This window comes from Anguilla rostrata, chromosome 5 (genome assembly GCF_018555375.3).
Source record: "Anguilla rostrata isolate EN2019 chromosome 5, ASM1855537v3, whole genome shotgun sequence".
In the NCBI taxonomy this organism is placed as follows: domain Eukaryota; kingdom Metazoa; phylum Chordata; class Actinopteri; order Anguilliformes; family Anguillidae; genus Anguilla; species Anguilla rostrata.
In genome coordinates this window covers 44270140-44342228 of record NC_057937.1, presented here as the reverse complement: position 1 = coordinate 44342228, position 72089 = coordinate 44270140, and the positions used below count along the sequence as shown (strand labels likewise).

Below are 72089 nucleotides of genomic sequence, written 5' to 3'. Positions count from 1 at the left end.
AGTTAATCTCCCCTGGTCTCTGCGGCCCCCGGCTCGTGCTGTTTCTTCACAATGAGCCATAATGGCCGGCGTCCGCCTGTGCGCTAAACCGCTGCATCTTAATCTCCGTTCATTAAGGCCCCCGTCCTGCACCCCTCCGAACAATGATCGCAGCGTACACCCGCCACAGACGAGGTAGGAACCGCCTCAGCGGAAGTCGGGCTAATCCCTTTTCACTTCTCGATTAGGAAAAAGAAAAGAAATATTGTTTGCGTTTGCCATCTTCACTCAGGGGATCAAAGGGAGGGGTGACATTATGCATCAGAACTCAGAGAAGGAGAGCATCTGCTTCTGGGTGGGGGGTACAGGGGGAACGGAGGGAGAGAGGGGAGGAGCGCAGGAATCAGGCCAGTTGGACAACTAATGCTACCAGCCCTGCACTCGTAAAACCAAACAGATTGACTGACTATTTTATGGCAATGGCAGGAACCTGTGTAGTAAACATATAGTAATTATCATGTAGTTGTTTGCTTGCTCAGAAAATGTCTAGATATGTAGATATGAACACATGTTCTCATATCCTCCAGGAGTACAGCCCATTATTTTCTACAGCAACTCCATTTAAGTATTGGATCTTGTTTAAGTGTACATTGGCAGCACTTCACCAGCCCAGTGATCATCGAGCTTCACAAAGCCACCTGCTAGTGTTTCAAAAGTGGCACTCAGGCTCTGCTTGGGTGCAGCTTGGAAGTTCCTGGGAGTTTAAGCCTGTCCGACAGAGCGGAAAAGCAGACACTGGCACCTCCCTGTCAGTCCAATTAGCAGCCAGGAGCTGGCGTGAGGTGAGAGAAACGTCCCAGGAGTGGGACGTGAGCCCAAGGACTGATCCGGGCGAGCAGTGCGAACAAAGGGCCAGGCACGCTGTTGATGAAGTGGCCCCCCAAACACACTGTGGTGCTCCTGTCAAAGAATGACCAGCAGTAGTAGTCCAACAGTAAAACAAAGAAAATCCCACATTTACACTGTATGTTAGGGTTGTTAATCCAGTTTAAAAAGCAATATTCCCCCTATTCAATGAATTGATCTATATTTGATCTATATACAAATGAGCATTTTGTACGATGTTGTTCATTATCAGCATTACTCAATCTGGTGCGTGCCCCTTGTAGACTAAATGTTTCAATTCAAAATGCAACCACATCGAGCACTGGAATCAGAGATTTTGTCTCACACAACACATTAATGATATTCAAAATTGTGACACAATAAGTTGTCCTTTTATTAGTTACCCTGCTATGGCAAATTAATTCTTAGCTCACTCAAACTTGTTACACTGCATTTAGAGTAAAACCAAAGCCATCATGTAAACTCCCAATTAGAATTCTTCATGACTCGTCCTTACTAAATCATAACAGTGAATTTTCTTGATTTTAAATAGTCTATTTTGGTGATTTTTGCTGCCTATATTAGACCTATAGTGAACACTCCATACATTATACATAAAAAAATAATTAGCGCACACACACACACACACACACACACACTACTACTACTACAGAGATACAAACCCTTCGAGAATTGGCGTTGTTCAGAACTCTTTTTCCCTTTCTGTGCTGTTTTTAAAAAAACTCCTTTTCTCCCTGAAAATGACCTCCTAGTTTTTATATGGCTGTCGATGCATTTATTGGGATTCTAATCAATAAGCGTTCTTTTCTAACGTTCAAAGAGACTGCTTCACAAGGTGAACAGGACTTTTTAGGCTTGATTTGTACACTTGGGCCAGTCAAGTCAGGATTCACTGACATGAAAGGCACTATTCCCGAGGGGACTTAGCCTTATACTGACCCATATTAAAGATGCATGGGTTACCACTGGGGTTAAAAGAAGAGCATGTTGTTTTCTTTTTTTACATCGTTTTGAAATTATTTTGTGAAATTCCCCCAGAGGCCCCAAAATAAATGCACACAACACAAGAATCTGCATGACACTGGTTAAATGTGGAAAGAAGCACAGGGGCTGGAGATATTTATGTTATTAATGTCCTATTGCAATGAATAAGTTGCTGGTTTTAATCATGGGCAGGACATTGCTGTTGTTCACTGGAGCCAGGTGCTTGCCTGAGGGCAATATCAATAAGTTTAAGCGTAAGTGAATGCAATGTATAAGTGTAAGCCACACCATATATGGGCACCTGCAAAGCTAATAATAATAACACAATGAAACATTTCTCAGCACTCAATGAAGCCCACCATGAAGACAGGCAGATCTATGGAGAAACAGCAATATCCGTGTCCTTAGTTTTAATTGTAATGTGAGACATGATATTCCAGACTTATATTAAACTGTAGAGCAAATGAAAATGAACCTTGGGCCAAGGCAGGCAGCATTTAGTGTAATGCAGTAATACTATAGGGTGCGTTCCTTCAGTATGTGTTCTTCCTGAATTCATAATGGGAGAAAGAATGCCTCTTTGCACTGTGATCCAGAGGAACTGTATCCCTTAAACAGTCTGAAGAGGAGAGAGGTGGCGCCTGTGCAATTTAATTTAGTTTAAAAATACACTCCAAATCTCATTTCTGTTGCATTAAGCGGTCCTTCGTTGTAATAGCTCAAAGGAGGGCATTGAATCATCCCACTCAGTGCTTCCGTCTCCTTCACAACTTCATCCTCCTTATTGAAGAATGTTGTACCCAAGTATGATTGAGAAATTACACACAAAGGCTGACTTTATGCTCCCATCTAACGTGTTAAATTAATGGGTTCCCTAACTGGTAACAACAGCAGTATAAACAATAGACTGAATCAATGTGGGCACACATGATAAGGAGATTGCAATAAATTGTTATTTAGAATTTTTTTTATTGAGCTCTATTTGTTTCTCTCATTCATTGACATGAGCCAACTCAGGCTGGGAAGTATACAAAGTATTCTGTAAGGAATTTTTGTCATTCTGGGACATAGTAAAACATCTGTTCTGACAAGACTACCCATTTTTATCGTGGGCTCAGCCTAGTTAAACAATATGTTTTTAAAAGACTGAAATGTTATTGTACCACTGAACTACAGTCATGATTGCATTAGATTTTTGGAGAGAAGCACAATAGAAAACGTGAAAGTTGACAGAGGCTTGATCAAATCTGTGTTTTCCATGATTTCGAGAGGTCAAGTGTCAGATGGCCAATGAAGGGAGAGAACTAAACTGGATGACATTCTGGCGGGCACGAACTCAGCCAAGCACACTTGCTGTTGTCAGAACATCAGTCACACAGAGGACCAGTCCTTTGCAGCAACCCTTGGCTGGGGATATGCCAGCCAGTCCTTAATCTCGGTTGCGGATGGGAATCCACGTGCTGGTAACCCTCAACTGTCACTCATTTAGATCAGAGAAGGCTCCGATCAGATCAGTCCGTTTCAGAGCAATAGCTTGTCAAAGGGAGAGGCCATCATCCATAGATCAGTGTAGTATACAGTAAGTGCCCATTACCTTTTTAATTAAGTTATGGGTTAAAATATGCCTTGATCACCCTTGCACAGGATACATAGATTGCTTAATGACTCAAATAATTGAACAAATAAATGTTACTGCGTTGTGACAGATTAATTATGTCAGAAACATGGACACAGCACATGGTATTGTTCCCTTCCTACCATGCCATGTATATCACGTAACCCCTGAAATATCTATCTTAAGGCACATACTACAGCGGGCTTCATGAAATGCCAGTCCATATTAACCTTGATTAACCTTTTAATCAACTACACAAATTTTCAATAAACCATTTCATTTGTAAGAAGAAACTGCTTTGGATACATAAGGCAATTTTTAGGAGACAGTCTCAGCTCAGCTTTTTCATCTCGCAGAATATTGCTGGCCACTTCAGCAGAACTGAAGGTGAATTACAGTATGCATTCGGAATAAAAGAGCTACCCTCTGAATACTTCAGCATCACATTGTTTCATCAAAAAACAAGCTTCATCAGCAAACTAGCCCTCAAGAGTATCTTTCAACGGCTCTAGTGTTTTTCTACTCCCCGTATTTCATTTGAAGAGTTCCATTAGTAGATTTTTCTTCCAAACAGTTTGATCTCTCTCATCTCATACTGCCCTTGGGTAACTGGGGTAGCTATTCCATTACAAGCATCTGCTTCTATCTATTTAAAAGCTGGATGTCCCTGCGAGTTTAGGTTAGGGGTCATGGACCACTAGGAGGGTAAAATCTGGTCCAGAAGCTCTCACAATCAAGTTAGGGATGGAGGGGCTTCAGTCCTTGGACATCAAGGATACCCCCTCCTTAGACCCCTACTCAGTCATTCACTCACTCACCACACACATACTCCACTCAACACACATACACACACACTCACACACACACATGTTTATGCACCAACACACATTCTTCAATATTACGATATAAACATTTTAAACCCATCCTTAATTTCCACTCAGCTAAATATATTTAAATATGTATTCTTTTTTCCCCCAAATTATTTCCACATTTCTATTTTATTTGTGGTTTTTTGTGTGGTATCTAGATAAATGTTACCTACAAATACATTTTTTCTGCAGCTACATGTTTCCTGCATCTCACATGAAAGACAGCTGCCTTGCATAAGCATCCTCGTCCTAACAGAAAAGAAACAACAAATGTGGGATACACTTTGAAGGCAGGATGACATCACTGAAAAATAACTAGCTGGTTAGTCCATGGAAAGCTCACAGAGGCTTAAAAACATTACATACATTATTCCAGTGTATTAAATAATTTAAATGTATTTTCTAAACATAACTACAATGAATTATCCAGTTCACTGTATAATCACACTAGTAAACGGGCTTCTCTGTTGCCACCGCAACTACTGCTTTGCTGTTTTCAGCCGCCATTAATTTTAACAAAAGTAAGAAGCCCGAGGTAATCGCAAAGATCTGTGGATCTATCTGATGATGGATATATTGATGCTGCCTTCAAATTGAACCAAAGTAAGGCAATTTAGAAATTAATTTATTTCAAATTGCGACATGCCTACAAAGCGCAAAACATTTAGAAAATAGTGAAAATGCCGCCTTCAAAAGCTGCCGCACACACACGCAGTCACACACACACATTTTGTGTATATATATATATATATATATATATGTATATATATATAAATGTGTATACAGACACACACAGATATCACGAAAATAACAGCAGAGAACGCAATACATTTCTTTCAGTGAAGCAGCTGGAATATGGATGAGGGGTGGTAATAGGTCTGGTTGGTTAAAGGGGCTGGGATGAGATTGGAGGTTTCTTGAACTGTCACATCAAAAAACCAACATAGACGCCTAATCCTGACCTAGAGTAAAAAGGCTAATTCAAGCACCAGGTCCAAACATTGAGGTATAAAAGAACATATACATGAATTATAAACAGGCCATGAACTTTGGCTAAATAAAATTGTGTTATAAGCTAATTTATTTTTAAATATATTTTTTAATCTGTGCAAGATATCTCTCTTTACAATGTTCAAAGACAGGAGATATAAAGGAATACCACAGACAAAGCACATTTGTGCATCTATGAAGTATTGACTATCACTGCAGTACCACTGTTTTCATTGGATGTCCATGACAAAAAGCATATATTTGTCAAAAAACATGTGCAGCAAGCTGTGAAGCATATTGTTACTCATTGTAATTGGGGATGTATGTTCCAATCTTTATCACAAAACACAGCAGGATATGTTTTGAGGGAAAAGCACTAAATACAGTCCAGATCTAGACTACTGTGATTGTTGGGGCAGACAGACTTGTATTCAAGGTACAGTACGTGCCATACAGTTAACAGGCCTGCTTTGCTTAGTGACAATGTAGACAATGTATTGGGTTGTACGACTTAGGCGGTTGGGAAAGTCGGTCAAGGTAGACATCAGAACCATCAGCTCAGACAATGATCAAGATGAGTTTGCTAATTGAGTGATATGGAAATCAGATTGCACAAGGGAAATACATGTTTTTTCTGATGTTAAATGAGTGTCTCAAATGCAAAGGCTGGTCCATGAAAGTACTTTTTTCACATAGGGTTAGTTACCCGCAAAGTTTGGAGGGGCAGAGGAAAATTTTTTGATCCGGGCCTGACAAAATAACATGTTTCTTACTGTACTGTATATCTCTCTGTAAATGAAAGTGAACAGACAGCTTTTTTCAACTGGAGATGTGGTTCCCACAAAGTGAGGGATCTCAAAGATGCATTTTGGGAAGGTTTAATCAACCAGCCAATAAATTACATGATTGATGAATTAATCCTTAAATGTAGCTTTTTCTGATGCCTATTTGGGAACAGCACCTCCAGATGAAAGAGGAAGACATGCTGAGTGAACTCTCTTTTTATGCTATATTTTCTGTTGCACTGTTGATAAATTAGTGCATAAACCACCACATAGACTTCTGGTGTTTTCATTCATTCATTTAATAAAGAGGCAGGCCACTTTTAAATGACAAAAGATTAATTTGAAGCTCACAAGCCTGGTGCTGTCTGGATGGCAGGGTTAAACAAGTCCCTCCAGATCAAGGCCCCTCCCTGCAGTTCTCTGGCATGCATTTTCTCCCCCGCCCCAAACCCCACCCCAGCAGCTTTTTTAAAACAATTATCCCCCAACTCCTCCTGTTGCCTGGCAATGACAACACCGCAGCTCTGCTGAAAGCATAATTACTGCCGGTTCCTCTGACTGAGCAGGTCGGCGAAGGGACCGAGTCGAGGGTGACCCAGCACGCAGGGCGAGCGCGTGAGCGGTCGCCGGTCACTGCCGGATCCATATGTAATTGACACCGCGCTCTTAGTAAGGTGCCTTTGCCTCTTCATTATACAATGCAGTGGTTCATTATTACGGTTAAAACGGCTGCCCCGAGCCTGCCTCTGGCAACAAGCCTTACGCCTCTGCCCCGGATGCTCACGGCCTTATTAATGAGTGAGGGCATGGTGTTTAACACCTGAGGAGATGCTACTAAGTAGACATGAGGATGCTGCCTTTTAGGGACATTGAGATGTATAAACAATGGCCTGAAACAAATGCTGGGTTTTATATTTAAATGTATTTTGTTATTACATTATTCCGACGTGTTGTATCAGTTTACATGTTTAAATGTAAAATTTTAGAACAAACCAAAACCTACTGTTAAATGGGTGTAATAAATTGAAAAACAGAGCAGGCTGAACATTATCATCCAAAGCCTGTGCATATACTATGCGTATGAGCAACAATGTGGTATTTTCATGCGGTGAGAAAACACATAAAAGCCCTTCATATCATTAAAAGCTCATTATATTGTTTTATTACCAACAATGGATGTCACATAAACTGCAGCTCATATAATATAATGCTTTGTAAAACAATTTTACAAAGCATATAGGTCAGCTGTTTATGCAGTGAGCCCATCAGCACAGACATCAGTCTGACAAACTTATCTAGTTTAATACCCAATCCAATAAAATTATGAGTACCCAAATGCACAAGCTTAAGCCTTAGACTATGTGGGCATGTGAAATGCAGCAGGAGGCTGGAGCAAACTTCATGGAACAGCCTTCATTAATTTTTTTAAAATGTTGCTGTGGCAATAAGGAATAGCTGTGCAATAAATGGACAAAAATATGCTAGGTCTGAGACATAATATGATTAATACAGCAATTTTAGCTTGAATGTTCCTGTAAAATTGCACACAACTGACTCTCTAACACATACATGAACAACTTCCACACAGCAATCCCTATACAACATAATAACACCAAACACTCATTCTGGGTTTCACCAGCCTATTTGTATTCTGCAGACATTAAACATAACACCCGTAGAGTATCCTGAGTGGCATCACACGTGATACAGGCTCTGAGCGCACAGCCTGGTCTATCAAATCCGGGTTCATTAATCAGAGGTTTAGGTGGAGAGCAGCGCCTCACACAGCGCTCAGTGATTCCGATGCCATCGTTTGGGTTATCGCGCATCATGTCACGGTGCTTTGTAACCCCTGAGAGCCTCGCATTCATCATCAGCTGTTCTCCATAACTCACCCTTTCTGTTTGTTCTCCCTCCCATTCTGGGTGCAAATGAGCGGCGCCATCAATTCAAGCCATCATAGAACATTCTAGTTCTTCCGGCCTCTTCCTCTGCCTCAGCACCCTCTCTCTCCCACCAATACCTGCCCACTGAATCTTGGGCTAGGGGGTTCTTATAGTGTGACTTCTGTATAACTGATGTTCCCTGTCAATGTTTCTCATCGCTATGTGAGTACTGTATAATTCCGCACAAACATATGAATCCTCATATGCAAACATAAGCCTGACAGGGAAAAAGCATTCAAGCCTCTGACACCAAAGTAGGCAGCACCCTGGCCAACAGCCTCCAGACCGGGGACAAAACAGAAGAGGCTGCTCTGAGGATAAAGAGATGCCATACCCCCCTGAACCCCCAAAACCTCATGAGCATTCGCACAGCATTCGCCTGCCCAGTTGTGACCATTCACTTCTCCTGGCAGCAGGGTACTCATTTTCGGTTACACAGTTTCAAAAAGAACCTTCTACTCTGACCTCTGCAGGGGACAGGACACCCATGTATGGTAACTGTAAATCGGAGCATTCGTGTTTCCATCGCCATCAGCTCCTTTCAGTCGGCTCCTTGCCGGTACAGCTGACATGTGGCTGAATCCACCTACGCGCACATCTCCGTGAGCATCTGGAGCGCACTGCCACAGCTCGCAGGGTTAGGGGACCCCATGACCTCTGTCACTTCAGGCAGCCTGACCAGTTGCTGCCCAGTGACGTCTCACAGGAACAGATGGACGATTCTCTCTCACTGGTAAAGCCCTCTGAACAAGAAGAATCTCCAGCTTTTTACGACAGTGTGAATCCTTTGCAAACTAACACAGTTCTTTGTAAGGCAAAGGTATATTGCTTTGTCTTATTTTTCTGTGCAATTCCTTTAATAATGAAATTAAAACATATCTCCACCATGTTTCACAGATGAGGTGGAACATGAGCAGTTCCTTTCTCCACTTTTTCCTCTTTCCGTCACTTTGGTACAGGTTAATACTCATCTCATCTGTCCATCAGACACAAGAATAGTTTTTTATGTACTTTTTTTTGTTGCTAACTCTAACCTAGTCATTTGGTTCTTGAGGCTTACAACTGATTTGCATCTTGCAGTGAATCTTCTGACGTTGTGCCAGTGTAGTCTTCCTGTTATATTAGTGTTACATCTATGCATACAGTACATGAAGAAGGTTTTTGAGCTATGTGACAGCTGAAAAGAGATTTTTATGCACAATTGAAAGCATTCGTTGGTCATCCACTACAGTGGTCTTCCATGGTCTACTAGGTCCTTGCTATTGCTGAGCTCATCAGCGCATTCATGCTTCTTCACAATTTACCAAACACTTGATTTTGACACACTCAATGTTTTGGCTATGTCTCTGATCGACTTCTGACTTCTGACTTTCTGATTTTTCTGCCTTATGATGGCCTACTTCACCGCACCAGCACTTCTTTTTTCCTCATGTTGAGAGACAACAACAGACTCCAAATGCAAATGCCGAACCTACTGTAACTAAAGGGCTAGTGGGAATTGCTATAGTCAAAGAATGCAGGAAAGAAATGAGCACCTGTAGCTGCTGATGCCACTGCTCTTTTGTACTTTTGTATAAGACATGTATAGAGCCTCACATGCCCAGGGATATTCTGGAATACAAAATATCATCATCTTTAAACCATAAACCCCCAAAACATAGTTTCAGGAATCTTTGTGTGAAAATGAAGACATGTTTGATACATATGTATTGACTTTTATTGATTTGTAGAAGAAAAAAAGGTGATTTGGGGAAAAGGAACCCCTGAACATGATAAAGTCCAGAGTACCAGATTACAGTTTCATGCAGTGGTAAATTAAGGTTAAATTATAGATATAAATTGCTTAATAAGAGACATGCTATATTGCCTTAATACACTCTGCTAAAGCATATAGTTGAACCATCAAGATACTGTATTTTTTAAAGATCACTAATAGCGGATCTATTGCTGTTCATTAAAATATAAATGAACCTTTCAGGAAAGTTAATTGACTCTTTCTTAAAAGGGTATTCACCTAATTACAGCACTTAATCAAGATGTTTTCTTGTATGCACTCATAGCACTTCGAAATTATCCTTAAGTACCATGACACCCAAATGGTCTATTTGGTTATCTATGTGGGAATATGTAGACCGAGATGTTTTCCAATTAGCATGAATAATAAGTGATCATTTTCATCAACAGAGACTAAGATGAATGTTCCTGTGACACAACAGGAATTAAGCTCTATAAGTGAATGGACAACAGCACTATTCGGCTTGCTTCCACTTATTGGTGGTTGTCTTTCAGTTTCAGAAAGCTTCCTTAAAATAAAATAAACAAAAACAAGGTTAACTAGTCAGTCTTATTGTATTTAGATAAAACATCCTGGCTCCTTCCTATGTATTCTTCTACTGTATCCTGTGTGGAACTACATTGCTTAAGATGCAGTGCATAAGATCATTGCATACAAGGTTGCCATTGCTAAAGAAAATATAAATAAAAATCAATTTTTAAAATCGTCATATTTTCTGGCTCTTCCTAATTTATTTAATTAATAAATGTCTTCTAAAATATTTAATTATAATTCTGATTCCATAATTATTGCCTGTACACTTTACATGTGAATATACATGAAAGAGCATGCTGACATTCATTGATAAATGAAATGCATTCAGTATGACTTCAAGAAAACAAATTTAGCTGTTTTATCCCTTTTATTGGCACAAAAAAACCCACAGAAAATTTATTCCATTTTGTTTTCCACGTTAAAAATTATTTTATTGTATGTCAACTGAAATTGTAAATTGAGTTTTCAAAATATTTGTATGATGCAGACTGAATGATTTGAAGGTAGAGTAGGTTAATATGCTATGTACAATACGTAGACTTACTTCAGCAACTATATTATTAGCCCAGCATATAATTCAACATCTGGTTCATTATATTCCAAGTAATTTAGATATGACTTAGATATACATTACCTTTAAATATACATATAACTCTAAGCAATATCTGGTTTATTGTATTTCAAGTACTTTAGATAGTATTTGTAATGCAGGTACATTGAAAGTATATCTAAAGTACTTGAAATGTACCTGCATTACAAATACTGACAAACAAGCTGAAATGCAATAATATTTTTGTGTCAGTAAACAACGAAGTAAGCAATACCTTTTTAATGTGTATATACTGCCAAATCAACTGACGTGCACCCACAACAGAACAAACATCTTTAATCAGTTTTATTAAACACTTTCGCTGGTGTGGTCATCATCCCATCACTGTTATATCCTTGCATGCCTTTCGGTCTTTGTCTTGATGTCTATTTCAGAACCTCGGGAGCATCTAAAATCAATAATCTATGCTGGCGTCGTCTTTTTATTCATATATAATGATATGCAAACATAATGCTACTGTTTTGTTAATTTATCTCAATCAACACAGATTTCCTCAATGTTCCTCCAATGCATGTTTTAATCAGCCATGCACAAACGTATAAAATCACTTTTCCTCTGTTCAATATATTATTTCCACCTCATTGGAATGTGAAAAAAATATTTTTCCTATAAGATTACACAATTGAAGAAAATTTGATAAAACGCTCTTATACCATTCTAAATTAAATATGTCCTTTCTGGGCACATATTAATCATTGATATGTTTTTAAAAATTAAAAATAAAATCAATACTAAAACAGTGACAAATTCAGAATATTATGGCTATTAATATTCTAGTTACTGAGAACATGTACATACACAATTTAAGTTGTTGTGAAATATTTTTGGATCAAAGTCATATCTATAACATTGTATCTTTAACAATGGCAAAAAGCAGAATAAAGACATAGATAAAGATAAACATTAAAACACAAGCTCTTTGATGACGGTTTTAATAAAAAATTGATCTAATATAAATTAGTTAAAGCTTCAGAGGCTTTATTTAACTTTAATTATTATTAAAAACCTTCAAATGTTTTTATCATATTAAAACAATCATTGATATATCCCCCAAAAACACAACGTGTGCATAATGTTATGCACATGCTAACGTATATGATGGTATAACTTTGAGCAAAAAAGTTTGTATGAAATATTTAAGAAGCTGTCACGAAGATGCGAGTCAAATTTAATATTCCAGTTACAAGGCTAATGAGAAGCTAATTCCACAAACAAGTAACAGCACTTGCTTAGGGCCTTTTAAAAAAAATGTCAGCATTTCAGAAAAGAGGTATCAAGCAGCTCTTAAATGAGTGCAATATGGGTTCCTCTTTTTTCAGTAAACTGAAGGTTTTCTTGTATAAATTATCCGGATGGAGAAAAGGGGGTCACCATGAACAAGCACCCAATATTGATTTTTTTTCCTTTCTTTTTTGTGGTGCAGTGCTATTTGGCTGCTGTCAAAGCGACACTATACCAGCTGGAGTCAAATTGCAGTATTTACAGCGAGAGCCCTTGTCAAGTGGACCCATAAGTACTTGAACAATACTCTATTCAAATGGCACCTTGCCATACAAACTCTCCATCTGATGAAAAACTTTGTAACAGCAACAAAACTGCAGAGTTTATGTCCTTCTGTAGCACATTAGGAGTGTGTATCAGCATCAACAGAGCAGTCAAAGCAGACCTTCCTTTAGTACCAAAACAACCCCCTGCCCCTTTTTTTTTTTTTTTTGAGGTGTGCACGCACAATGTGACAAGTGAATTTGTCACGCGGGGTGGAGGGAACACCCTCGGTCATGGGCCCCCTTTCCCTGGCACGTGCAGGACAATGAGACGCACGGGCCACAGGACAGCATGAAATCAGACCATTCTTCCATTGTGCTTCAGACTCGGAGTGGGACAAACGATTCCTCTGTGGAAACACTTTGAAGTTCTAATGAGGGATGAAGGGAGAGTCCAAAAAAAGTCCTCTGCCCACTCTTCGCACTTGACAAGTTATGATGCACTCCTAAATAATATCACGCTCCTAAATCACAGTATATTTTAAAAAATGTAAAACTCTAAATTACATAATTTGAGTGCTGTCGTAAATGCCAGGTCGCTGGAATTGTGCTTAAACAGAAAAATTATTTTTTAAATTTAGAAATACCTGTTAACCTCCTCTTGTATCCATATAATATGCAGATTGCTGGTTCACCAATTTTCTCTTGACATACTATTCACATTCTGAGGTATTTGCCAATATATTGTATTACACATTTCAGAAAATATATAGTAGATTACTAACTAATAATAAACAGTAAATAGATAAATAATCAAATTTTATCAAATTCTATTAGTTATTTTAACAAAACATAAGTACATGTTATCATTACTATTATCATGACTTGTATTATATTTATTTAGCATACACTAAATATTTATAAGGAACAATATGTTGATTTGTGCTATAAATTACTATGTGTTCCTAAAGTTTGAAAACATCTTTGAAATAACAATCTCTCTTTTTCTTTTGACCTTTAAACAGATAGAGTGTACAGAAAGATAAAGTTATGGAAAAACTGTTTTGTAGTTTGTCTGTGTTTGATTACGAAACAAAAATGATCTATTTAATTATATTTTGTATTGTTATTATTATTGTTGTTGTTGTTTTTTGTTTTTTATGACTTATTGCATTCTTTTGAATAGATATCCCTGAAGCAGGAAAAAAGATGGAATGGAATGGAAGAATGGAAAACAATATGCACAAATATATTAAATTGTATTCTCATAGTGAAATCTGCCCTGAGTATCTGCAAATATAAAAATAAGTACAGTGGTTTCAATTTGAAAATAATTATTTGTAATATTTGTGGTTGAAAACTTCCCACTGACCTTTTTTCAACCATAGGGAATAATACTGTTTTGGTTTTCCAAATCATAACAATACTATAATATTGTTTTAAGTTTTATCACAAGAATACCCAAAAAAAAAAAAAATTAACTGGAAATACATTCTATAGATTTTGAAACACTCCTGTCTTTTAGGTAGCAAACAACAGACCCTAAGTTAATGATAACAATTAAATCTGTAATATTTACATATGGAAAATGTTGTCCTCCGATAGATTTGAAGCCATCATGACATGATTATTTTCAGTTCAGCAAAAAGCAAATATTTAAGGAATCTGCTTGGTGTGTTGAAAGTATCTGTATACACTGTGGTCAAAAGCTAAATGGAAGGTTCATGTGTTTGTGTTGATGTGCGAGGATGGCTAAGATGCTGCTTCCTCTGCTTTATATATGTTTGCAACATGCAAAATATTTACTGAAAGATATTCATGTCATGTCCAATGTTGCTTGATGAGGAAAATGCAAATGCATTTTTTCAATGTTCTTCAGATAAATCATGTAACTTTTATAAATATATAATACTTTGGGGCAGTCTGTAAAGGGCTTTCCATTACATACATGCACAGTATACACACACACGTATGCACACATGCACACACACACACACACTCACACAGGCACACACACACTCACTCACGCACACACACACACACACACACACACTCACGCAGGCACACACACGCACACACACACACTACACACTACACACTGCATACGGTACTGTACACAGCCCAGCACCATTTTGGCTGTGAACTTCAATCAATGTTGTTAAGTATCTGGGGAGAACTAGCCTTTGCTGATAAGGTAATAATAGTTGGATCAGGTTCTGTGTCAGCACCCTGGTATATCACCATCTGCCACTTTAAGATGCTCTCCACAGTGATGCTCAAGAAACTGCTTCCAACAAAATAAACCAGGATATACCGGGATTGGTGAGGGCACTCAAAAAAATGATAGATTAAACATTGTTTCCTTGGGACTTGACATGTTCCCACTCCTTTGCTTCTGCGAGTAAAAAGTTCACTTATATTACGCATTCATTCATCTCATATTATGTGGTTTGATGGTTTTTTAATATGATAAAAAATAGATTAAAATAAAGCATACAGCTCCAACCATATTTTTGTATGGTTGTGTTTGTTGTTGCTTGGTTGAGTGGAGTTAAGTTTCTACCACAAAAGGTAATTGTCATACTTGATGAACTGAAAGGCTTAGAAACAGAGTCAATTGCAAGTTGCCTTTGTTTCTTAATACATAACTTAGTTCCTTTTAACCTCTGGCCCAATTTTATTACATGTGATTTGAATGTATTTTGAATAATATTGTTGTGTGTTGTTTTTACCGTTGGTGCATTTTACTTGTATATTTCAGGTGTGCTGTTTTAAAAAAATTTTTTTTAAACATTTATAGTGTCTGTAACTTTTATGTTTATCATAATGCTGCTATTTGTCTTGCAAAAGAGATACTTAATCTCTACGAGACTTACCTGGCTAATAACTAAATTAAAATAAATACTATTTATCTGTCAAAGATTTACAGGTGTGATTTCCTATCTATATAAACAATTATTATCATTCCAAATAATGCTTGTTTAAATTTTCTAATTTAATATTAAATAAAATGTTTAGCATCATTAGGCTTTGCATTTTACAATGAAACAACTCTGCTATATCGATTTCTCATAATCACTACAATTCTCCTTACAAAAATCAGCAGTAATAATCCTTACATAAATCAACAGCAATAATCACATCACAAGAATAGGAACAATGTATGATAGCAAAGCAAAACCATACACAGCCAGTTAAAATATGAGAAAACATAGCATTTAGACAAATGCACACAAGGATAGCCAGGGAAATCGAACATACTATTATTTCTGAATAATGTATATGGACATTTGCGAGAACTATTCCAAAAAATGTACATATTGGTTCAGTTTAATGTAATAATATATTGAAACACAAAACACTGCTTTATAATGTGTTTCATATATATTAATTACCACTATATACTACTTAATACAGTATAGTATCATTCTACAGTTCTTTCTCATTATAATACAGAATACAAAGTTTCATTACCTTTAATAAGAGGACATTTTTATGTTTCTAATAAAATGTAAACAATTTCAAACAAAGCATTTGTCTCTATTTTTTAAATGACCATGAAAGCTGATATATTTAAAAAAGACGTGCTTATTTTAGTTTAACTGTCATTTGAATAAGTCAATGTTTACTAATTAATTAATATATGAACTTAATTGGATTGTGACTTGTGACAATGCAAATTTAGTTATATTAACTGCTATTGAATGTGTTTTGATTTTTATACAATGGTGATATTTTGATATTTGTATTTCAGTGTATGTATATTCACACCAACATTTTTATCAAAATCACTTCATAAGATATTCTGAAGTACTATACCATAATAAAAACATTAACATCAAAACTGAAACTTAAACTACATTTCAGATGCAATACAATTATTTTCACTTTCCAATTTACTCTGGCCTGGTCCATTTGTTTAATATCCTGATTATTATAGAAAGAAAATGAACCATCAACATGGCCCCTTTGATCTGGTAAAATAAAAAGGCGAATTTCCTAAAGAAAAGGATTCAAACCCATTGCCCTCATTCAGAAGCAGATTTTGCAGAAGAAACATTGGCAATAACAATGGCCAGCAGAGAACTGCAGTGATTCAGGCAAGGGCCAGAGGGAGTCTATTGATCCGCACACAGCCACAGTCTTGCACTGCGTGTGTGTGTGTGTGTGTGTGTGTGTGTGTGTGTGGGTGTGCATGTATGTGTCTGTATATATGCATCTGTGGATGTGTGTGTGCACGCAGGTTGGGATACATGTGTGTGTTTCTCTGAGTACAAATGTGTGTATATGCACACTGCTCTATGTGTGTTCATGTCTGCTTGTTTGTGTGTACGTCCACAGAGGAGTGGCTAAGATAGAATCCATCCACATGTAGACATTACAGGTTCATCATCATCACAGCAGATTATCACTCGTGAGCGGAGATCAAACATAACGGCTCGAATGAAATGAGATATTAAGCTCCTACCTTGTTGCTTTCCGTAGCGTGGACGTCGCAGGATGCGCAGGAGCCCCGGCCTGGATGCGGTCCCCAGGACGGCTCCTATGCAGATGGCTAGGCCTCGCTCCGCAGTCACAGTTGTGGGAGGCCCTGGATCAATTAGAACTGCTTGAGATTGATTACAGGAGCACTGCCTTCTACCACTTCCTCTGCATCACATCTGCGTAAAGCCTCCGGGACACTCAAAGACATGCAGACAAGCTAGTCACCAGCTTCAGTGGAAACTCAGGACACGCACATCGTATGATTACTATAGCAGTTCCACCGTACACATACATATACACATACATTACACATGCAATATGTTCATGATCGCATGTATTTTTTCAGTCACTGTGTAAATCATTTAACAAATTATGCCTGACATAACCATGACTTTGCAGAATGTCAACAATATTGGATAAAGCAAAAACTGTTTTTTCTCTCAGCAAACAAGTAAAAAAAGTATGTATTTACAGCAATTATAATTAATAATAGCGTGCTAAAATAGTATTATTAAGAACTATGAAGTGTAAAACCATTTTATAGGTGCAAAAAGAATATCATGATATTCACAAATGGTTCCAGATCAAGCCCTTCTCACCTGTGAAATATATCCAGGACATTTGATTGTCCACATCCTTGTCCTAAGCATAAGTTTGCATTTAAAGGAAATGTGTGAATAGCGTTGCTTCATACTGCAAAATAATACAAAGGTCTGGGTTAGCAGATGAGAAATTGAATAGTCCTTGAGGCTGAAATAGATTAAAATTTTCAGTTGGAACACTTTATTTTTCAACAAATGAAAACACCCATTAATGTCTCATATTTTTCGCCAAAGAGGCCCAAAATCATATACTACTCTTCATCTTCCTCAGCATCCTTGACCCAAAATGAAAAATCATTTGTGTGTTTTTATTGAATAAAAATATCTGACTCTAAGGCTGACATGCCAAAAGCCTTTTCATCTGCGGTGGTAATGATAAATGATGGCACGGACCTTAATGCCTTGGCCGCCATCTTATTCACTCTGCTCAGCTCTCTGTGAAAAGGGGCCGCATTCTGGTCACAGAATAGTAAGCACTTCGGCCGCTGGGCAGCGACGGACATTGCTGCTTTTCAACATCCACATTCGCTTCCTTTCTTCACTCAGTCGCATAATTAGAAAGTATTTTCATCCCTGCCCTCCTCTGCACTGTCATGAAAGCTTCGGTGCATGCCTGGACTTTATTTAGCAGCTTTATTGTTCTTCACCTACCACTCAAAGCCATTGATTGAGAGGAAACCTAATCAATAACAATCTTCTTTCAACATTTATCATATTTTAAGAATTTATGCCTGGTACTGATCATTTGAAATGGGCACATTCATTTGTATAAGTGAGAACTGCATATTAAAATGTTAAATCATTATTCTTGCATATTAATCAACATCCTTACTTCAGTCTAATATTTGTGCATGGTGGCTTCTGTAGCCATCTGCTTATTTGCTATGTTATGGAAATGTTGTCAAAAACATCTTGCTCAAATGAATTGATAACAGCAGACTTTTAGTGAGAGAATATTAATTATGATCAGATCGTGAAGCATGTCTTTATTAAAAATGAGCTGTTGTGGTAGTTCATGAGTTATAGTGTCCTATAATAAAAATACTGCATTGGCCCAATTTACTCACATATTGACCAGTCAATATAGGAGTAAATTGTCACTTGGCCTTATTCGACAGACCCTGTAAAGATGTGGACGAGAGTTTTGGGAACTGGAATACAACTACTATGAGGCAGCTTTAAATCCTGGGCCTCATGTGCAAATCTGCTGCTGTTCTTAATAGCATTGTGTATGGTTTTCAATTATAACTACTGAAAATATGTAATGGTCCAAATGTATAATATACAAGTATTTAATAAAATACGCCAGTTGCCTAGGGTAAGCAAATAAATAATATCATTTGTTTAGTGTCTGAAGTGCTCTAGTTTCCGACCCCGTGGATGTTCAGAATCATCTCATGTGATCTGCATGCCAGGCTTTGGTCTGCTCCAGAGAAACTGCCAACAGAGAAACCTGAAACGGCCCAGAAGTATGGACGTACAACGAGTCCTCAGAATCGGATTTCACTGGGTCTTTCATTATCCTAGAATGGTTTGGCTCCTGAGCCGATTAATAACGCCATAATGAGCGGCACAGGCTGCCAGGCCTCCAGGCTACAGAGAAGGGACCGGTGACCTCTCTGACCTTGACCCCTGGCTCTGCGTTCGCCTCCAGCACATAAAAAGAGGCACCAGCAGGATTTATCGGGCAGGGCCACGCTCGCCCACTCAAAACATCATTCTGACCAATGGTCTGAACAGAGGCGAGGAGGGGGCCACTGATAGCCATGGTAAATCACTCAAATATGCAAGGACAAAGGGGTCAGAATGGAAGCATTACATATCTTCAGTTCCAATAACCTACATACAGTACTCAAATTGAAATATAGAAAAATAAAACTGAAAAAAATATATTTATTGAAAGATTATTTTAAATAGAAATGGATTGCTCTACTATTTGTTGCGTAAATGTAAAGAATTCAGTTACTAAATTCAGGAAGTATCCAAACTCAACATTTTTAGTTAAGATGAAGCTGAAAGATTCAAATACTTTAGCAGGCTGCATTCATCAGTGAAATGGTGCTGTATGCTGATGGACATTTTATATGCCTAAAGCTGAAAAGTGTATTTAATAAAATAATATAAAATTTATACAGTATATTTATTTACATTTTCACACTTTTTTGGATGTTTTGATTTTGTCTGTAAATTGTTAAATAACACTATGTACTGTACCTACAGTAGGTGTTGTGAAACCAGAACTCAAACCAGAAATGACAAGATGCTTTGGAAATTTAAACTTAAATTAATGGTCTGTAACAGTGCTTGGTCTCTAACTGAAAAAAAATGACCTGAGAACAGCAATCACGTTATAGGTGCCATTAAATCAAAATGTGCACCCTGAAGACCAAGCACTAGTGCTGTTATTTGCTTTCATTTAATTCAGAGGCAAAGTTGCATTAAACAAATTTTCAATTTGATCGCATAAAATATTGATTGAGCAGTTGGACTAGCTTGAATATTGCATCTTTATAGTCACAAATGCTCACAATAAAAAACAAAAAATAGATAAAGTTTTTTACAGTAAAATCTTTAGATGCAAAGACAATTTTTTTCTGAACTTGCTCAATCAGTATTTCAAATAATTTAAACTAAATTTTGTATTACCTCCATAATAAAATGAAAGAATAGCACAGAACATCATTGGGTGCTAAGACTTCTTTTCCAGTGTTTGTCTTAAGTGATCAGATCAATACAAAGCCCAGAGTAATCAATGATGTTCACACAGTGGTCCTCCATTGCAAGAATCAGAGGCCAAACATCTTGATTTGTTTGAACGTAACCATTCCTCCCCAGCTGAGTGCAATGCGGAAAAGTTGACGTCAAATCATATGGCACTATTGATTAACCTATGTGGCTTTATGGCGAGAAGTTGTAAATGTCATGTTTCAACTGATATTAATCTGATTAAAGTATTTGATCCGGGAACAGCAAATAGACGGAATACAGCCATTAGCGGTTGCTCAGAAATAGGCAAACTTGTATATTGCTTTATGGCCATCATCAATTTATCAATGCAAACATTTTCTTTCTTTGTGTATGCAGTGTTTGCTGTAAAATAACAGAAAGGTGGAGAAGAATCAGGCAAAACAAGCACATTTGTAATAGCCCTCTGTATGGATCAAATGGCGATAGTGTTTGCCACAAGCATAACCTGGGCCTTATTACCGAGGTACTGCCTGTTTGGGCTTAGGCTATGCCATTAACCAACTGGGACTAGGTGTGGACACTAGGTTGGACACAGTAGGCTTCATCTTGCCAGTAATTGGGTGGGTTAATATTAGTTCCTTCTAATATTATGCTACTTACCTATAGGCTAGCAGTCATCAGTAAGAGATATGCCTCTGCTGTACACACACTCATATGCATATATCACAACAGCTGGTCCTCAGAAACTACACTGATAGGAAATCTTTGTAAACAGGTTGTGCTATTTTAGTAAAGCTTCCTTAAACAAACTGAGCAAGCAGATGAAAATTAGCTCTTGAGCTAACTCTGGCACTGTACCATTTGACGCAACTGCGGAAATATTAATTACTGTGTGTTGTCCCTTTTAAATAAATTAATAAATATATAATAAATAAAGTGCTTTATCTAAGTAAAATAACTTTTCATTCTGACATTTTAAAGTCACTTAACATGAGACAGATAGGAGCAGGAAGCAATAACAGTCTATCAACAAGTATGCACTTTTCTTATCAAACAAATTAAGCTGCCTTGAATTATGCTATAAATCATGATTTCATGATTTGGTTTTTCATTTGAGATCCATATCCACAGCTGCCTGGCATCTACTTTAATGTTTTTAAAATGGTTTTGCAGAAATATTTTTTAAATATCACATGGTTTATATGCTAAATGGTTGTAGTTTGGTGCTCATGTAAAGAGAAGACATATTTACATGATGTACACTAGATTATACACAGAAGAGTCCTCTCATTAATGCCGGGAAGGGAAGATGTGTTGTTGGCAGTCAAACAGCAATATATTAGAAAGCAAAGTAAAGGGATATTGCTTGGAGATATTGTTTGAAAAATATATTAATTTATCCAAGAAGTAGAACTACTCTTTTTAGTACAGAAATGCCTTCTTTGTTCATGAAAGTCTGGAGTGTCAAATTCTCAAAGAAAATAGTGGCAAGCTTGACCAAACATGGTCATAACTGCTGAGTGACAACCCTGGAAATGACAGAATCACTACATTACTGCTGGTTTTTTCTGCTTTGCCAAAGCCTTGTGCGGAGACACACAGTGTGTCTCGGGTTCTCAGGGACGGCATTAAATCAGCCGCTTCTGCCTGCAGCAGCAGGAATCAACTCATTCCAGACGAATTAGGAGGATGACGGTCACATAATTGCTCTGGTCAGACCAGAATAACTCCAGAAAACTTTCCCCTGGAGTTGATGAACAAGAAAACTTACTTTCCAAAAAAAAAAAAAGGAAACTATCCTTAGTTGGCAGGTGAAAAATAAATGAACGAAAGTTGGAGAAAGCCAAACTGCATTGACACCTGGTTGTAAATTAACTGTAAGCACAGGAGCACACTGACCTCGGACTGCTTTCCGATAGCAATAGATTGAAGATTGGGAGAGGAGGGTAGTGCGTTTTCTCAAAGACCTCGTTTAGGAACTCTCTGACCTTGTGTAACATTTAGGGCTGACATTTTTATTGATTAAGCCTAGCAGTTAGTGCCCAGTGCACAGACCACTGTCTGTCGGGAAGGCTGAAAATCACAGGCCTGAATTTAATAACAGGTACACCACCCCTGTTTGCCCTTACCTATGAAAACTGAAACGTGCCATAAGAGAGAAAAGCTACAAAACTGCTGTACTTGAGCAAAAAGATTAGACCATAAAGAATGTTTGTATTGAGTATTTGAGTATTGACTGGTTTACTGTCATTAAATGTTGGTCGACCAAGAGAAAAAATGTGAATTTCCTTGAATCAGTTGAGTAGTTTCATTGGCTGAGATGAATAATTGCAAAGAAAGTTCCACGGATGTAGACTGAGGGGCATAACTGTTTTAAGAATTAAGGAAATTGATTTTCTTTTCAGTGACAGAACCATATTCGCTGCAATATCAGACCATTAGCTACGTGACCTTTGAACATGCATCAAAGAACAGGTATGTTCCTTTCCTCAAAAAACATGCCATGTTCTGACTATACTCAAAATACTTCCCTTTCAAGGCTAAAAGCTACTGGATTCATAAAGATTTTTTCCTCCTTACCTCATGTGTGGAGTGTGCAAATTGGGTGCCACATCTCTTGTTGGTAACGTACTCCTAGCTTGGGGCAAGTAAGTTTCCACAGAATCATAAAACACCTGCCTCACAACACAGGGGCATCTTCCAGGTGATCATTGCACTAATTACACATAATGTCCACAGAAATCATGGAAGCAATTAAAGGAATTTATAAAGCGCTGACAGGTGTTTCCTCAGGCACAGCCTTGAGGAGATGCACTGAGACACTGCCAGAAGGTCCAAAGTGCCAGGAGCAAAACCTGCCAAACGATTAGCACCTCCCAGCCAAAAACATCCAGAGAGACCAGCCAGACCAACTCATCAAATGCAAGGGCTGCTTCCATCAAGAGGATGACACTTTAATACCTGGGGTTAAACATGAACAACATTCTGCCAAGAATGAAAATTATTCCACAATAAATCTAGCCAGGATTTATTCAGCATTCAACATATCTGTGACAGATGGAAATTTAATTCCCCTGCAGAGATGGGAACCTTAAAATTATGTTCCTTCTAATAGTAAAGCAAAACAAAAAAATAATAGTTATACTGTATGCAGGGTTTTCAGGGCCTGGTAGGGATGCTGTTAGAAATAAATAAATAGCAATAAGTTTAGTTTATTTTTGTTAAAACATTTATTGGGATGTGTTAACAAGTACTTGATGACACTTGATGAAAGTGGTTAGTTGTATGTGTTAAGAGTTAACTCTGATGAAATGTTGATATGTTGCCTATACTTGACTTACAGACTTGAATATTTAAATCGAGTTTAATAAGTTGAATTATCTGTTAGTTTATGTCACGCTGAATATTTTGTTGGTATATTTGCTGTGGCTAAATTAATTTGAAGTACAGAAAAGGGTCAGTGTGTTCCTAGAGTATGGAGATGTGCATATATGAACAATGTAGCCATGGGAACCTTATTAAAAAGGTAGTTGAACACAGTTCACTGTACTGACATTTTCTCTATATAATGTTTTTCCAGTATCGGCAGTCTGCTGAATATCTCCTTAAATAGACAGAATATACAAACAACATCTCACACAGGCATACAAAGAGAGGCAATCAAACACAGGACTGCAGCAAGCAGCCAGACACAAAAACACTGAGCAAATGCTCACAGAAGCGGACACACTGACATTTTCAGCCTGCAGTAGGGTTCTGTGGTGTTTTCTCCAAAGATCTGGTGATGCATTTCTCTAAATTCTGAGTAACAGAAGATTAAGTCCAACTGGGGGCAGCCGTTTTTAAACTTCGTATAGGACATATTGAGATGGGTGGGCACTGAAAATAAAATGTTAAAATGTACTCATTGAATTGATCACTGAAGTTATGAAGGATAAAAAGATATGAAAATGTACATTCAATTCATGTTTTGTGGTTGAATTCTACCAGAAAAGTCACTCATGGCAAGACATGCAACAGTTGGCACAGCACCCTACCAGTGCTAGATAATGGTAAAACCGCAAGACATCCCAACAATAACTGATCATAATGCATGTCATAACTTTATGCAGTAGCTTTCTAACCTATTCACAGCAAACTGGCTCCAATTAACTGCACTCTATTGTTAAAAGAGGCCACTGCTAATAGCCCCAAAAAGAGCCGAAATGAGAAACAGCTGTCTCTAATCTCCATTAACAGTCACTCCATTCTGATGAGTAAATTAAGAGTGCATTTGTGTCGAAGGATTATGCAAGATGGATGGAATTTCTTTTTAATCTGCCTGTTTATATCAGGCATGACTGAGATCATTTCTGATGGCCGTTTCTTTCTTATTCTCCCTCCTCTTCCTCCCCGCACAGAGACTTAGCCACAGCTGCTCAGTTCTGCATGGATGGTCTTGTTTCTTTGTCCCCTGCTGTTCGACACAATGGCTCCGCGCTCTCCAAACTCCAGACAAATCTTCCAGCAGCAGTGTTTTTGTTTGGCCTTTTGATGGTGTGTGACATGGTGCGATTTCCTTTAATAAACCTCCCCAAGTTCATCTTGTACCTGCACCTTGTGAGAGCCCCCCCCCCCCCCCTTCTGGGCCCACCTGTCAGCCAGCTGGTGTGTGCTTATGAGCGTGCATGTGTGTATATGCACACGTATGTGTGTATATGCATGTATGCATTGTGTGTGTATGTGTGTGTGTTAGCTCATGGTCTGTGCATTTGCAAAGTAATTTCCTCAGTGTTCTTTTAACTCTAATAATGTGTTTACAAGGGAACAAGAGGGAACAAATATGCTCTATCAATATATTTATGTCAGAGTTGATTTAACCCTGTACTGTGCATGAATGTGTGTGTGTACATACAATATATACATGGCTCTGCACTCCAGCACATTGGATATGAAATAAAACAATGAATATGAGGTTAAAGTGCAGAGTGACTGCTTTAATTTGAAGTCATTTACATTCATATTGGGTGACTGTGTAGGAATTACTGCCCTTTTTATACACACTGCCCCATTTTAGGGGAGCAAAAGTAATTGGACAACTGGCTGTTCAGTGGTTTCTTGGCAAGTTGTGTATCTTTGCATAATTAGTTCATGCAGAAGAAAGCTAACAAAAGGTCTCGAGTTGATTCTAGGCATGGAAATTGCATTTGGAGTCTGTTTTTGCTGTCTTTCAACACGAGGACCAAAGATGTCAATGTCAATGCCAGTAAAGCAGGCTATCATGAGCCCAGAGAATCTGAACAAATGAATCAGAGATGTAGCCAAAACACTGGGTGTGTCAAAATCAACAGTTTGATACATTGTTAGGAAGCAATAATTAACACTTGAGCAGAGCAATAGCAGACAATCTGGTAGACCATGGAAGCCCACTGTAGTGGATGAACAAAGACTACTTCCAATTGTGATGAAAAAACCCTTTTCAACTGTCAAACAGATCAAGAAAACTCTCCAGGATATAGGCATAGATGTGTAAAAGACTACCACGAAGAAAAGATCACACCAGCATAACCTCAGGAAGTTTACTGCAAGATGCAAACCACTGGTAAGCCTCAAGAATAGAACAGACTGCTATTTTTTACTTGTATGGATATTCTGTTTTATGTATTAATTGATGTACTGTGCTGTCTACCCTTTTCACATCAAGTTCTTTGCATGGCATGATCTCTCTGAAAAGGAGTTAAAAACAGGGGTAGTGTTTGTTGTAATTTTTCTAGTCTTAATGGTTTTAGCATGTATAATGTATAAACAAACTATTATGTTTTTATCTTTCATTTTATTTTTCATGTATGTGATTGCATAAGCGTACACATTAAACTGAAAGTTCCAATGTGCATGAAGAGTGGGGTTCACTGCCACCAAGATTTATTTCAGATATCAGCATCCTTCACCTGACAGCAACATAGTAAGCTAAACAGGTTAATCCTTTTAAACAAGAATATTTCAAAATTAATTATTCAGTTCTACATTGCATTTTGAAGGCCAGTAATAACATCATAGAACATAACATGAACATTAACTGCAACATTAACTCTACCTTAATGTCTGGGAATGCTCGGGTTAGGTAAAATATTTTGAATAAATAAAAAAATTAAACATAATTAGGGTACACAACACTGGCAAAGATTTTGAACTATTAGAAATCCCATTTTTTATTCTCATCTGCTGATCAAAGGCTATAACTGAAAATACCAGACTGGTCTTCCTGAAACATAAATAAAGCTCAGAGTGATCTCTCAAGTAAAATGTGAATAATGTGTAGTAATTGCAGAAAACAAACCAACTACTAACTGTGTTTAGGTGCACTACATACATCATAGGACAACTGTTTAAATGTTTATATCAATCCTTGCTGAATACTGATGTACTATAAAACCCTTGTCTAGTGGCAAATATGTAAACTATAATAATGTTCAATCACAGTGTCCTTATGCTTCAGCAGGTTTATTCCATATACATAAAAATATTTAACATAAATTATGAGTGAAATTCTGCTAATTCTTTTAAACATCTTTGGAGAAATCATTGAAGTGAAACTGAGGTATATAACATTTGTCAAAAATATGTCAAAACAATATGAAATGTCAAGAACTTGACTATACAAAGTATCTTCATTAAAATTAGAGAACTCTTTTGAATGATCTGTCTGAAATCTTTCACAACGTTTCCGCAGAAAGAGTCCATGCAGTTAATGGACAGTATTTCAAAGAATCAATAAGATCTAAATTGCAAAGATAACTAACCAACCACTTCTAAGGACAGAGACAGCCAATGTTAATATTTTACTTGCTGGTGGCAGTGCAGTGCCTATTTTTCAACTGTTTGTATAGGTAGTGCTCTACACTGTGGAGAGATAAAGTACAAGCAGGGAGAAGTGTACAAGCAGGGAGAAGTGTTAGGTCATTATCAACCATGAGAGCTGTGATGTAATCTTAAACCTTTATGCATTTTGGGTCTACAGAGTCAAAGCCAGTTACATTTTACTGAACTTCAAAAACAAGCCTGTTTTTGCCAGCCTGCCCTTGAAATATGCCAAGAATATACCAGGAATATTTTATTATAGGTTATAGTATTATCCTACAAGTCTGAATTCACATTTGCTTTGTCATTTGTTTGGTTTATTTGTTAGTAAACTATGCCCCTGAACTGATTTAGGTTGAGGAGATATCTTGAAGACTGTCCTCTTTCACAAATTCATTTTGTTATGTGTGTTTTTTTTGTGTGTGCTGGCAACAATACTCCCATACAATAAATAATATTTTCAATTGTTCTGCTTTCTTTTCTAGAAAATTATATCAATTACATTTATTTTTTTTACGCAATGTACATTTCTATAACTATATAAAAGATAAAACCTGAAGAAAGGTTAACATTATCAAGTTCTTTCCAGCAACAGAGTGTACTTCTCAACGGTGCGACTGTTGATTCATGGTCTACCTGTCATTAAATTTCACCTCATATGAAATAAAATAAAAGCAATTATACATTTTTGTCACTTGACCTGCTTCTATTCACAAATATGCTGTTATATCAGTTACAAATATTGAAAATAAGTGGACATGCAGGAATTATAGATTTGCTTCAAATGTCATGCCCAGTGTGTGTGTGTGTGTGTGCGGGTGCGTGTATGCATGCGTGTGTGTGTGTGTATGTGTGTGTGTGCCTGCGTGCATGTGTGGGTGTGTGCGAGTGTGTGTGTATACGTGCATGTGTGTGTGTGTGCGTGCAAGTGTGTTTGTGTAAAATTACATTCAGTGACCATGTTTTCATCTCGCCTTATATCTTCAGAGAATTGTTGGTTGAAGTGCTTTATTTTTTACAACCTATAGTATGATCATAATGTGGTGGGTTTATCTTTTGGAAAACAGATATTTTTTGAGTAAACAAGAAGGACCTTAAAGAAGGACCTTCCAGGTGGAAGCTGTATAGTCTCTGGTCAACACTGCCATCTGCTGAACAGATATTCTAATGCACAAACCGGCTGTAATGTGTAGGAAACAAGACTTTGATGTGGGCATGCATTAGTGTACGAATGAAAATATTTGTGTGTGGAGGAAGGTACAATCTGATGTAAAACTTGGCTGATGATACTGTTCAAGAGATAATGATTTGAATGATTTGAATGATTTGAATGATTTGATAATCACCGTGAAATGCCCAAATAAATAGTACCTACAGTAATTAATGATCATAGGTACTATCCATTAATGTAAATATAGGTTATATATATATGATATTGGTAGGTAGGACTGTGTAGGTATATAACATTTGCATTGCAATGTGTGTAACATTGCTTCTTTTTCTTTTAGAATTGATTTAAAGGTCCTTTTACTCGTTACTAAAGCTCTAAATGGTTTAGCACATTTTCATATTTCTGATTTTGTGACACACGCCCTTAGATACTTCACTGCTAGTTTTCTCAATGTACCAAAGGTTATCTATAAAAACAGTGGAGGATCTGGAGCTTTCTGTTTTCGTACAACAAAACTTTGGAACTCTCTTTCAAAATAATACGAGAAAAATAAGCTCATTTGGCATTTTTAAAAACAGCTTCAAACACAACCTTTTACTTTTAAGTGAAAGTTTTATCAGTTTAATTGCATTTATTCCTGTTTAGTCTTGTGTTTTCCCTGTTTTTATTGTGCATTTTACTAAAATGTCTTTTTTATATAGAATTGTATATATTGTATCTTTATAAATTTTATCTTTTATTTTTTCTAGTTTTTTCCCTAGTGCATGTTGCATAGCATTTTGTCCTATGCTTTATAACGTTTATTATTATTATTATTATTAGTAGTAGTAGTAGTAGTAGTCGTAGTAGTAGTAGTCATTGTAGTACTAGTAGTAACAGTAGTAACGGTAGTAGTGGTAGTACAGTAGTAGCAGTAGTATTTTTGCTGTTATTGTTGAGTATAGTATGTGTGGACGGCACAATGTGAAACATTACAACTGGAATCACGGACACAGATTAAGTTTAGTGATTAAATTAATTTAGTCTAGTACTAGGCCTAATCTGTATCTGTGAAACTGGTCCATAATGTGTTACTGCAATTCTTAATAGAGCCACTAGATGTAACTGTAACCTTGCCAAACATTTTATTTTTTATTTTTATCCCACCATGCTTTTATATGATAGGACAAATGAGATAAGAGAAAATAATATGCATAGCTGATTGTTGAACATAAGTACTGCTGTCAAGGTGCAAGTCAAGACCTGTGAAAGTGTTTTTTTATTAAACATCTACCTTCCTGATTGTTTTGGGAAGGTCTTTCCACTATCAGGAGATGAAGAAGACTGAGGACCACAGGGAGCCGCTGACCAGTGTTCAAAGAGATGGGTCAGCTAGCTGGTGAGAGGATGCTGAATAGAGAAGCCTGGTTTTCTGTTGCTTAACAAAGAGTTGTTGTTTCCAAAACATAGTCGTGATTGTTTTTTTTTTTCTGGGACAACATACAGAATATACATAAGGTGAATTACTGGACATTGAAAAGAGGAGGCAAAGAGTGGAGAGTATTTGAAAAACTACCCTTTGCAATTTTCCAACATGTGCTCTCCTGCACACAAATCTAAAGTAAGTAATAGATGTAATACACATGCAATATGAACACTCTAGGCCTTATTACATGAGGTTAATGTTAAATATTTTTGCCAATAAATTCTAAATGCAGCTAGCAAATTATTGTTGCACATAACTGAATGCAAACGGTGAGACAAATTGTTGGAATAAATTAGTAAGGGCCTATTAATTCTCCTGTATTAAACATGGTTTTGGGTGATGCCATATGACACATGGATTTATGAACTGTAATTTCATATGCAAAGGCTGACAAGGTACACTGTAAATAGTGTGTAATGAGTTTCCTATTCAAAATGAAATTATATTTTGATGTTTCATTCATTCATAATTTTAAAGCAGGGCAAATTGTATGCAGAGATGACTTAGAAATTAATCTCTCTTATACTGCAAAGCAGACACTTGCATAATATATTACATTACATTACATTACAGGCATTTAGCAGGCGGTCTTATTCAGAACGACTTACACAACTTTTAAATAGCATATACATTGCATCGATGTATACAGCTGGATATATGCTGAGGTGATGCAGGATGGGTACCCAGGAATTGAACCTGTGAACTTTAGGTTACAAGACCAGTTCCTTACCCAATATACTACACTGCCGCCAACCACCAAACTTCAGGTTGTAGGTGTTCTGAAATATGCGCATTATAGCATAATAAACAGTATGCAAATGGTCAGCATCCGATATGCCTCTGCCCCATTTTAACATTTGTAAGTACATTCTGAAAATGTCTACTTTCCATAAATTTGCCAAGGATGTATGCAAGCCGTCAAAACCTTACAGTCCCACCCCTACTGTACACCTCCTCTTACCTCTGCTTGTGATACTCAAATCACAAAATAGGCTATCTCTGTGGAAATTATTTTCCTCATACACCTCGTGCCAGCTTTCACCCACTACAAAATTATGTACTCAGAAGTTTAAGCATATTTAGAGTTAGTAAGTTTAGGTAAGTGAAAGGGTGAATGGATAAAGAGTTTAAGGGTGTATCCCATGTGAGACATTGGGGCCAGTTCAGTCCCATGATATGCACACATAGTGAACTTAAGTGCAAAATTGCACAGGCACATCCTGAATAGGCTCCACAGTGCTCATCTCAGTCTTACATTGGATACATGCTCAAGCTGTCTAGTCAGTCAGGAGAGATCCAGAGTCTGAACCAGGAGCTGAAAACCTCAGAATTTACCTTCTCAACAAATTACAAAAAGGGCCAGATCTAGGCATATCAAGAGTGCAGTACACGTATGTGGACACCTGAACATCACACCCATATATACTTGACCACCTTATTCCATGGGCAATAATATGGAGTTGAAACCCCCTTTGCTGCTGTAACAGCCTCCACTCTTCTGGGAAGGCTTTCCAGCAGATTTTGGAACATGGCTGCGGGGGATTCACTTCCATTCAGCCGCAAGAGCATTAGTTAAGGTTGAGCACTGATGTTGGACCTAAGGCCTGGCTTGCAGTCGGCATTCCAATTCATCCCAAACATGTTTGATGGGGAAGAGGTCAGGGCTCTGTGAGGGCCAGTTAAGTTCTTCCCCACCAAACTCAGCAAACCATTTCTTTATGGACCTTGCTTTGTGCACGAGGGTCATTGTCATGCTGAATCAGGAAAGGGCCTTCCCCAAAGTGTTGCCACAAAGTTGGCACTATTCTGTAGAATGTCATTGTTTGCTGTAGCATTAAGATTTTCCTTCACTGGAACTGAGGGACCTACCCCAAACCATGAAAAACAGCCCCAGACCATTATTCCTCTTCCACCAAACTTTACAGTTGCCACTATTTGGTCCAGTACAGTATGCATTATGCATGTCTGCCAGACTGGCTGACAGTGAAGTGTGATTCAACACTCCAGGGAACACATTCCCACAGCTCCAGAGTCCAATGGAGGTGTGCTTTACACCACTCCAGCAGACACTTGGCATTGCGCATGGTGATTTGAGGCTTGTGTATGGCTACTCGGCCAAGGAAACCCATTTTATGAAACTATTGATGAACAGTTCTTGTGCTGATGCTGTTTCCAGAGATAGTTTGGACCTCTGTAGTGACTGTTGCAACCGAGGACAGATGATTTTTATGTGCTACACGCTTCAGTGCTTGGTGGTCCAGTTCTGTGCACTTGCAAGCCTTACCCTGTCGTGGCTGAGCTGTTGTTGCTCCTAGATGTTTCCACTTCAGAATAACAGCACTTGCAGTTGACTGGGGCAGCTCCAGTAGGGCAGAAATTTGACGAACTGACTTGTTGGAAAGGTGGGATCCTATGACAGTGCCACATTGAAAGTCATTGAGCTCTTCAGTATGACCCATTCTACTGTCAATTGAGATGGCACGGCTGTATGCTTGATTTTATACACCTGTTATCAATGGGTGTGGCTGAAATAGCTGAAACCACTAATTAGAAGGGGTGTCCACATACTTTTGGAAATGTGTATGTACAACAAAGCATGTTGTTCTCATTGGAAATACTGCTTTAAATTTACATTAAAGGTCCAGGAAACAGAAATCTGTGTATTTTTTGCTAATGACCCAGAAATATTTTTAAATGATTTCTATTTTAAATGAAAAAAAAAAAAAAAAAAGAGCAGAAAAAAAGAAAAGCCTGTGCCACGATTGGCTTGCTTTCCCCCTTTGGCTAAAGGCAGATTAGTAGTGGGCGGGGTTAAAGTTTAATTTAGTTTGGATGCTGCAGTTTTGCACATTGTTATTTATTTTTCTTTGTTGTGACACAATATTATGTTCTATTTTATGAGAGTGATTTGTTTTGAATTGTTCAACTATGCATTGTGTTTATTGTGCAATTTTTCAATATATAAAAATTCCCTACTTTCAATGCACGTCTAATAGCGTCTTGCTGTTTTTACATTTATTTAAATAGTTTTTATAACAAACATGATGCAAGCTAACTTATTTGATTATTAGAACGTACAGACGATTTCATTGGACAATTTAAGTGATAGACGTGCACAAACACCAATCATAGGTCATAATATTGCTAACTTTGGCTGATTTTGAAAAACCGGAAATTCAACTGAGCGAAGAGCCGTTTGGGATCCGAAAGAGCCGGCTGTTATTGGTGAGCTGAGCCAAATGATCTGACTCACTGAAAGGAGCCAGTGCGCATGATGGGTTCTTTCAAGTGTAACCCGTGTGAGCACCAGGTATCGGATATGACGCAATGGATCTGGACAGTAAGTAGGCCTTGGGAGGTCGAACGTTCTGCCTGCACTGCGATTACAATGGGCGCTCCACACATAAACAAAATAAAATTGGCACCTGGGCTCACTTTTTACAGATAATTCAACAAGAAAATATACAAAAACAGAGTAGAGAAAGCTATTAAATCCCCAGAAGGGATTTTGTATTGGTGAAATGTAATGTTAGTCAAATTGTAACCAACCCGTCTTGACATCGTCTGATCGTGAAATGCTGGTTTGTGTAAGTTATGCTGGCAAAGAGGCCCTATAAAACGTTTTCTGACATCGCTAGACAGCTAAACCTAGATTGAATAATTAGTTTGAACAACGAGATATTTACATATATTTCTTCGCCAATATCTTGTCTACAGTGTGGTGTAAAGCATTTTAGTTTCACAAATGTTTTTTACGGTGGAAAACAGACATGCGCTTGGAGCGTGAGACTGCGCAGTAGGGACATGAAGTCCGGTAGCCTTCTAAACTGGTGAGAATTATAGATTGGCTAGCCTACAGTCAGCAGTGTCTCAGATTCATCCACGAAATATTGCAGTCTTGTCTAAATAACGCAATAACTTAACAAATTGACACATGGGGGGACATTGGACGATGAAAAAACACCTATTGCGACTATATTTCTTGTAAGAAAAAATTATTGACTTAGTATTTTGAGCATGTTGTTACCATTGCCTTTCATTGTTACGGGTGGCTGAAACACTTACAGTATACTGCTGGAGCCAACCGCACTGGCGCTAATGAGTAACGTCTCTCAAAGACAAGGAAGTCGAGCTTCAAAACGCACCTCGGGTTTCGCCGCTTGTCTCTTGCCTAAATTAATATTAATGAAGGGACCACGATGGTCTAATAGTGTTTATTACAATTTAATTATAATGAAGGATTAGTTGTAATTGGGTTAAAAACTTAATATTAAATAATAAAGAAGACTTCACGTGTCACTTCTGGGGAATAGGCCTAAACCCACAATTTAAATACAGTTTCCAGGACCTTTAAGCAACTCTATATATAATAAACTTCACTTCGTATACTATTTGGAAGCTTGTTCCTGTGCCTCCTAAATTGGGCATTGTGCCGTTCAAGCGCACTATTTGCATACAGTAAAACTATGTTCTCGAGCCTGTTGCTGCCACATAGCAATGTTACCTGCTGACGGATGAAAAGCAAAGGGACCTAGACTTCATTGGCCTTTTGGGAAAAATGTACTTACTCTACATTAAAGGTGAAGATAAAATTACTATACAAAATACATAGGCTATGCTTTTGTCGATGTGTATGGTTCAGTTGGCTGTTTGACAGCTAGAAACGTTTGAACCAAGACTAATTGTGTAATGAAGCGTAAACTAGGCTAGTTCGCGTATTTTCAAAATAGGCAGGTCTTTACATTTAACAACTGTACACAGAATTTGCTTTGTTTTTGGTTATCAGCTCGATTGTTTCACTATTTCTGGTGGGTACCTTTGGTGCGTGATATTTAAAGATTAGTGTAATATGTGAATTGATAATATTCTGGTATTTTATTGAAGTACTTAAGTATTGTATTTGCTGAAACCAGCAATCAGACAGACCGTATTGATTTTGAACTATATTTGACGAAATTCTGACTATGTTCGCTTTTTATATAAGTCTGTATGAAGCATTTTGTAATAACAAGCGTTCCTTTTTTCAAAGTCGAAGTTCTTGTTCTGACACAAATCTATGTAAATTTAAATCTTGTTCAGCAATACATTTTACTGTTGAATATTTTAACGGTATATAATTACAATGGGAAGATACATTACATTGCAGGCCTTTTACAGACACGTGTTGTCATGTCATTTCTACATTTAACAGGTCACATTGGTGTGATTTGATTCACTTGTTAGTCAAAACCATGGTATTTTTGGTCCTAATATATGTATTTTTTTGTACAGTCAAAAGGGGAGAACTGCACGGTCCACCCGGTGAGTTTTAACTCCACATGGTTCCCAGTTGACAAAATCATGCTGTGTATAAGGGCTATTTCAGTTTTTCTTCATATCGTAGATCTGCAGGATATGAATGAGATATTGCATATTAAGTTCACAGCTCAAAATGCACGCTCTATGATTACAGTAAGTTAGCTTTTGTTAAAGGAAGTATTTCAGAATTTTAATGGTCATAAATATCTATCATGTAAAGGGTGATTTTAATGCAAAAGCTGTGTATCGTTAAGAGCAGAACATGTGACTGCAATTTATAGAATTTTGTTTGAAAGGCATCCATGCGCAGATGCTTATTTAATGATAGTATTTTATATGAATTGTAAAAATGAATAATTGCAGCAAATGGAAGCATTTTTACTTAATGCCTTATTTGTAATCATGCATAAAGTGAATATTTATTATATATTAAATAAAGAAATGATTTCAAATAGAGCATACCAACAACAAAATCATTCACTATTAAACATCTGTTGTGTCATCATTTAATTACCCATCTCTCAAAATCAATCACATCAGTGTAGTCATGCAATTACAATACTTAGGCAAGATATGAAAACCGCAGGTACTGTAGATCAATACAGTGTCCCAGTCTTAGAGAGAGGGTCATGAATCATTTCATTACCAGTTTAGTTGAACCTGCAATATAACAAGTGTTTCTGTGTGCTGTGATTCAAGAGTACAGTATTATATAAGCATAACAAACCCCACACTCATTTGATTGTGTCACGGATGCATTCTTACATATTACTTTTTGGGTTGTGGGTGCGTTATCAGTACTTTTATTTTTTCAACTTTATATAAAATGAAACAGCAGAAATGTGTCTTTTCTGAACTGTAGCCACTAGCCCATGTTTTAGGTGTCTGGTTGCAGTGAAACAAATAATGAATGTACACTTTTGAGAAATTCGGGTGGAGGTGCTATGAACAAAAAAACTTAGCCTGAAGGGAATAAAATTACAGTAAGATTAATGTGGGTACATTCTAGCAAGGAGTTAACATCTCCATGTATTATGTGCATCCATTATTCCTTTATTTTGCCAACGTATGAAAGTATTCCCAGATGGCTTGCAGTTGTCACTTGAAGATCGATGCTGATGCCAGGAGATTCATGGCCAGACCAGGAGAGTTGGGAACCCTCACAGTATTGAAGTAGCTGCTCCAAGTGGTTGCTGAGCATATTTTTTGTGATGACTGTCATAAATCACTCAAACCAAAAAAAGGAAACCCCTTACTGTGGCATGAGAACATGAAGAAGTGCACAAATTTCAGATAGAGAAAGAGGGGACATAGACAGTTGGCGCTCCTATAAAGTCAGCTTGTCCACAGATTGCCTCATTGTGTGTAGCATCAAACAGTTCAATAATGACAAAGCAAGTATTGAGCAACAGCTTGTAGGCATCTTCAGAAATGCAGATTTGCTTGTGTAGTGTTTGGAGCCAGTCAATTGGAATCAAAATGCTGATGAATTTAATATATGATTAAATTCATTTTTTCTTCTTAGACGAATTCAATGCATACGTGACAGTAAAAGTCAGGAATTTAAAGACTACTACAGTACCACTAAGAGGCAATGAACCATCTTGGGAACAGAATTACATACTGTAAGTATATCCTCCGAAACCTGTGTGCACTTCAGAGAAACTACACACATGTACGCGCGAACGCACACACACACTCATGCACCTACACATTCAAACAAGTCAGGCATAGTTTTCTGGATATATACGCACAGCTGGCATGATAATGCTACATCAGGAAAAGCTGAGAACAGTTCCAACCCCAAACATAAGTAAATAAATAATATTATCTTATAGAGAATCACACAAATTTTGTTCCACTTATACTATAATGGCTACTCACCTTAAGTAAATATAAAAACACAAATGTATAAAAATAAATTGTTTTCATTTAGAGGTGAGGGAATAAGTGGCAGATCTATAATTTGAGATGCAATTTCAAAAAACTATTCTCACAATTGATTAAAATGGGCCACACTGAACAGAGGTAACCTTTCATGTCCCTTTACAGTGAAATTAATGACCTGGAAAAAAGCATCTTTGTGGAGGTGTGGGACAAACGACTGATATGGGATGTGCTTCTGGGTTCCGTATGCATCCCTTTGAGTGCTGTACAGCATCGAACTCAGGTGCTGTAAGCTCCTTGAAGAGTCTATGTCCTTACAGTTTGACCCCAGTGCAGCTACTTGTGGTTAGACTCAGACGAAGCAACATACAGTTATCACACTTGCTTGCTGTGATTACACTTTCCTGTCTTATTTTCTTTTCTTTATTTTTCCAAATATTTAATTTTACCAGGAAGGGCCAGGACAGTGGTGGCCTTTACACAGTGATGTCATCATGGAGGGGATTGAGGTTTGTGGTGTTGACAGTCCAGCGCACCACAAGATTATGTTAGATATCTACGATGAAATGCTAACAGGTATGATTGTGATACAGTGCAGTTGCTGTTTGCTTCAATAGTACTACCATGGTCAGAATGACTGATTCTTCTGGAATAGTACTTTGTAGGTGAATCATTGTATTTCTCCAGCTCTCACCTATGTTCAGCTGGGTGGCTGTATACACCTTAAAATTGAAACATTAACAAATCCTAGTAGCAAGTACTATTTACTATTCATGTACAGGTGTACAGATGGCAGTCAGTATATATTTGCATAAACAACTAGTTTGCAGAAGTAAAAGTAAGAGATACTACGTTTAGAGAAACACCTGATTCAAGCAAGAAAAACTTGGCATGCAATAAAACCTTATGTGATCATTGATTGTCTTTCAGAAATCCCAGAAGATAAACCCCAGGGGCCAATGCAGAGGTCTGAAGGCATACCTGAGGTGGTAGGTACAGTTTTCTGTGGTATCAAATAAATTCTTGTCTCTTGGAAGTCAATAAAAGCTTTTCTGAAATTCAGAATTATTGGAAAAGTTTGTTTGAGTCCAATAGGGAACAAATACTCTTAGAATTTAAAGCACTCTATTTCAAAGTTGATTTCACATTGAAGTTTGACTGTGTTTACACACACATACCTTGTGCACCATACCCTACATACACCACAAAATGACACCTTAGCAGAGACCGGCTTTGTGTTCTTACAACAGTTCAGAGATTTGCTGTTTCATCAAGTTAGACAGACAAGAAATTAAATAAAAAGTGAACAATTATTTACTTATATCTATTTTGATACCTTAACTAGTTACAACGACATACAATATCAGTTTTACTTTTTTCATGTCCAGATCACACTCTGTGCACTTCCTAATGATTGTCTAAACCCAAACTCAACATGGTGCACTTTGCTTAGGTATCTGGAGAAGATGGCCAGCACCCACAGAGCACAATTACCTCTGACAATTATGAAAATGGCACTGTTGGCTCCTTAGTATGCTGTAAGTACATAAAAAAACACTACTCTTTTTTCACTTGGAATTTTTATATAGTGGAATAAAGTAGCGATAGAAGTCAGCATCTTTGGCTCTTTTAGAAAGAAAAGAAAATTGGCCATAAAGGTATGCATATACATCAATTAATCAATTAATATTAAACATCATTAAGGAGCAGTTTGATATATTTTTACATTTCTTTGTCTCTGTCTGTATTTATATTTGGCTGTAAGTTAAAAGTGCCTGAATGTTGAAGCAGACAGAGTGTACGGAGTCTTAAGAGTCATCAATAATTTTTAATTTACCAACATAAAAAACAATTTTTTGAGTTCTAACCATTAATGTCAAGCACTGGTCCACCAGTAGATGTCTCTGTTGTACTGTGTGTGCTCCATTAAATAGCTTGGTGTTTTTCCACATCTTGCTGGTATTGTTTGTACCTGGACAATGATGGGGAAATCCTGTGTAATTGCCAGTGATAAAAAGATGCTTTCCAGCTAGGAAGGGCTTGATTCTTTTATACTATACCCACAGAGCATTCATTGATGATTTCATTATGATCACACTGTATTAATTCATTTTCTTCAATTATTGACCATGAATTCTTAAGAACATTATGGAGCTCACTGAAAGCTATCTTATACTGGCACTAAAGAAGCAGATGAACACACCTGACTATTCAGAAACACCTGTGAAGCTTTCCATCCCAGATGTAATGGTACTGTACCCTGAAATGGAGGGACTGTATGAAAAGTGATTTAATTTCTACATGGTACAAAATGTATTAAAATACCCTTTAATAAAAGTTGAGGAACTGCACTGCAACCACATTAATTATTTTACTTCAAATGTAAGACTGTGGAGTACAGAGTGTGTGTATGTATATATACATACACACACACACACACACACACAGTGAGCTTCATAATGTTCGGGACCATATTTGGCTCTGTACTCCATAGTTTTAGATTTGTAATCAAATGAAGTGAAATGTCCTGAAAATGAACTGGATTTGAGATCCACAAAATGAATGAATTTTAAGCTGGGAGGAAGGGTGATGCTTTTAGCCTCGCGGTCCAAAGGGACAGCTGCTGTTGCTAGTCCGCCTATTCACGCTTGCAAATACTATGGGGTAGGCTCCAGATTACTTATGTTATTCCAAAGTGAAATGTGCAGGTGTAATCCCTTTAGGAAGTAAACACTGAGCCTTATTCACAAAACCTAAAAGCTTTTTGTTTGTTCTTTCAACCATTCATAACCGGAATTTTTAAAAGTTGTGTTTCAAATAACAAACATTAAACTCATGTCCGTATGCTTTTCCATGGCTTTTGAGAAAGGCAAAGGAGGTGTGACAATCACTCTGAGGAGCATGTAAAATCTTTTTATTTATTTAAAAACACGCTTTAAGAAATTGTACATGGTCTAGAAAGACAAACTTGTAGAAATGTAATTTAGGAATTAAAATAAGAATGGTCAATTATACATTAGCATAGGCTATAATGCATCCAGAATGTCAGCAGTGAAAAAGGTGAAAAGCCTATTTTGCTAGTATAATATTAGCATGTCCGGAATATAACTTTCACATGAAAAACTGTTTTGGTTATGGTGCAAATGTAATTTAGGAATTTAAATAATAATTTTCTTTCTTTCTCCACACTTCACTGTTTCCATCACTTTGGTACACTTTGGTTAATAGTAATCTCCTGTGTACATGAGACTTTGTTCCAGAGCTCTAGTTTTTGAATGTATTTTCTAGCAAACTCTAACCTGGCCATTCTGTTCTTGCGGCTTACCCTCTGAGGTTTGGATCTTGCAGTGCACCCTCTGAGGTTATGCTAGTGTAGTATTCCCTTTATTTTAGTCTTTGAAACATCTATGCATACATCCTGGAGAGTGTTGATCTGTTCAATTGCAAAGGGTTTGTTTTTTCATAATTTAAAGTATTCTACAGTAAAGTATCCACTACTGGTCTTTCGTGGTCTACCAGCTTGTTTGCTATTGCTGGGTACAGTGCATTCTTGCTTCTTAACAATGTACCAAACAGTTGATTTTGACACAACCGATATTTTGGATTTATTCAGATGCACATAATAGCCTGTTTTACTGCCATTGGCACTTACTTTGGTCCTCATGTTGAGAGACTACAGCAACTCCAAATGCAATGTCCACACCTATAATCAACTCTAAACCTTTTGTTAGCTTTCTTGTGCATGAACTAATGATGCCACAACACACAGTTTGCCAAGAAAGAGCAGAGCAGTCTATTGCCTACTTACTTTTGGTTCCCCAAAATAGGGGGACTATGCATAAAAAGGGCTGCAATTCCTACATGGTACACACATTATAGCTGAGAGTCCGCACTTTAATCTCATATATACATGTGTGTATATACGTATGTGCTGGTGTGTGTGTGTGTGTGAGACATTTTTGCAGTCTTTTTCTGCCGGAAGGCATCACATCTGTTTGGAGAGTGTAGTGGGGATGAATATTAGATGCTTGGTTTGTTCCCAGAGGAGGTTTGACCTGAGCTTCCCAGATTTGAGGTCTAGATGTTCTCTCACCCTGTGGCACAGTAACAGCTGACACTCGCTGAGGCTGTGGAGACAGCCATTGTGTGGAATCCTCTTAGGACCAAACCCCATGGGTTACGGCTGGCGGAGAGGCACTTCCTGCAGACCTGATTTTTGGCATCCCATTTTTCAGACGGTAAAGGCAACAAAAAAACTGGATGGATCTTTTTTTAAAGAAACATCACTTGGACATATACTATTGTAACATGGACCATGAAGAAGATACATAATGGGGCATGCTCTGATAGCACACTGGTGTGAACGGTATGGTTTTTTCAAATTCACTGCTGTTATGCCCCCTCATTGAGTGAGGCAAGTTGGCTTCATTTCAGCAGGTTTCAGGAAATGCATGCAGATTGTAAGCGCTATTTAGCACGTGTTTCTTTGGAATGACTGAAAGCATCCTTTTTTATTCATGCACTGGTAGAAAATATTACTGCATACATTAAACATTTGGCTGTAGATCTGAAAACATTTAGAATAAAGGTCACAGAAAACGTGTGTGCGTGCGTGCGCGCGTGCGCGCGTGCGTGAATGTGTTTTGGGGGGATCTTTGGAAATGTGATTGGATCAGATCTTGTGGTTTCAAGTACAGTATGGCGTTCGTCCTAGGACTCCATCGGTGAATACATGTGGGGAATATTACAGGGAGAGATGCAATAAGGAAAGTAGCCAACCTCTTTCCTAATCTGTCTGCAAGCAGGGAAGTCATTCGACCCATGGCCCAAGTAATGGCATCCACAGGGTGTAGCTGTCTCATGTTTCACATGTGTGTACTCATGTGTGTCGCCCTTCAGCTTTTCCAAGACTTGCTGCTAGTTGAGCAATCAGGGATTTGTAGGAAGATTTGATAATAGCATAATCTGATAATGGCTTAATGTGATAAGAATTGTTTTAGGACCACTCTGGCAAACTGAAGTGCCTGCATTAAGTGATCAGGTTAATGACTGTTCTTTCATAATTTGGCTTAATATCTTAACGCAGTTTCCTCAAGTTCTGAAGAGCACTCTTGAGGCATTTCAAGTGGTAACTGCCCCTCCTGACTTGTCCATCTGCAGTTGCTGAGGAGATTCCCACTGAAGACCAGGATAGTGACTACCAGGTGGACCCCAAGAATTTACTCATTGCTGCTGGACTTGGGGAGTCACTTGCACCACCGGGACTCACGGACACAGACATCACTACCAGGTACGCTGTCGACAGCACACAAACAACTCCCCCCCCCCCCCCCCAAAACAAAAAAATAACTGCACATGGAATTAGAACTTGAGGAAATGTATGGATATGGGAAACAGGTTCTGTTGCTTTCTTTCTTATTCTATAAAGCCACTTTTATCTTCATAGGCTGCACATCAAAAGCCTCAGTGAAGTTGTTTTTGCCTCCGGAAGCCACATAGTAGGCATGTGTACCTGATAAAATGCAGTACAGCGCGGTTACAGGAACCTGTGTGGGATTGCTTCCTGTTCACAGCAGAGCCCCCCACCTGCAGCAGCCTTTGAAGAGGCTAAGAGGGGCACCCTGCTATGACACGCAGTCTCATGGCTAAGGGTGAGCCCCACTCACATTGTGCACATGTTGTGGAAGTCAAGGTGAAGGGCCAACCAAAGCCTCACTATATTAAAAAAGCCCTGGCTTCACACATAGCAGCATGGGGCTTTTATCCCATGCCATACTCTGCACAGACAGAGAGCCAGGCATTCTGAAAGTAGAGGTGGAGATTTCAGATCAAAGCCACCATAGCATCTGGAAAAAAAAAGTAGCCTCGAAGAGTCATGGCAGCTATTTTGACTGTGGTCCCTTGGTGTGTAACCTCCTGAAACTTGTGTGCCATGTTTAGCATCATTTTATATCCGGAAAACAGCTAAATATTCTTGTGCTGAGGTTCACGCATGATCTTTCTGGGGACCGTTCTTGTGTGATTTCCGCCACATGTTATCAGTGCTTCAGAGCAACAGAAGCTAACATATGTGGGCCCCCTCTTCAGGACGTTCATTTAAATACTAGGTTCACTGATTCAGGACTGTACAGTGCTCCCATTTTAGGAGCATTTGCTCCTGAAAATGAATGTGTATTAACTGGAAAAATAATTTAGGAGTCCATCTATTAACTGGGATGCTGTAGTCTACTCTTGAATTTGTCAACTTAGGAATACACGTGTGTTGAACAATATGTTAGCGTAGGTCCTTTAGGTTTATGTGTGGACGTGAGAAGTGTGCCGCAGTGCCTCCTGTCCAGGACAGCCTGTATAAATAGCTTGCCAAGGGATGAAGTTATTGAAAAAGCCCACTCTTCTGTGTTGCTCAGACAGTAAAATAACATGATTGATAGAGCTATGGCTAGAGTGGGTTTTGAGCGAGTGTTGCTCTTGAGCTCGTGTTGTACACAGATGACAAAAAGAAACCGATCCCACATGGAACTCAAATCAAGGGCATTTCATACTTGTAAGGAAGTGGTGCAGAGGAAAATTCTGTATATTCCATGGTTCTTAGAGAAGGTAATTGATTCTGATGTGTGTAGTATGTTTCCAGGGATGTAGCCAGTGGGATTCTTGAACAGAAGCATTTTTCTGGCATGCATGAAGCCGAGAAGGCGTGGTCGTTCTTGGTTGGCCGAGGCAACACTGTACTGCCAGGCCGCTTGAGGGAAAGGAGGCTGCAGTACACAGACTTCAGGGACCAGAGGAGTGAGCTCAGTATAGCTTAAAAAAAAAAACCCAGCAAAGTACTAAATGTGGTAGACGTAAGTCCACCTATGTACCTATGTACCCATTACCAGACGTGATATTAAAAAAGAATAGAAGAAAGAGCAGGCAAAAATATCCCAACCAACTAGAAAAAGGCTGAAAAATGATCTCAATGCACAGTGTGACATGTCTGTTCCTGAAGAGTTCCCAATGATCTCATATGATATCCAATGGTGCCTTTTTCCCACTCTCTGAGTGCCTTGTTGTCAATTAAGCATCTTTTCACAATGCATTTCTCATGCTAGCAGTTTGCCCAAGAAACTCGATAGTAATTTATTTCAGAGAAACTCTTGAGAGGCAGAGTCTATGGTACAAATTGTGCCAAATGATCAGGGGCAGAGCCCTTTCAGCTCAGGCCAGATTCCAGCTTTTCTGTTCCTAGCCTTACAGCTTCTTTGCTTTTCTCCGGCAGTATTGATGGTACCTCTGAGCAAAATCCAAACCGGCATTGATAGCTAGACCTGATCAAGTGCATTCCTCAGGAGACAACTCAGGAGTGCTTCATTTATTGCATAAATACTGGAACTCAATTACAGAAACTATTCTACTCCCAGCACTGCTCTCATCAATAACTTGTGCATTGTGGTTCAGTGGATTTCACATTTGATATTTAGCCCTCTCACTTTCTTTTCATTAAAAGCTATTGCCTCTGCACAGCTTGCATCTGATTGCAAATCTGCCTGTGTTCACATAATTTACCATCTGCTGGTCTAAAATTTATGGTTGATTTGTGTAAGACTGGTTTTCTTATCCATTTATTATGCTGTGCTGAATGCACATTTTGTGAGTAGTTTCCACGTTGGGTAAACCAATGTTTTCATTCTTCAGTGGCTTGTGAATCACTTGTGAATCACTGTTCTGTTGTTCTGGGATGATTCTATGGCTGAACTGCTGCTGTGCTAGGTCAATGGACTGATATCTGCAATATGCAGTAAAAATGAATTGAAGTAAAAAGTAGCCATATTTTATTTACTACTGACCATATTTCCAAGGCAAGGAGGTCTTGTGTTCAAATATTGTAATTTTAACTGTAGTTTATGAGAAAAATGATTTGCTTTGCTAAATGTGAAATTTGGTCCAATTAAGATTTGCAGAGCTTGCTGTTTTAGGTTAGAAGATACAGTGCATTAAAATGGCATTTTTAGTTAAAAGCGGTCGCAGGACTTTATCACTGAAAGAGTTGCTGAGCTTTTTTTCTCTCTGTCCTCTCCTGTATCTATGTGAATGCAATTTTTTCAATCCTGAGAATACACAAGTCATTTATCAAAAACATTTGGCCATTGTATTTAGGTAAATAATCCCTGGCAGACCTTCCTATGGGATTTTGGTGATGGAATCTAGCTGGAACCAGTGTTGGCTCCAGTTGGAATTTGGTGATGATCAAAATGTCTGTACCAAACTTGACGACTGGTTTTCCAGCATGGACGCTATCTCAACGATCTTGTTGCCAACTTGACCTTTAGACCAGTTGGACCAGCTTAAAACTTGGTTAGATCCCCCCCCCCCCCCCCCACCAGTCTTCATTCACAAAGGCAGAAGGACAAAATGGTACTGAGATATTTTCCCAACTTTTCATTGAATTCAACTCTGATTTCTGGACAGGAGTGAAAAGGAAACAGACCTGGACTGTGACCACAAGGGTGATAGGGAACAGCACTGCTCAGACCTCCCACCTCCGCACCTGATTGACAGGTAAGTTCTTGCAATTTGAAATATGCAAAAGCAGGTGGAAGAAGTGCTAGGCAGGCATCCAATATTTTGTGTTCAACACTGTTTCAGCTCCATTCTTTTCACTACCCAAAAGAGTCAGTCAAAATTGTGTAAAAAATAAATATAACAAGTAACCCTGTTATTGTATAAGTACAGACACAGATTTAACAGTTTCTTTTAAAACACCATGACTTGAAGGACTTTTTGTACTTAACTGAGGTATGCCTTGTTCCTGAGACAGAGGCATTCTTGTGTCACAGTGCAAAAAATGACACAGTATAAACTATCAGTTCTGTGTGGCGCTCCTTTCTGTGTGCAGTGCTCACAGTAAGCAATTTGTCATCCTGAAAAACAATTATCAGGCACAAGCTTAAAATTTACCTTAGCACTCCATTGATTGCTGTTTGATGACTTTGTTTTCCCCCGCCCCCTCCCCTGGTTCTCTCAGCTTATTTCCCTATTGGGATTGGGGGTTGCCCTTAAGTTCTACTGGGCAGATATGCTCTTTCAGGCAGACAGGCAGGCAGGCTGTCATGAAGGCTGGAATCAGTACATTCCGCCTGCATGTCTAAAACTTAACAATGTATTTTCATTCTTAGAAGAGGCTCCATATTTAATAATTGAAATATTGCATGTTTAAGGCGGTATGTCGAAGCACTGTATTGAAACAGTGACAGGATTAATTTGACTGAAGACTCTACCTTACTCCTGTCTAATCCTCCTGCTTTATTCTGCTATTCAGCAAATGTGGGCCACCATGCAGAATCCAGGTGACTGTTTTGTAGAGACAAAGCTAAATAAACTGTGCCTACCTTTTGCTAAGCTTCTTCTAATCGTTGATTATAATAAAGTTGTTAATGTGTGTTTTTCTGTAATTCTGATGTTCTGAAATGTATTCTGAATGATTATTTCTTTGTTTCCCATGATTTGGACTTTCTCTTTATGACTTTGAGCTGGTTCAATGTTTGAGCCCACTTTCTGAACCTTCTCCTACTGACTATTTTTGGCTGGACCGCAACAGCGGGGTCAGCCCTACAAACGTGAATGTCTCTGACTGACTGAGTGACTGAGAGATGAAGTTTCACCATTAGTCGGCCGAGTTATGAAGTTACACCATTGGTCGGCCGGAGAGGTCCAGCCATATACTAGGTTTTTGACCTGGTCTTGTTTTCAGTTCCCTCAGGACTGCTGGTACTGTAGTTTCGAAATGCGACTGTTTAAACTGGAACTATCATATCTGGTGATTTGTCTCCTTGTGTACAGACTTCCTAATTGAACAAGCTAGTATTTCGGATTTCTCTGATTATTTTGTCTTCAGTCATGTCCATATCTTATAGAATTTTGATTTTTGGTGATTTTAATATCATATCTGTTGCCCCGTTGGTTAAAGAATTTTTACACCTGGTTGACCAGTTCAGTCAGTTAATGGCCTTATGCATGTGCAGGGTCACACACTTGATCGTGTGTTCTCATTGGATCTCCTTTATTGTAATGTGATTTGCAATATTTGCCTCTAGCATCATAGACCCGTTATGTTTGATGTCTGTGTGATGTCAGTGTGCCTTGTTTAGTTCCCGAGGCCCACATTCCAGGTCATTGAATTTGCTATATTAACCCTTCATCTGCCAGGCATTTCCCAGATGGGTACATAGCTGCTCCCAGCACCCGCACTAATGTGGCTCCTTCTTTTCCTTTGAGCACAGAGGAGTTGGGTAACTTATTTAATTCCTCTTGCTTAACTATTCTTGCCTCTGTAGCCCTTCTTAAAATCAGATGGCTTAAAAAAAAAGCTCAGCACTGGCTAAATGATGGTAACTGAGCTCTTAGGGAGGATTGCAGAAAATCTGAGTGCAAATGGAAAAAGAATAGGCTGCAATTGTCCTGTGATATTCTGAGAGACTGGTTAAGTTCCCAAAATGTGTTAAAGCAGCGAGAGCACAGTATATGTCTGATATTATCTTCAATATTGTCATTGGCCTAAAGTTTTGTTTAACGGAATTAATAATGTCTGTCAATGTCAGCCCTGATGTTTCCTGTGCTATTTGTGATGATTTTTAAAATTTCTTAATTGTGAAGATTGATGGCATTAGATCGCAATTCTCCCCTACTGCGCATTATGCTTCCAGCTCTCTTATGCACACTGCAGTCTTTGAGCCTGTCTCTCTTTTTTTGCCTCAACAATCCTCCAAACTGCCTCAATCTGCCTTTTTGTCTAAAGTCCTGGAAAAAAGCATCTTTCTCAACTGGTGTGATTTTAAAACCAAAATAACATCTTTGTAAAGTTCCAGTCTGGCTTCAGAACCCTTTGTAGTATCCTTCTTAAAGTGTCAAATGACTTTCTGTTCACAGTTGACTCTGGAGATTGTACTTTTAGTTCTGTTGAAACTTACCGCTGCTTTTGACACCATGATATCCTAATCAAACAGATTAAGCATTTGGTTGGCATTCAAAGCACTGCCCTATTGTTGATCACTACCTACTTAAAGTATAGAACTTTCTCTGTCAAAATCAAGAGCTTCTCGTCCTCCTCTGCTCCCTTTCTCTGTGGAGTCCCCCATGGTTCAATCTTAGGGCCTATTTGTTTCTCCATATACATGCTCCTCCTTGGTTTTATTATTATTTATTTATTTATTTATTTATTTATTTATTTATTTTTTGACAGGGACAATACACATTAATCAACATCACTATTATATGATGTAAATGTGCCAGATTTAGCTAGATCGCTAATTTCCATCTGTTGTCCCTGGGCAGGCTGATGTTAACACATTAATAACAAGCAGACCAGATGATATCTGGATGATACTCAGCTGTACCTCCCATTGAAATCCTATGGCAAGTGTTCTTTTAAGAACCCATCTGATTGTCTTTCTGACATCAAAGACTGGATGGTGGAAAACTTTCTCCAGTCAAATGAAAATAAGACTGAGGTAATCCTTATCGGCCCGTCTCACTCTCTTAGATTTTTCTCTTGTGACCTAAGGCCCCTATCCCACCTTGCCAAATCCCATGGCAAAAAAATTAGTGTCATTTTTGATTCCGCCCCTAAATTTGATTGGCAAATTAATTCTGTTGTTCAAGCCAGTTTCTTTCAACTCAGAGCCTTAGCCAAAGCTAAGCCCTTCCTCTGATTTCATAACCTGGAAATAGTCATTCATGCCTTCAGTCAATTCATCTAATCCTGCCTTGACTATTGTAACTCCCTGTACCTTGGTCTTAGCCAGACATCCCTCCGCCACCTGTAGCTAGTACGAATTGCCGCTGCAAGGCTTTTAACTGGTATGAAGAAAAGAGACCACATCACTCCTATTCTTGCTTCCCTGCACTGGCGCCCTGTTTGTTTTAGAATTGATTCCCCTCCCGATATCTCTGATCTTCTTCACCCCTGTTCCACACCCAGTTAACTGAGGTCCTCCACCCAATTGCTTCTTTCTGTTCCTTGGTCTTGGTTAGAGCTAAAGGGTGACGGGGCCTTTGCTGTGGCCACGCCGAGACTCTGGAACAGACTGCCTCTCTTTATTAGATTTACACCCTCCATAGACACTTTTAAATTTCTGCTCACTTCCCATCTTTATTTCCTTGCATTTAGTTCTACACGATATTTGTCAATGTTGTTGTTTTTGTTGTATTTTTGTATATTATTATAGTACTGTGCTATATTATTGTGTATCATTAGTTTCTCCTCTGTTTTACCCATCTATGTATGTATTAATTGTACAGCACTTGGTTGACAATACTCATTTTAAATGTGCTTTAGAAATAAACATGACTTGACTTCTCTCCCATTAAATCACTTTTCGCAGCTACTGATTCCTCTTAAGGGAAATATTTAGTTTCTTTCAGCTCTAGTCACAAAACTACCATCCAATGTCAGGTATGAGTACACACTCATTAGGCAGCACTTAGCATCTAGGCAGGTAAATTCACCGTAAAGAGTAAAGCTGTGCGCTATGTGGTAACTTGAGGACAATATGGAATGAGAATACTTGGTTTCAATTGTAATTTAAATAAACATCAGCATCTCAATAAAAAGATATGACTAATATCTAATGCAAATCACCTATGCATGCTGTGGAGATTCACATAAAATTTTTATTGTATGGACTGGATTAGAATTGGGGGATGTGTGGAGAAAATTGATACTGGCACTTGCTCTGCAATATGTGTAGTACATTGTAAACATGTAACAAAAGTTAACCATGTCACTTTTTATTGTGAAAGATTTGGTGAAGCCTTTAAAATAGCTACATTGTCTCCTCAAAAAGATCTTGTGGAGAGGGAAAAGGTGCCTGCTGTGTTGTTGGTGTCCTGCATTTGTTTTTGCACTTCGTATGTCGTATGGTATGAAATTATGCAAACAAGTGCAAAGTTAGATTAAAATTCTGTCATAATTATGACAAGACCTGCTGGTTTAGAAAAGGATTTGCATAAGACCTTCATCTGCACAGCGAGATTCACTGGATTCAGGTGTCAGGGGAGTAAGAGAGAAAAATAATTTAAGTACTAACAAGATTATTATATTTTATCTTCAGGGTTGCAGTAATGAAATTATAATTTATTGTGGCACTTAACAATATTGGGTACTTTAACTGTTGTTTCTCCCTTTTGTTGTAATTGTTTAATCAGGTGCGCTTGAATTACATATTGTAAGATAAAGAGTAAATGGGTTATTCTGCTGCAAATGTGAGACATTTTCAGTTGCTGAGCATTAAAGCAGATTGTACTTTACTTGATTTATTGGGAAAATGACAATTATCTTTAATGTGCTTAGTCCTGCTAATACTGTAGCCACAAGGATGTTATTAAACCTAATTAGCTATGTGACAAATGTGATCGAAATATTATTTTATAATCTCGCCTGAATTCCACGTTTTGATTTGGCTGGGTCTGCCTCAGGTGCATTTACAAAGTAGAGAAGACATATCCTTCCTGTGAATTAAGCCTCTTCAGGTCTAACAGTACGGGAGAGCGTAAAGTTCTGAAAACTTGTCTGAGGGTTGGGTGTTGACTTTCACTGTGCTGGAAGTTTACTTTCGAACCACTATGCAAGCCTTGATATCGGTTTTAATAAAGAATGAAAAGATGGCATACAGTTTATATTTATGGTGAAATAGCTGTGTCCATATAAAAAAAAAAAGAAAAGAAACAGTCATGCAGTATATGCCATGTGGTCAAAGACCAGAAAAAACAGAGCTGACAAGAAGGATTTCTCTTGAGAGCAGAAAGAGCATGTACAGTTTGACAGCACACAAGCACACAAGTCCTCACTTAACCATCGTGTGTCTCAACCCTGGCTCCAGGGATCCACCTTGCGTGCTGTTTTTCATTCCAGCTCCCCCTTTATTGACTGACTCACATTTAGAGTTGCTCAGCAATAATTAAGCAATTTTGGTTGTGTGGGACTTGCACGCTCACTCCATAAAAGGCTATGCTCACCAGAGATCCGGTTCTGATTGACTGGAGGTGAGTGGGTGGGTTCTGTATTGCGCCCACTGAATGTTATTTACTGTCCCTCTTGAAACATCTTGAAAGTCCCCTGAATTTAAATACTGTTCCTGTGTCTATTTTTTTTTCAGGGACAATGCTGGGAGAGTTTGCCTTTAAATGGGAAAATGGTCATTGAAATGCCCTTAAATTTTGAAGCATTAAACATTGTTCAAACATTATTTATTTGGAAAAACAACCTGTACATAAGTTGGTGTCTCATATTTTTAGAGTATGTCCAAATAACAAGCTCAGAGTGCTTCATGTGTTCTTAGTTTGCCAACCAAGCAATAATAATTATACCTGTTATTTTAACATTGAATATAGAACAACAGAAAGAATATGTAACATAAATATAATGGTACACAATGTTTCAAGCGCTAATGATCATTTAACATGTAAATTTATGGGTAGCGTGATGCCTCATTGCATTACATTGTATTATAGTCATTTAGCAGATGTTCTTATGGCAGAGTGACTGAAAAAAGTGGAGAACATCACTGTTAGTCTCAGGAATATAAAAGTGCAATATCACCAGGAGGGCATATAATATCTATCCCTATATAATACATAAGCATAAAGCTAACAAACAATCCAGCCATTGGTATTATAAACAAAGTAAATACCACTACACAACTAACCTTTACCTTTAGGTATAGCTTTACTCAGCTATACATCTAACATTATTGTCCTTAAAGGAATCCCCAAACGGAGGATAGCTAAGAGGGTTAGAGGAGCCATGGTGCACTGTGAAATGTCTTCACTCTGTGTTGGACGATGGGTTGGGCATCTGCTACCCTGAGCACAGTGAGAACAAACAGGATGCATTACGTGAAGTACAGGAAATCAGTGGGGGAGGGGCCAGGTGCCCACAGGTTGCAGAACGGAGAGGTCTGTTTAGTGTGTAATTCAGATGATCTTTTGAAGATATAGCCAAAGAGAGATCACAAGCGGAATGGCATAGCTGACTCAGATATCCCACTGTTGTTACCTCAAGTGAACTGACTCAGGTGTATGCCAAACTTTGTGTTACCCTGAAACTGAAGATTTTGTTTAACCCTTCTATCAAAATACATTGGTTGGACACACATATTGTTGCATTTTTATGTCGAGCAAGTGCCTGAGGTGTGTGACTAGTACATCACTCAAGAACCAAATGTCCTGAGGTTCTCAAGATGGATTGTGCTGTATGCTCTCCTGCACTGAATTTCTTTTTTTAGATTTCTTGTTTACTCTGTATTGAAGTCTCTGTTCCAAATCGTTAAGCTTCACAGCGCCTGAATCTGGCTGAATAATCGATATTACCTTTTAAAGTGGCTGGCACCTTACAGTAAGCATTACCTATGTGCACTGGTGGAGAGTCCGAGTTTACATAATCTGATGGCAGGGGGGCTGCAGAAGATCAAAAGGCTTTTTGACCTCTCTCAAATGCCTAGTGGGCCAGGAATGAGGCTTGAAGGTTCACACTGGCCGTGTTGTCTTCGGAAGACCCATGGGATTCACAATTTGCAGATTATTGCTTTTTCAGCACAAATTTGTTGCATACCTTTAGGAAAATCACAATTTCCCCTGCTGTGTGTCCAATAGTGGTCATGGGTGATCTTTTAAACAGTGCAGCTCTCTCCTGGAGCTGCAGTAAAGTTTATGTATAAAGGTCATGGACTCAAATATGTTCAGTGGAACTTAATTTTAAAAACTCATTTAAAAAAACTCACTGAATTTTCATTCGTTTCAGAAAAACATTTTAAAATGATAACCATAAATGGGCTTTCCACAAGCCAGTATTCGTCATGGACCTGGAGGTGAAGCAGATTCATCATTTTTGCTCTAAAATCATGCCGTTTGTGGAGTGCTCAATGGGAACACTGCCCTTAAACAGATCATTCTGGGTGCTTGTGGAGGGCTGATATCATCACTCCAGAGGAAGACTTGAAGCTATTGTTAACCAAGGCTTTTTCTTATGAACCTCCTATTTTTAAATGACCCATTGAGTTTGAAGCTTCGGATGGTCTAATTTGGGTCTGAATGAACCATAAAAAATTTGAGAAATATTATTTCTCGTGGTGAATGTTTAGGTAATAATTATGGAATCTTGAGGAGCAGCTATATTAAGAATATATAAATGAAGAATATAATTCAAAGCATTTTCTTATCTACCAGCCAGTGTAAAAATGTGGATATTAATAGTCAAGATATTTTTAGAAATGGAGTAGTCTGCAATATTCAGTTTCCAAATATAAATGCAAATAGGAAGAAAGCAACAAAAAGAGTGCAACAAAGTAAAAAAGGCGCTTACATACAGCATTTTAATCCCCCCAACATTTTAATCACCAAACATTTCCGCATTAGTTGCAAAGGTGTGATACATACTGCCATTTGACTTGCTTCGTTTTGCTATTACTCTGTAAAATACTTCTTTAAAAAAGCTTTCTGACAGTTTTAAAGGGACTGTTTCAGATATTTAGTTTCCCTTCCTCTCAGGTGGTGTTTGGACTATTTTTCCCATCTTACCTGAGGCACACTTCCCTCATTGGAAGTGACACCTTTCCTCTGTAGTTAGGGAGGCCATGAATCACTGGAATCGTGTTTACAGGGAAAGGAACTGAGCTGTGCACCATAAGGGGCCAACTGGCAGAGGAAAAAACAGTATCGTGCTTCTTGTTCATCTCCCTCACCTGCTACCTTCCTTTACATGTTTCTAACTATGAAGAGGTTTTGCCTCTCCATAAAATACCAGTATTGTGTTTGGCTGCATGTTCTGAGTCACAAAGTAAGCCAGCTGATCATCTTGTTCATCATATTGAAAATGTGTGGACATTTTTAAGAGAAACTGAAAATGAACCTTTTTAGCTTGGCTTTTAGTTGAGCTAGTTTCACGTAATCATCTTATTTATTTCAGTAATTGTATTTATTTATTTATCGGCCTTCGTTCTATTGTGTTTATCTTGTTTATTTTATTCATCTTTTATTGTTATGTCCTTCTAACATACAACTGGTTTTTTATGTCCTGCACTTCAGGCTGATTTTATGTTAAGCACTTTGTATTGCATCTTATGCATGAATCGTTCTATATAAATAAATTGATTCAACTGTTCCCTCCATTTTACAATTTCCATTTTTTATTCTCTCTCACTTTCTGTCTCTCTTTCTTTATCTGTCTGTAGTTTAGTGAACAGCGGGGCCTGTTTGACCACAGCCTGCAGTCAGGTGATACATGATACCGGGCTATCGGATGCCTGTGAAAGTAGTGTTCTGCCTGGCTCTGACTTGAACATGGAGACTATGACACCATCCAGCAGCAGCGACCACAGCACATGGCCTTCTGACTCCACTGTGCCCTGCAGCCAGAGGGATGACTCCACCTGCTGCAGCCCTGCCTCCTCTGGCTCCAGCCCAACCTCTAGACCTCTGGAGAGAAGCGAGGAGGATGCTGACTTCATCAGCCATGAGGCTCCAAGCCAGGTCAAAGTGTGAGTAATGAATCCGTGGCATGTGGTTTTAGTACACTTTATTGTAATGTGGCTCAAATTTACAGTAGAGCCATGTTTCATGGGAATTAAAGCTGTACTGCGTAAGCTCACCCATAGAGCTGGCTTAGTGGCCCAGAGCTCTGTTTTATTATGATAATTCAATTTTGTACTGTATTGTACTGTTCCACTCGGGCAGATATGAAATCCAGCCTCTCCTAATCATCACATCATCAGTGGTGCTGTGGTAAAAGAGATGATTAAAACAAGAAAGCCGCGCACAGTGCGTTGAAACACTAGGAACATTAGGGTTGGACATTTGTGGAGGTGTATGTGTTGATATTCAACAGCAAAAATAATATGATTTCAATGCTGTATGATCACTCTTGTCAGGCAGGTAGGAGGGATTCAGGAGGGCTTCACTCACAATCAGAACTACACGGGCTACACTGCAAGACACAAACCACTAGTTAGCCACAAACACAGTATGACTAGGTTACATTTTGCTAAGTAGTATCTAAAAGAGCCTGCAGAGGTAAAAAAAGGACTTGTGGACAGTTGTGACCAAATGGCAAATGCCTATGTGTTGCTGATGACATGACATGACTGGTTTGATCCAGAGGCCCAGAAGCGATCACTGAGTATTGCTTGGTTAGACTCAGGGGAAAACTCTTTTTCAAAAAAAGAGATTGCTCAAAAACCCTTTTGAGAAAAGTGTGTGGGTTTTATTCTGCCTGGTGATTTCTTTGTTTGCCTGGGAGAAATGACTCAGCTCCACTTTCTCTTGTGGCTTCAAAGCTGAAAACACTTATGGCTGTGGTCAGGTCTTTCACAGGCACTGGGTGCTCTTCTGATTGCTCTGACTCCTGGGTTAACAGTCACAGGAGTGAGAAATAGAGGAGATCTTATCCTGCTGCAAAGTATTTTCAGTGTCAGGTCATATAGATGCAGGAAAACCCAATCAGAGTTTTAATATGTTTTGGTTTTGCCTGTGAAGAAGTGCAATACATAGAAATGAATGCTGCAATTCAAATCTCTGAAAAGCACTTAAGCATGAATATCTAAGAAACCACAGCGTGACTACTCGGTAAGCGCTTTACACTTGTTTCAGCGATCAATTGAATAACCATCCGTGAGGATCTCTGTTCTCTGTTCCAGGTTCTGTCTGGAAAAACTAAAACAACCCTGCACCCAAAGACATCCCCTCGTTTTGTAGGTACATTTTTGAGGAATGTACCAGTGAACACAAAATAATTGCATGCATGTGTGAGTGGTTGATAAGGAGCAGAGAAGGACTTTCCTCATGGCACATTTAGCATATTGATTCATGATTATGTGCACACTCACAAAAACAGCATGGGGAAGCAGGGTAGTTCAGAACTGGTGACTTAAGTACTTGAGCTATGACGTGCTAAATGCATACCTTGTCTATTTCAGAATTACTAGTTGGCAGCAATGGTCTATTTAATAAGATTAGCTCAAATTATGAGCTCCATGTTTGGGTCAAATATTTTTTTTTTTTATTTAGCTCTGTACTACACAATTGTAGATTTGTAATAAAACGATTCACATGTAGCGATATACAGATTCTCAGTTTTTATTTAAGGGTGTTTTTTTACGTTTTAGTTTCAGCATGTAGAAATAACAGCAGGTTACACAGTCCCTGCATTTCAGGGCACCATAATGTTTTGGACAAATTAGTTCACAGGTGCTTCTGATTAGTCAGGTGTGTTCACTTAGTGCAGGTATAAGATGGCTTTAAGTATGTAGCCTTGATTCTAGCCTTTTGATTGTCTCTTATTGGTGTTTGTCAACCTGAGGACCAGAGTTGTACTAATCGAAGTCAGTGAAGCCAATATGAGGCTGAGAAATAAGAAGAAGAAAAAAAACTGTCACAGACGTATGCCAAACCTTAGGCTCTTCAAAATCAACTGTTTGGAACACCATTAAGAAAAAAGCTGTGGTGAGCCCAGTAATCGCAAAGGGCCTGGTAGGCCAAGGATAACTGAAGGTTTACCATCTGTGTTTTGTTTTCACTCTCTTTGACCTAGTCAAATTGCCATAGAAACCACCAGTGTGAAGTGTGGAAATTTCCCAAGTGTCCTGTTTGAGATTTAAAGCTTGCGGCTCATTTTGAGGGATTGCTCTCCTAGCTAGTTTTAGTTAGGGGACCTATTTACTTTGAACACTTGTAATTATATTCCATCATATCTCAACTATGTTCATAACAAATTTCACATCCTCCATGCCCTTCCTCATAGTTCTCCCCATAGTCAAACAGATCTCTTATTTAGCTCATTATACTAATAAGTCCATCATTTTTCTTGTCGCACATATCTGCCTAGGGTTTTTTAATTGATATACAATAATGGAAATGTTTAAATAAAGTCTAGTAAATAAAAAGAAACAATACACACACACAGAAAAGAAATCATGATTCAGGCATTCAGTTAACCATCCTGATAACTGGCCATGTAGAACAGAGCTGCACAGATGATACATGAGACTTAACAAGGCTACCTACAACATACAGACCCCAGTTACATTGCATTGTCTGATTGGCTCAGAGGTTCATCATTAGGCAACATAATTTGATCCTTCCTTTTCATCTGTATGTTTGTGTGGCTGCTTGCAGCTAGACCAGATGGGGAATCAATCAGTGTTAAGACACACTCGGTGTGTTCACACTTTTTTTATTGCACTTTAGTCAGGTTGATAATGGTAAATTACCATGCCAACTGCACAGATATAGGCAGCCTTGTTGAGTGACAGCCCTTTTCGTTGTGTTGCGCCAGCATGCGGTTTTTAGATTCATGCGATTCCCTCACATTCCCTCGGTTTTGCCTCGATATTTATGGCGCATTTAGTATGAAGGGAGGCCCTCATCATTATGGAAGCTTGTGATAAGAAGCTGATGAAGCTGATTTACTGCCTCTGTCAGTGCTCATATTTCACTCATGGATGCCTTGGACTCACTCGCACACCGAGGCAGATCCACGTCGCGTTCACGGCGGCTGTGTTTTACCGGGCCTCACCTACGGTTCATTCTGACTGTTGAACGCTGGAACGTTTTGAAGGTCGCTCGATTGAGCCACACCTGAGTCTAAGCTTCGATCCGTGGAGCTTGAAATGGTGCCTGATTACTTTAGCTGTCTTCCCAAGGGGCGGGAAGAACGGATATCAGAAATCAACCCTCATTTATCCGGTATTGACAAGGAGACTCGTGCACAGATAGTAGCGCTTGTTTTTTTGTGGCCATGGAAGTAGGTTGGTTTGTAACAGTATGACCAGGCAGACCCTGTTCAGAGAGAAAATATGAACACAGGCACTGAAATGCCTGCAATAGCCTTCAGACAGAACAAAAACTGCATAGCATGGTCACTCCGTGAACTGAAATCTGCTGTAAAGAGGTTGGAAACAGATTCTGTTGGAAATGCTTTTAGCTGTAATTCGATTGCTTTTTGCACCTGATTCTGTTTTTGCACATTTAACTTGTCCTTGTTCTTTTTGTATGCTTTTATGTTGCCCAAAACTAAATGTGTTTGCCTTCTTGGCCTGGTCTTTCCTGTAAAAGAGATTTTAATCTGGAAAGGAAAATAAAGTTAAATAAAATAAATTAAAATAACTGGGAGGGTGACAAAGCCTTGAATGTAGCTAGAATGCACAGGTCTTGTTCCCCAGTCCCTGTCCCCCGTGCTTTAATTAAGGAACATTTTTGTCTCTTGTACACGGCCTGACCGTGAATGCGTCCCCCTCGGATGTTGCATTAGCAGTTGTTTGTGGCATTCTGGAAATGCATGTCGGTAAATCCTCTCCTCAGCGAGGCCGAGGCTGTCCTTTCATCATCATTAACTACTGAAGAAAAGATACACTGTCTGAATGCAATCAGGGCTCGTTAAAATGCATGAATTCGCCTTGAATGAAATGACCTTGCATGATGCTTTTCCAGGTCTGCCTGTATAGTCCTGTACATTTAAATGCCTAGTACAGTGTTCTGTTCATTAATAGTGCACATTCATTTGTGAAGTTTGGGAATAACTTTAATCATCAGGTAATGAAATAAATCTTAATTTGCATGTAATAAGTACCAATTAAAAGGTTTAAAGGGTTTCGGTTTGCTGGGGAGATAGCATATCCTTTCCAGATCAATTCAATTCAACAAGTTCAACAAGTTGAACTATTATTTACTGCCATTGACTGAAAAGACAATAAATTCAGCACAGTGGTGTGATGGAAGAAACACCCCCTGGGAAATTAGTTGTTTCTTACATCATAGCTGTGTGTTGGCTGGTTCTAATTTAAAATGCATAATGTTTGATGCAGGAAATGACTCTTTAGCTGTCAGCTGTGCATGCTCCTTCTCCTGTCAAACTAAATTCTGTGGCATTTGTCTTAGTTCTTACTCTCTGTATCTTGTCGTCTATGCTATTTCAGGGCTGCCAGTCTGTCAGTTTAATTCTGTGGGGTCTTCGACCCACCGGAGTGGTTGTATTCATTTTCTTTATCAGTGTTAAGTAAATTATTACCTAATTTAGAAGCGTAGAGACATTCTGTAATCAAAAGTTACTTACAGTACCGAGCCCCTTGTCTGTGAGGAACATGATGTCAGGTGGAACAGATGTTCCTGTTCAGCTTGTTCAAAGCTGCCACTGTTTTTCTCTGTGTAGCACAGTCCATATGGCAGAAAAAGTCTAAAATTAATCTCTTTGATAAAGCAATATTAAAGTATTCCCATTATGGTGTCGTATTTCCTTAGCCAAAGACAACCAACCTTACAACAGACAGACACATGAGTCCACAGAAACATAATTTTAAAAAAACTGCCTATTGGGGTGAAAACTGGAGACACATGATGATAAATTAGCTTTTGGCTTTCCTATTTTCTTTCCAGAGGAGTTTTGCTTATGTTGATCCTGTCATCTTCACTCCATCAGGAGTCTCATTAACAAACACAGATGCCCTGTCAATGTAGTACCGTGCACTGCTCTGGCTCAGTCTGCCCTTCGACTGCACTCCAGCAAAGCCTCTAGGAATTTAGCACTCTGTTTGGTATAAGAATTCAAGTTGGAATTCCAGAAAGGAAATTCCCCAAATGCACAGGCCCTGGAATGATTCATTGTGATGCCACAATTTTATCTGAGAATGCGGAATCCTTTTGTGGTCTCCTTAAGTGTCCTTTTGTTGAATACTCCAGCAGTCAGGCCGTTCATCATCTTCATCTGCGTCTATGCTTTTTTTGGCATTAGAAGAATAAAAATATCATTTCTCTCTCTCAGTCCACGTCATAGGTTGCCAGTGGTGACTGGTATTCTATCTTGCATGTCATATACATCTTTTGGATCTTTGTGTTTCTTTGGGAAGAGAGGATATATCAGCTCGATTTGTAATCCCAGCATAGACATTATAGAACATTTATCTTGCTAAACTGAGACAATGGGCAGAATAAATCCTGGTTCCTATTGACATGCTGTCCTAGAACACCAGTGGAAAATGAGCAGGAACCCCATCCTGTTAATTTTCCCTGACAGGCACTGTTTTGTTATGGACTGTGACCAGCTAAGCAATAGCTCTGCCCAGCTTTTGAGTCTCATAGAGGCCAACTTTCACATCTACTCTGCCAGATCCAACATTTAAGAACCCTGGGTCTCTGTCAACAGTATGTAATAAATTGAACTGGAACTATTTACCCAAGAAATCCAGGCTACTCTTCTAATCCTCTATTGTGGTGCATGTTCTGTCGTGTTTATAAATAGAACTGTATACGGTACAACAAATGCATTGCATAAATTATGGAAATGAAAATAAAATAGAGAATCCAGTCAGACCAGCTCCTCTGATCAATGGAAGGATACTTTTTTTCCTTTAGTGACATTACTTGGCTGAGAAGCTGCTGGCATCATAACTGAGCAGCCATTAATTTGCTTGCACCTCCATTGCTGGGCTTCTCTTACTTGTCTGTGTTGATTTCTGTTTTTTGTTGCAGTGTGAGAACACTGTTTATGTTATAACATACTGTCATGTGTATATCCCAAACCACATCAAAGAATGTGGATGCTACTGCACAGTAGTGTGCTGTGAAGGACCTAGTTTGTACACAGCAGGGACAATTCCCCTCCTGTTTTCTTATTCTTTGTGTGAACTTAAAAATAATGACCATCCTATATAAATGACCTCTTTTTTGACCCCATCTTTTTAAATATGTACCAGCTAGAGTGTGGCAAATGGAGTGCTGTTTTTTCCAGAATGAGGAATGCACTGTTCGACTAAAGGGATTACTTTAGATACCACAGGTCGTGCTGCATGCCCAATGCCAAGAGAACAGAACAACACAGGGTACATCCTCTGGAACAGAATGATTGGTTACACCAGTAGGGACAGCAGTGCACTAAACTGATACTGACTGCACTGAATGTTAGATAGTAGAACAGCGAAATTTCAAAATAACAATAACAATATTCAAAATGAAGAAATCCTATGAAAGAATGAATATAATGTAAAAATAAAAAGAAACATGTAAAGAAAGGCAGCATACCCTGCTCATCAATAAACAAGTGTTTTTTTTTTTACATTAAATCTTCCTGTGTGGATACTTTATTTGTTAGAATACATCTGTTAAGAATCCATTACTGTAGAAAGAGCTCAATTATGATGAAGAAATGAGGCGAGAGGAGGTGGGACTTGTTAAGCAGCCTTTCTGCACTGCCCCGTGGGGAGGCCTCTGTCAATCCCATTGCCAGACCCACCTGTGCACCACGGCATGACCAGGTGTCCCTGGCCCTCGGGAGCCTGGCTACGCAATCTCCTGAATACCAATGGCGCCCAGCGGCCCGCGGTCATGGCGCCATGACAAAACACCCTGGCTCCGACTGAATTCATTTCTCCGAGAGGGAGCGGAAACTGTGCAAAGCCACGCGCATATGCTCACATAAAACACAAGAGCAGACATTTTAATACGTGGTAAGACATGCACATGCTAAAATGTGCACAAGCACATACAGTATACACTCATCCACACAAAACACACATACACACAAAGATGTTTGTGAACATACAGGTGAACTATGAATTTTATTTTTACCTTAAATATTTCAGTTTATGGTTGGTACTTGTGATGGTCTCAAACACTGCTGGTATGTAGCAGTTCTTCCTAGTTTTAGTCATTTTAATCCTGCTACTGTTCCTTGAGTGCAATGGTGTTCTCGCTGTAGTTTCCCACCTTTCCTCTGGTTCACCCATGATTTATACTCGCTCGGTATGCAGTCTCTATTTCGGCTTTTTTCAGAGCAGAAAGGATTCTTGTTTTATGAGATCCTCTTAGTATGCTGTGTTCTCGTCTGGAGGATAGCACAGAGGGGCTCCTGACGTCTTTCATCCGCGTGAAGTGTTAGCTTGCGGAGTCTCAGAATGCCTTGCTTTTGATATAACTTTCTGTACCCTTTCGCTGTACAAGGCGACAGCTGTGTTTCGTCTGAAAGTCACAGCCACAAAAGCTTTGTCAGACCTCTCACACAGCCTGCGATTTATTTCTCCACATCTTTTCTCAGCCTTGACTTTTTTTGGCACCATTTTTTCCGCTACCGAAGCCATTCAGTAAGAACTGTAAGAACGTCGAAAGATAAATGTCTCTGTGTGATTGATAGGGGAGGGATGGCATTCACCAGTATCTGTTTTTTACCTGCCAAAAAATGGTAGGAGAATGCAGCCTCTGAGCTCAAAGGAGATCTCCCTGTCTGCGCACAAGATGCCCCTCACTGCATTTACCATCCTTTTACCACAGGATCCCCTGCAGAAACTTCTGCTCTTCTGAAATGAGCCATGGAGGTGTTAGATCAGCATTGCAAACACCCAAACTGTTATTGCTACGTTATGATTTCACAGCTTTTTTTTTTACGATTGCTTACATTGAAGCTTAGATTGTCTGTCAGATTGAAGCTTTAAGAGAAGATGGTGTCACTCGTCACACCCTGCTGAAGTGGTTTAAGCCAATCAATTTCCACAAGTTTTTTATTTTTTATTTTTTATTTTTATTTTTTATTGTTATTTGTTTGCTCTGGCATCCGGCGGTCATATCGTGAGCACTACAGACATAAGGGGAATGTAATTCAGAAAACTGTTAATTATGTTTGGCCCTTTGCTTCTGGTTGATTAGGAGAATGCTCTCTCTCTTCGTGACAGAATGAGTGGGTGTGTTGTGCAAACACTGGGCGAGTAGTGTTATGTCATGTACTATTTCCATCATTGGCAGTTGGAGACAGCATGACTTCATTAATGCCAAAGGCAGTAAGCCTAAGATTGCAGCAAGCATTGGAAGCGTTGCTTGTGTTATGTTTACAGGATTAACCTTATTGGCTGGTAGAGGAATTTGTACCTAACACACATTGGTGAACGATGTTCCAAGCCTTGTTCCTCTGAAATGTTTTTTGTGTTTTTTTAAACTTGAAAATACTAATGGGCCGGGGGTGTAAAAGTACTTTGTGTGCCCCAAAGTTCTAGACAAGTGTTTCATTGTAGGTAGGAACTGTGCTGGTGGACAGTATTAGTTGAACAATTCGATGAAGTGCTGTATTGGCAAAACTGTGTTTCAGCAACTGCAGAAATTACATTTTGCAATGTAATCTCAGAAGGTGTTATTTATGTATTATTTAAATGTACACTGGCTGCATTTAACTCATGGAGAGCTCACATAATCAAATTGTATACTGTAAGTAAATTGGCAATTTTCACGGATTTCCTCAATGATAATGTGCAAATGTATAAGCGTTCATGTGTGGCTAGAGAATCCATTTCTTTTTTATGAACAGGTGAAAATATTAACTATTATGTTCTGTCATTTCAGGGAGAATGCTGTCACCCTTGCAAACAGTATTCCAAGAAGATGGACCACAGTTCTTCATAGAGTAAGAACATTTTCAATATTTCCCAAGTACCCCCAATAAGCAAAAAACAATCTTTAAATATAACTATACATTTTATTATTACAGAGAGTATAATTGAAAGTAATAATAGCATTCTCAAATATAGTCACACAGGGACAAAATGGCATCTCTCAAGTTTCCTGATGCATTATTTATTGACATCCCACCCTTTCCCATTTGGGGTTGAAATCCCACATTAGTTTCCGCTCATATTGATTTTAAACCATATGATCACTATCCTTGTTGGAGCCAGATCCCATTGACCATGTGTGGTAGATGCTCTGTGTTCACTGCTCTGTAATGATTTTCTGAAATCCCATGTAAGACTCATCTGCTTTCCATTAACCAGGCTCTGTTTCCTGTCACTGTATGGCCAGGGTTCTCAATCTTATTCAGAAAGGGCCGGTGTGGGTACAGGCTTTTGTTCCAACTAAGCAGTCACACACCTGATTTTACTAATCGAGGTCTTTAACAAAGACTCTTTCTGAATAAGATTAAGGACCCCTGCTGTATGGCCTGGTAGCAGTATTGATAAGTGCCTTTCACACTATTGAATTTCAAATTTGATAAACTCAAATATATATATTGGAATATGGAATGTATATATATATATTCTTAATTTGGTTATGCTAATTTATTTTGAGGTTTTCTCACTAGAAGTTTTAAATTACATTAAAATGTGGGTCATCCATGATACTGTGAAACCTAATGTTCACTGGTCGTATTCGGAAAGTCTTTGAGAAAGCAGATTTTAGCATGAATGGTTTTTGTTCTCATGTTTTTCCTCACAATTCATCAAATGTGCAAACATCAGGTGGCAGTTTACTGTACAAACCATGATTTACCATGGTCATTTGAGACAATTATCCATCCAGTATGCCTGAGGTGAATTCCAGGTTTAAGAGAGGTATATCGTACATAAACATGGACATGTGCACAGAATCTCTGACAATCACTGTAGATGCTCCCTATGAAGAGCAAGGTGAATGCCTTATTTACGTCTGTGCCTTTGTTTTATATCTGTTGCCTTTGATTATATTTCACTCTGAATACATGAAGCCCCTTGTATGTTTGAACATAGAACTGAACATAGAATTGCTATAGCAGGATGTGTGTCATTGTGTATCTTTCGGTGAATATCCATAACTCTTGATGTAAGTGAGTTTATCTGTGGCTGAGGTTTTGCATAGCTGTGAAGAAGGCTCCATATAGCTGCATGTCAGGATGGTTGTAGCCAGAGTATGAAAGTCTAGGTTCAGAAAGTAAAGGTCCTCCCCTGCATTTTGTTCCAATTTCCTGGATTTGCTAATTAGTACAATTCTTCAGTCAGCAGGTAGGACTAATTAGTGAAATCTGTTGGAGTTTATGGATGAAAGAAACACATGGCAGGACTTTTACTTTCTGAGCCTGGACTTTTAACCACTGGTTGTAGCTCTCAGTTGGCCATGTGTTGATGTTGAAGGGTGTCATCTTGTTTCAACCCAGCATCTATCTACTCCTATCCCTCGGTTCCCTGAGAATAACACAAGACTATAAAAATAAAGACACTGACTTGTCTATATGGATCAATGTACAACCTGTGGTGTACATAGCAATGTAGATTATGGAATTCAAAACCCACTGTTACCGTTGCCTCTTAAAGATAATGGAATAACTAAATGCCAAATGCTGACAACAATTTTATTTATGAAATATAATGAAATATTATTTGATTTATTTGGCCATTCCTCCTGTGTAAGTTTTTCAAGTTATAACTGTTATGGTGCTAAAAATTATTACAAAAAGAAGGAAACATTTACTTAAGATAAAATGCAGTATATAAAACTCATTCATCCATTAAAGATTAAACAAATGGAATGACTGGTGTGGTCCTATTTTGTACAATCATTGATTTAGTAATAAAAGAGAACTATCATCCTCTTTAATAATATCCAATTCAACATCCATACTAAAAGGATCCGCGTGACAGATGGATATTAGTGGACATAACGGTAGAAGGCCTATGCTTACTCCTTATTAACCTCTGTGCCCCTAATTCAGATGATCTATTCTTTTTTTGAGAATTTATCAGACTCATTTGTACAGACCCTTAATGGTAGGACGTTTTACACTGAGATGGACCAGATTATGTCCATAGGTTATCTCGGGAATTAACCTCAGTAAAGGAGATTATGGCCTCTTTATATTTAGTTGATATCTTTTTAGTTGATAACTCAACAATCCAAGTATGATGATATGCATGGCAAAGGAAAGAACCAACTAGGCATATTGACTATTTTCTCACTTCCTTTTCAGTCAGTCCTAGGATAGCCAAATCATTAATTGCAGAATATTTATGTTTGGATCATCCAGTCACAGTGCCGCTTAGACATGAAGAATTTCTAAAAGGGAGAAAACTGTTGGAAATGTAATCAGTCTTTATTCGATGATGCAAATTTTATCGATTCCATTAACTACTCTGTATAGAACTTTGTCAACAGAGTACTGGCTCAGCCAGCGCCCACATTGTGTGGGATGACTTCAAATGTACATTTGGAGGGCATGCAATTAAGTATGCCCCCTGGAAACAAGCTGTTTTAGCTAAAGAAAACAAATTAATAAATGAAATAAAAATTCAGAATTAACAAGTCGAGTACTAATAATGTCTTAACTACTGATTTGGACCAGTAATGTCACATTAACCAGATATTGTAGCACAAACAGCAAGTTCTTTAAATGTTGTTCCTAAACTTGTACACGATTCAATATGCATTCATGTTCAAGCACAACAAATGAGCAGCCAATCCCCTTACACAACAGCCAGCACTCCCAAGATTTACAAAAATGCTTCATTTATTTATATAATTTACATTACATTACATTACATTACAGGCATTTAGCAGACGCTCTTATCCAGAGCGACTTACACAACTTTTTACATAGCATTTTACATTGTACCCATTTATACAGCTGGATTTACTGAAGCATGCAGGTTAAGTACCTTGCTCAAGGGTACAACGGCAGTGTCCTTACCCGGGAATCGAACCGGCGACCTTTCGGTTACAAACCCAGTTCCTTACCCACTGTGCCACACTCCGTCCCACAATTTATAAACTAAAACAAAAAAGAACACACAAAGTTCACAAAACAAAAAGATCTTCACAAAAACTACAGAACACAAACCACACACAGCCCCAAAGAAGAATCTCCTAACAAAAAACCGCAAAGCACAAACCTCACAAAAGAAATCCCAAAGAAGATTTCAAAGAAATCTTTGATTCTCCTGTAGCAGTGTGTCCTGTAGGGTGTAAATTAGCCACCATGGCTCGCATGCAAGTGCATCAAAGGAGCATACTTAACCTGCAGTGTGCCTAATGTATGCAGGTGCCGTTGAAACAATGGTCTATCAAGAGGCACAAAAAAGAGGAATATTTGAAAACTACCTCCTAGTTATCCTTTACACTTTAATCAATTGCGTGGAAATGCCAACCGTTCAATTCCATTTCATACAGCCCTTACACCTTAGAGATGAACCACTTAAAGTTAAGAGGTAAGTGTTATATCACAATGCCTTATCTTGTCAGGTCTCTATGAGAGTGAAATGGTGATATGTTAATGGGGACAGATGGTCTGGTGAGAAAGCAGAAAGAATGTGTTGTAAGGTCAAATGTACTCTGTAAAAACTCTAAAACTCTAACACGTAACTTTACTGGTGTATAAGCCACACTGCTATCTGTTCTGTTCTTTGGGGATTCTGTGTTGTAGTTCAGCTTATATTATGATTCTGTTTCAGTTGTCTGAACTGCAGGGATAATAGCCCCTACAAAGGACAGTACTTAAACAATTAGGATCTGGGCCACATCAGCCTCTAATCATAACGTAACCTAAAAGAATGCAACTATTCAGCTTAATGTATTTGTGCTATTGCTAATTGTATACAGTATTTGAAAGAATTCATTGCTGTCACATCACAGAAAGCTAGAAGACCATCTGAACTAACCCGTTAAAGCCTGCATAATTTACTTGAATTCATTTTGCAATCAGTAGACACTGAAAAATTAGTTATGTGCAGTACATACGCATGAATGGCATTGCTTCTTTTTGTGTCATGTAGCAAAAAGAATCCCACTGAGAAACATGCTATTGAACCATTTTAAATTTCCCCACATCTACAGGGACAGGTGACATAATGTTTGCTTTTTAATTAAATGCAGTATTGATACATTGACAAAAATGTCCTTTATTCAATTAGGGCTGTCCTCTGGAAATGTTAATTCAGCAATCAGTCTAACTGATCCAAAACGTCTCCTAATGTCCCCTGTCCAACTCTTGTTTCATTGGCCATATTCTTTTTGTTCTTGGGTTTTTTTTTTTTGGCTTACATTTTGGCTCATCAGATTATTGCGCTTACCAGCCTGAACTAACACAGTTTGATCATTGCATGTGTTTCAAATGACACCGCAGCCACAGGAGGGTGATACATCGCAAATGCATAAAGCCGAAATATTGATGGAATATGTGCATGAGGAACATAGATGGCTCTGGTCTATCACGTGTCCGACATGTTCACTGCAGGCATTTTTAAATGATGTGTTTGATTTACAAAAGGTAGGAAGCTCTATCTCCTCCATTTAGTTTGAAAGAGGAACATACATTTCTGTGAAGTGTTTTCCAGTAAAATGTATTAAAATGGGTTCTTCCCTCTTTTGGTAATTATTTGTCTGGGATCAGAATTGTTCTATGCTACTGTACTTTTCTATTATTTTATATCTGAGATACTTTTATTTAAATGGTTACACAGCTGACTGCTTTGTTCTCACATTGGTTCTCACATAATTAATAGGGTTTCCACTTTAAAAACTGGTTTTCATATGAGGAGAGAAACGTACAGAATAGACTATTCTCTGTCGCAATTGAAATTGAATTTTCACCAACATCTCCCTGAATAAGTGTTACCCTTTACACTGTGGTACTCAAACTTTGTCCAGAAATGAAGTTGAACAGCTAACTGTGTGAAGTATAAACGGAAGGAGAAACCAAATCCAGCTGCCTAAAAGGCTATTAATCCCCCCTTCGATCAGTTCCTGTAACTGAGAGGCGTTTGTGTGTTGTGTTTAGAGGTGAGCGATACATACAGGAAGTTGGGGGTGATCCTTGCAATGGGATTTCTACTACAGCAAGTGTCATATTCAGAGGATGAATGATCTCTGTATTGTTTGTGTCTGGATTACGGTCCATTTCCTGCCCTCCATTCTATAGCTGGCCCTAGTAGTGAAGCTTTATCCGCACTCCTCATAAATATATCAGATCATAAAGAATTATTAAAATGAAAAGCATTGATGTGGCTTTTGTGAATAATGTTGGAAACACAGAGGCCACGAGGGCAACATATAGATATATCCTGATGATTTATCTTTTACTCATTTTTGTCTGCATTGTCATAATCAAAATGACTATACATGTGCAGGTTTCAAATCCGATAATGCCATCTAACTGCTTCTCTCCACTCACATCCAAGGCTTCTGCTTGCGTTTGTTTCAGCCTTACTGGCCGACTGAAGGAATGTCTATGCCAAACAGGCATGAGGACAGCACAAGGCCATGTGTCCCTTGGCATTATGTTCACCACCACTACTGCAGTCAGTCCGATTTGAATGAAGTTGAAGTTACGTAAAAATAAAAATGCCGTGCAAAGAACTAAAGGTCAAAGTGCTCGTGGTTATATTGTATGTGCAGTGGTAACGTAGTGGAGAGTGAATGTGCATATTTATATCATATATATCATATGTCATCACATATGTCATATAGCTTTCATGTTCAGGACCCATACTTAAATTAAGGAAACCTAATGTCTGTTGTGACATAGAAGCACAGAATATACTGTCAAGATTAGTTGTTATGTAACAATATACCAATTGTCTTGATTGACTGACTAGCATTTTACCCAAAAAAGTGACTTGCTAGCATTAAAATTATAAATACAGTAATAAAATAGCAATCAAAATGTAGCTGCAAGTAGCAATTAAGGGTGCCAAGCACAAAGCGGAAATAAGAAGGATCTAGTAAGCCCTTTAATTAATACATTTCTAGCGGTAATTAAATTAAATTTTAATGGTTTAATGCCTTAGCTGTAACAGCCTAGAACAGGTACACTATGAGTTGAATCAAACCCTGGTCCTTTACATTTAATAGAACTTTGCAGAGAAAGTTTATAACAATGGTCTGTGCCACCAAGTAGTATAGCTTCCATCAGTAACCATAGGTAAACAATTATTGGAAACGGAGACTAGGCAATCGTTGTTTGTTGTTTTTTGTGTATTTTCCTGTATCTTTAAATATGTTCGAATTTTAGATGTTTTCTGAACAGTTATTACTATATTTATTTTGACCAAAGAGGAAAACTCATAATTGCTAGTATCCAACACCTTCGGTGCTTGCCTCCTAATAATAAATTGATACATGAAACATATCCAAAAAGATAAAAAGTTATACATACACATAAACCTTACTGGTAATAGATAATGTGCATAAAAAATATAGTGAGCAGCAGAAGGGATTCAACGATTCTTGTGTTGGTGGGAACTTGACAACAAGCATGTCAATGTAAGAAAGCTCTAAATGTTAACTGCACACAGGCTGACTCAGTTTCTCATTTCTGACCCTTAGCTTCTGCCCAGAAGATCGGAGGAAACCATTCACTTTCTTTGAATAAATATTTGATTTCTCCTGTCAGTTCAGATTAGGCATTGAATAAAAAATAAAAATAAGAAAAACTACCACACAGTCTTCTGAGGTGACCACTGCCAACCACCTGAATAGCAATTAAGTGCAAATTTTCAGCTATAACCTTAATGCTACTCTGTAATTAATGATATTAACTACAGATTCAAGTATCGATGCAAATCACAAAGTGAAGACATTGCCTTTCTGTACCTGGTCGAAAGACTCCAACTCATGCATGTTGATTATGTTTGGCCCAAGAAGTGGTCTAAAAAAAGCTGCTGCTCTCCTCGGGGGTTTCTGGTACTTGAAAGCTGATTGTACTTCTTTGGAGTGTCTTCAGGGAAGCTCTCAACAGGGTGCAGTACAGATGGAGAAGTATGCAAACCCCTCCTTTTGTATCAGAACACTCCTGTAAAGATGCATAACGCATTGTACACTCTGAAAGAACACTCTGGTAAAGAACACTTGGGCCTCACAAAATAATATATCATATGAGCAGGAATGGCCCAGAATCACCAACCTTAGTAAGCTTGTTTGGATGGCTGGACTCTTGGATACTTTAAATCAGGGGTCCTCAATCTTACCCAGAAAGGGCTGGATATGGGTGCAGGCTTTTGTTCTAACCAAGCAGTAGCATACCTGATTTTACTACTCAAGGTTTTTAGACTCTAGTAGTTGATTAGTAGAATCAGGTGTGTTACACTATATGACCAAATGTATCTGGACACCCCTTGTTCTGTGACTGTTTTTCATGGTTTGGGCTGGGCCCCTTAGTTCCAGTGAAGGCAAATCTTAATGCTACACCATACAATCACATTCTAGATGATTTTGTGCTTCCCCAAAAGTTTGAGGAAGGCAGTTGTCTATTTCAGCATGACTGTGCCCCTGGGCACACAGTGAGGTCCATATAGAAATTTGTCAAGAACGGTGTGGAAGAACTTGACTGGCCTGCACAGAGCCCTGACTCCAACCCCATCCAACACCACTGGGATCAATTGGAAAGCCAAGTGCGAGGCAGGCCTAATTGTCCAAACAGTGCTCAACCTCATTAATGCTCTTCAAGCTGAATGGAAGCAAATCCCTGCAGCAATGCTCAAACATCTAGTATAAAGCCTTCCAAGAAGGGTGGACCAACTCGATATTAATGCCCATAAGTTTAGATGAGATGCTGTATGTCAGGTGTCTACATATTTTGCACATTTAGTGTACCTCTTGGTTGGAACAAAAAAAAAAAAAAGCCTGCACCCATACCGGATAGAATATTATTGAGATTTTTATAAGACTGAGAACTCCTGCTGTAACATAACATAATGACAGCAACAGGCCATTCAGCCCAACAGTGCTTGTCATTTTCCTTACTAAAATGTGCCTAATGCTTTGATTACCTATTAGTATTCAGTATTGGTCAGTATCTAATTTAGTATCTAACACAGTCTGGTCTTGAAAACTCCCAAGGTTTCATGACTCGGTAGGCTATTCCACACATTGACTACTCAGATTCTATCTGTGCAAAAATTAACCTTTTTTTAATTTCCATTCATGTCCCCTGGTTCTACTAACAGAACTCAACCTAAAGAATATCTTGTAGTTCACTTTGTTAATCCCTTTTATGAATTGAAAAGCCTCAGTCAAATTTTCCCTTGCGAAAACTATGCTGGCTGTCCCTTAGGATGTTGTTATTTTCAAGAAACACTTTTCAATTGTCTCTAATGATTGTCTCTAATGCAATGGCCGTCACATGTAAAATACTGGCGCAGATTGAACACCGAATGGTGCTGTAGCACGCATGACAACATTTTGACCTTCACAAGCCCTATTCCCGTCCCTCATTTGTCCTAGAGACACAGGAGTTTGTGCACTGTCTTCTCATGAGAAACAAATTTGCCTCAAGGATCCATAATGTCCGCCATGTTGGATTGTGTTGTGGTGTTGTGTCCTCAAACCCTTTTAGATTTTTTGTATCAATCTTTTGGCAATGGTTCCCCTGTTATCAGCATCTAAATGTATATCTTCTTTCGTCTGGTATTTTCTAAATT

At 38.4% G+C, this 72089-nt stretch overlaps 1 protein-coding gene across 1 annotated transcript; it reads left to right on the top strand.

Annotated features, from left to right (window-relative positions):
- The first annotated feature begins 32870 nt into the window (after positions 1–32870).
- On the top strand, positions 32871–69018 carry LOC135255362 (protein unc-13 homolog A-like). Its single transcript, XM_064336440.1, has 12 exons — positions 32871–33085; positions 35017–35046; positions 36569–36668; positions 37096–37213; positions 37383–37506; positions 37861–37919; positions 38384–38468; positions 42091–42220; positions 45379–45468; positions 54135–54440; positions 63274–63334; positions 68873–69018. The coding sequence occupies exons 1-12, from the start codon at positions 33073–33075 to the stop codon at positions 69002–69004; spliced, it is 1248 nt and encodes a 415-aa protein (XP_064192510.1). The 5' UTR covers positions 32871–33072; the 3' UTR covers positions 69005–69018.
- The last annotated feature ends 3071 nt before the right edge of the window (positions 69019–72089 follow it).

Excerpts from the sequence above, each read along its gene's own strand:
- LOC135255362 (XM_064336440.1), top strand. Across the intron at positions 37,214-37,382 it reads CTGTACAGCATCGAACTCAG|GAAGGGCCAGGACAGTGGTG; the intron begins GTGCTGTAAGCT and ends TAATTTTACCAG. Across the intron at positions 37,920-38,383 it reads CTGAAGGCATACCTGAGGTG|GTATCTGGAGAAGATGGCCA; the intron begins GTAGGTACAGTT and ends CACTTTGCTTAG.